This window comes from Podarcis raffonei, chromosome 2 (genome assembly GCF_027172205.1).
Source record: "Podarcis raffonei isolate rPodRaf1 chromosome 2, rPodRaf1.pri, whole genome shotgun sequence".
Lineage (NCBI taxonomy): Eukaryota > Metazoa > Chordata > Lepidosauria > Squamata > Lacertidae > Podarcis > Podarcis raffonei.
In genome coordinates, this window is record NC_070603.1 from 79,178,610 (window position 1) to 79,250,066 (window position 71,457).

The following is a 71,457-nucleotide window of genomic DNA, read 5'->3' on the forward strand; positions in this document are numbered from 1 at the left end:
GGCGGCGGAGCAGCGGAGACCGAGCATGGTACCAGCAGCGGCTGCCGGGGCGCACGGAGGAGCGGCCGGCCGGGCAGCTCCGCTCCGCTTGCTGCTGCTGCTCGCGCTGGGCGCCTCCTGGGCGGCGCGCCCGCCGGACCGGGGCGGCCGCCAGAGACGCGGCAGCCCACGGGACGAGGCGGGCGGCCTGCGGGGTCGCGCCGGCGGGGGACCTCCGGAGGCGGCCTCTCTGCTCGCCACCTCCTTCGTGCTGAAAGGCGACGCGGCGCACAACCAGGCAATGGTGCACTGGACGGGCGAGAACATCAGCGAGAACGGTGGCTACACGGGCCACATGACGAGGTCTGGCGGGCCGGATTTGGCCCGCGGGCCTTGTGCTTGACACCCGTGGCCTACATCATTAGTGAATGCAAAGTTTCTAAGGATACTCTTCTTTCTCAGTGTTAAAACAAAAAAAATTTTTTCCTTCCAGTAGCACCTTAAAGACCAACTAAGTTAGTTCTTGGTATGAGCTTTTGTGTGCATGCACACTTCTTCAGAGTTGTGTTTTATTCCTGTGCAATCACAGAAAACACAGCTTTGTATACAACCTTGCTGAACTGCTCATGGTAGGTTAGTATTTCTGTACTACAAATATCCTAAGATTTCTAGTTGGGTAAACATTTGTATGCTTGCTGCAATTCCCTGACACTGAAGCTGCATATTTATGCCTGGAAATAAGTGCCTTACCCTTCAGCCTTAATTCCTTTGTTAGAAAACTTACTTTCCCAAGTAATACAGCTGCCAATTCATTATGCTTGCCGCTATACACTAGCAGCATACTGTTACAGCGGGTTATTCTCTGTTCTTGTGTAACATTTCCCACAGAAATGTATAGTACGCTAACATGTCTCAAAATGATTTTCCCTCATTTTCAATTACATATACCAGCTTGACTCTATAAATGTGAACCTAAGGATGAGTTCACATTGATATGCTCCTAGCACTGTATGCACTTGACCAATAGTATGGTCTTAATTTACTTACGGAAGTTCTCCTTGAGCAAGATGGTTCAGGAATTGGTGGGGCCAGGACCCATATCTCACCTAAGGTGGGTCACACATGTGCCACTAAAACCTCATACGTGGGTCCCAGAGGTTGAGGACTACTGCTGTAACACGTCATGTCCTCTTATATAACTTGCCTCCTTTCTGAATCCTCCATCCTTCTGCATGTATTGCATGGGCCTATGGGGAATCTACTGCTTCTCATTCTGCAGATAAAACAGGGAGGAATAATTATAGCTTATACCTCACCGTGTGGCAGTGCAAACAGTACATTACTGTTAAAAGCACCATGTAGAAAGTACTGTGATTGACTTAGTATGCCGTAAACAATGACTTATCTCATCCATCATGACACCCATTCAGTGCTTTGAGATACTGTGTTTATTGAATGGTATTTCACAGTGCTTGCAAGTTAAACACTGCTACAAAAGCTAGCATTGTTCTTATGTGGTTTTGCTTCTCATTTATGCGTATGGTTATCACTGATGTTAAACTTTTCCTATGATCCATCATAATTTACTTGAAAATTATAATGCATTGGTAGAAAGATTGAATTTGTATGAGGAATTAACTCCTTCAGAGTAATTCTTGATCAGGAAAAATGATAGAATTAGTAGAGATTTGTTGTTTCCTATGGTTTATTGAACTTGAGCCATCAGAACCTTTCTGTTTTCCATGAACCTTTAGCATGGAATATCTCCACATAGAACAGGTAGCAGCACTACATTGGCTGCCATTCACATTTATCATCCTTGGGTTTCAGTGTTTAAGAGAATGGAGAGGGTAATTTATAGGTAGGAAATCACATGTCCAGTCATAAGCTAGCCAGGATCTCAGCTCTAGATACAATGTATTAGACCATCAGAAGCAGTAAAGATTACTGATGCTTACATAGTTAGGGTGTATGGAGTGTTAGGGGAGAGGTAGTACTGTTGGGATTAGCAGGATACTGGATAAGTCTGCAGGCTTCAACAGGATGATGCAATACTCTGCTGGGTCAGAGTGACTCAGCAGGAGTGTGATTAGTGTGATTGGCTATCACCTGTTTTAAAAGGAAAGCCTGTTTAACAGTGGGTGGTGGTGAGTATTCATTTGTAAGTACTCTGTATGGACTGTTTCTTTTGTAAATGCCTGTATATAGCTCACATTAAAAAAAGACTGCACTGGAAAAACCTGGAACTCTTAGTGTTTCGCTGAAAGCGCCGCGTGGAATACGCGACAAGTACTTCTGGTGGGGGACATGCTGTGCTTCTGGGGTAGTTGTCCACCTTTGGTCCCCACTCTGCACCCAGCTCTCACTTGTGACTCCTAAAAGCTGTTGGTGTGTGACAGCGGTCCAGGAATGGCTTTGACTGGCCGGCTAAACCAGGTGAGGGTAGCCAATGTGTCTTCCCTGCAAGCAAAGAGACGAATAGTGGGGCCAACGATTAAGAAAATGGTTTCTGCACATGCTGTAGAGGGATGTGAGGCGCAGATGGAGCTCATCAACCTGGGAAAGTAGACCACCTGGGAGAAGGAAAACTGATCCAAAACCTCCGCTGCCTCGCATGATATCTTTGGGGGATTAGAAGACTAAGGAGTAGACCCTACACATAACACCACAGGACCAGGCAGTATTGCTGCCAGAATGATAGATGTTTATTAACATCTTTAGGATCATGCTGTAAAAATGCCTCATTAAACAGAAGGATTTGTCCTCTCCTAGACCTGTAGTTATAGCATGCATCCATCAGATGGCAGAAGAAAGTAAATGCTTTTTGAGTTTGTGAATAGCAAAAAAACCTCTAGCACCATTGAAACTTAAAACAATAGTAAATAAGTTCTCTCTGTGGTTTTAGGGGAGGGAGGGAAGAAACACCAGCACCCCCACCCTATTGAGCTTATCATGCTTGGATTAACATTAAAATTCAGTTAACTATACAGCAGTTTGTTTTAGGTGTTCAAAGAACAAATATACTGGTAATTGTTACAATTGTATGATGTCACAGGCCACTATTCCTACCTCTGTATTGCAAAGGAAGGGGATGCTGATGACTGAATCTGGAAAATGAAGTTACTGTATCTCAAGGTCCTCCAGTGAATCCCTGGCTCAATATATATTCTACTTTTGTTCTTTCTGCGGCTCCAAGTGTACTGCTGGCACTTACGACTGGATTTTCTGGCCGCAACAACAATCTGAGACTCCTAATTTCAATTGTGGATTGAAACTATGTTCCTGTTGTTACTGGTGTCTAGGCAATTCAGTCTCAAGCTTAGTACTGGGCTTTATTCGGAGTAAAATATGTTTATAATTAGGCTGATAGTTGAATGTCATTGAAGATATTGCGTGTGAAGGTAAAGCTGCAATATTTTATCCAGAGCAGGAAAGGCAAAATTTTCACATTTGCCTTTTGTGGGGAGGCTGAAATCTTTAATATCCGCCCATACTTACTGTGTATTTGCATAACTTCTAGGGTGACCTCAGACAAACCTACCATAGGAAAGATGCATCTTGATTGCTAATAAGAGAAGAAGGGCAAACTACATGGATTCCAAAGACTAGAACAAACGACAGAAGCAGACAAGAGGAAAACAACTCTTTAGGGCCGCAGGAATTTCCTGGTGTTCAAACAAATCACTTACCAATCATCTGACATCATTCATTGGCTAAAAACAGTGACGGGAGCAGTCAGGCTGGCTCATTTCATAGAAATCACTTAGGTGGGTACCTGCCAATTTTGCTTCATAACATTGTTTCTAGGGGTTCTTCAGACAGACTTTCAAGAAAGCTGAGAGATTGGGCCCTCTGCCTGGGGGCACTAACTTTGCAAGTGTCATTGTGCTCATAGGCGCCAGATTAGCAATGCTTGGGCTGGCACATACTGGGCCAGAGAAGGGCTGCTAACTAAGCAGTCTTTTAAGATCCATAGAAGGAGGTGCACATTTGACACCTCCCTGTCAGAAGAACGGAATGTTTTCTATGTAGGTGCATGGGCTGGGCAGTAGGTGTGCCTGCTGAATATCTGCTTGTCACATAGGCTTTGGAAACAGAACCTCTCCTCACCCCCGTTGTGCCAAATAATTATGCCTCAGCGGCTTGGTTTTGCAATTGTGGAGAGCAGCCGCGGTGCTTTTCAAAGCACTGCAACTAGGACTTTACTCTCTGTGTGCTTAAAAAAAAAGCCGTCCAGACTTCCTCAACCTCGGCCCCCCAGCTGTTTTGAGACTACAATTCCCATCATCCCTGACCACTGGTCCTGCTAGCTAGGGGTCATGGGAAATGTAGGCCAAAAACATCTGGAGGGCCAAGGTTGAGGAAGCCTGACGTAGACGAAAGGTCGAAATTCAACAATGCGACGTTTCTCATCTCCGCATCTCCATCTGCTGAACTTCCTCTGATTACAAGGGGGGCACGTAACAAAAAGGAGCGCTCCTTTTCAGTGCTCTTCCATGACACACCGAGCAAGCTCGGTCTTCCCCGGCCCGTGTTTTCCCAGCGAGGGCTGGCTCCGATCGGGGCTCAGGGTCTGCCTGGGTCCGCTGCTGCTAGGAGAGCAAACAGAAGTCAAAATCATGCAGCATTAAAAGCCCTGCTGCGGGGTGGGGAATCAAGCGCTTTTGTTGCAGAAACTGCAAAAGGCGGTATACAAATTCAATTAGCACTGTGAACTTTCTAGCCCCGTTCCCCGCTTAGCTGTTGCCTCATTAATTTCTTCTATGCAGTCCTATCGCTTCTCGCTCCGCCTGAACAGCAGCCTGAGAACTAGAGCCGGAAGTTGCTGCGATTGCAGCAGCCCCCTCGCTCGCTTTAAGGCCAGCCTCTTCCGGGGCGGTGTCCCCTGCGCGCGTGCGCCTGCACCGCGTTGCCGCCAAGGAGCCGTTTCCGCCTGGGACGCCGCGATCGGCGTAGCTTTACGTTTCTGCGGATCTTCCGCCATGGTGAGTGAATGGGCGGGCGCGCTCTCGTGTTTTTATTCGCGCGCGACCTGCCCCGGCGCCTCAGCCAAGCCGGTGCTTTTCTGGGCATCCTCCGGGGGCTTCATTCCCATTTCCTCTATTTCTCTTTACTTATTTCACAACAGTAGCTTGCCATGTCCTTTTTTTTGCTGCATTATTTCGGTGTTGTTGTTTTTTTTAAAAAAACTGCTGCAAGCTGGCCTGAGCGCTACAAATACAGTGCAAGGGTGGGATATCAACATTTTCAATAGACAAAAATTGCTGTAAGACCATTTCATAGCTTCTTGTCCCTGGAAATGATGCTGAACCTGTTGAATTTCTGCCTCTCCTGAGTATTTGCTGTACTGCTTGTTTTGGAATGTTAAAACGGCTAAACACGTTGCATACATAAATAAATGCACGCAGCAGTCTCTTTTATATTTCCCCATAGCTGTCATCTCTTGGCTCTGGGTAACTTCACACCATCAATTCTGCTTCATTCCTCTCTATAGTGACATTCAAACCCATCATGACCAAACGAGTTCTTCAGATGTAACAGACAGCAGGGTCGTACTGGTGTGGCTAAAAATTGAGGGTGGTATCTGTACAGTGGTATCTCGGGTTACAGATGCTTCAGGTTACAGACTCCGCTAATCCAGAAATAGTAGCTCGGGTTAAGAACTTTGCTTCAGGATGAGAACAGAAATCATGCTCTGGTGGCACAGCAGTAACAGGAGGCCCCATTAGCTAAAGTGGCGCTTCAGGTTAGGAACAGTTTCAGGTTAAGAACAGGCCTCCGGAACGAGTTAAGTATGTAACCAGAGGTACCACTGTATTCAACTTGTGAGCAACATGTTTTATAGTGGGAAATGCATAAATGTCCATATTCTTCAACTGCTTAGTTAACTTTAATGATCGAACGATTTCTACCCTGTGTCTCAGCTTCATATATGGTGGAAACATTAATACCTCGTCATTTTTTTATATATTCCAAAACAGTTGACTGGCTCTTTTTTTTCTTTTTGAAGACCTTAACAGCTGCTGGGACTTGGTTACTGATGCAAAAAAAGTTCTTACTCTCAAGTGAATGGTAACATGGTCCCATTCACATGTCACAAGCAAATTCTGGCTATGAGTTGGGATTTGTTGAGAATGAAACCAACTGTGGTCCCTGGTTCAGATGTAATAAAGAGCCAGAGATGGTAGTTGTTTTCTCCCAGTGCAAGTGGGAAGGAGCAAATGATTCCTTTTAGAAACATTCACAGTGATCTATTAGCTAGTTCATCACAATGTGTGGGTGGTAGTATTGAGAGGGTTGTCTAATTAGGTATAATATATATCAATGTGGCTTATATGCTGCTGCACTATAAAGTTTATATGTAATAATAAGGTCTATGGGAAATCTGACCCTTTTACCATCTTGATTGGCTAGGTTTCTACAGTTATCTTTGCATAATATTCTCTAGACTTATGTTTTACTGGTATTCAATTCTCAAATAAAGCCTATTCTCCCACTCTCTCATTTTAGGCTCGAAATGCAGAAAAGGCCATGTAAGTAGTCTGAATATTGATATTTTGTCACTGAGAATATTTTCAGCATATTCTAACAATTAAGCTGCCTTCTGCCTTTGATCCATAACCGTTTAAGAAACATTACTTTGCACTTCTACAGCTTACAATATGTTAATCTTGGTATTCTCTGCCTGTGCTTATTAGTTACATTTTGGACATGGTGTTTCAGACTGTGACAAAGTATTCCTAAAACACACAATTTTAATATTTTCTCCATTTCTTTATAAGGCTTATGTTTGGTTCTTCCTATGCTAAATTGTATAAATGTATGACACATGAGTATTATGATTGCATATTGTCTGTTTGACATGGAACTTTCTTCCTTTTAGGACGGCCTTGGCGAGATTTCGCCAAGCTCAGCTAGAAGAAGGAAAAGTTAAGGTAAGCCAGAAAACCAGTTTGGCTTCTGAGGAGGAAGATTTATGGAGCAGTTTCTAATAATGTAGGGGTAGATCAGAGTTTCTCAGACCACTGAAAGTCGTATGCAACCATAGCAGGCAAACTTTTCTAAAACATTGGAACGGATGCATTAATACATGGCTGTTGACCTAGTCATATGTTTCTGCTTATCTTTCATTATTCTGCAAAGGAAACTGGAAGTGAGTCTCCAGACTTTTGCCTCCTTGATAATTGTCTTACTAGAGAATCAACTATTGAGCATTTTGTTCTTGGCGTGATTATGAACTCGAGTCTTCCACATGATACCATGCTGTACCAACGGACAGCCATGTGATGTCTCATTTTAACTTTTACAAATCAATGCCTTTTCTATCTTGTAAAACAATAGAGCTGTTACATTTTGTTTTATGTTTGTGTATTGTTGCACTCACAAGCTGATGACAGGTTGTGGCATAAAACAAATAAAAAAATAACCTGTCCTGCTAAAAGTGACAAAGGGAGTGATGGGGCAAAGGAAGGCTAACTTTAGGAAAGGCAGGAAAACAGGAGTGTAATCCTCTACCAAAATCTGTAAGGAAGATTCATTCATCTTCTGTAGCCCTGTTTCCCCCCCTTTAGATTTTAAAACAGTGATTCCCTTCCCTGTCCCATTCGCATTGAGGTGGATCCAGAGTGTCTATTCCATGAATGGAAAGGCTCCTCTCTTCTCCAATAGACATCAAACCAGTTAGATGAAAGGGAAAGAGGTGATTATTGGTAATTTCCACCTCTCCTCCACCCTGCAAGCTCCCTTTGCCACTGTTCTGGGGAGTCCAACTGTCTGGAGCATTTTGGGGGCAGGGAGGGGTATGGGGAGAAGGAAGAGCTGCCCAGAATTGCTTCCTCCACTTGTACTTGCAGAAGTGTCCAGTTAGCAGAGTTCCACTGCAGGCAAGACAGTCCAGTTCCACCTAAATATTAAATACTTGTTCAACTGTCAAATGTCCCCAATGGCGTCTGTAGTTTGGTTGTCCAGACAAAAACTACAGGGTAGCAGTGGTGGCACCTTATCTATAAAGCAGCCTTTGGCATCTGTTCTGACAAGAGAAAGTATTAAAGTAATAGCAGCAGTGCAAAATTAATGGCTGCCTCTATTGTGACAGAAGGGCAGACATGATCTATTATAGCGGGGAAAGGGGTAAATATTTTTGACCCAAGAACTCACTGTCTGATATTTTGTTAGCCTACATTAAACCTGTAAGCTAGGGATGATATAAAGTGTTAATCATACTTGGAGTAGTTGGATATCACCTAGGAAAGGTTTTACTGCATGTTAAAGCTCATAAAATAACTTGCAAAAAATATAACTGCCGTTAATGCCAGCAATTTCAAGAATTATGATTTAAAAAACAAAAAACCATGCAAACTGCTTAGGGCGCAGATTTTTGTGGGAAAGCAGTGTGAAACCGAAAACATGTGTATTTTTTAATTTTCAAAATATGAAAGTCAAGGTGGCTTCCAGAATCTGAGTGTGAGACACATGGAATTATTTGCCCCCCCTTGTGGTTGAAAGAGGAGGGAGAGAAGCTTCAATCCCAAGAGAGATATTTGGAATAAGTGCCCCAAAAATGTTGATGGACCCTAAAGCAGTCTTATTTAAGACTTGCCCTGTATCTAAGAGATGTTTGCTACCTTATATTTGGTCAATAGCAGCTTGACCAGAAAAGGGTTTCCAGTATTCCTGAAAGCTTTGACTCTCAAAAGGAAATTAATTTCAGAAATCCAGAGCAGCTACTAGTAGTGCCACACTGTGTCCAGGATGTTTGTATGTGGTGCGCAAAAGGAGGATCCAATATTCTAATGGCAGTGTGAGGCAAAGGAAATTAGACTCTTACTTTGTGCATACTTTGAACTATTACAGAGATGTGGAAAGTATCGGGAGTGAAATGTTGAGAGTTGCATTGGCTATATATGCAGACAGTGAAAATACAGAAAGTACACAAATCTGAAGATACCATAATCATATTATATTTCTTTGTTTCAAACAGGAGCGAAGGCCTTTTCTTGCTTCAGAATGTAATGAACTGCCAAAAGCTGAGAAATGGAGGCGGCAGGTATTTGCTGTTGTGGATTCTGAATAACAATCCTCTAAGTATATAAATGAACCCCTGATAACATAGTTCCAACTTCTGTCCATTTATTGAAAGACAGTCGTACCTTGGATCTCAAATGCCTTGGGTCCCAAACAAATCAGCTCCTGAACGATCAAAACCCAGAAGTGAGCGTTCTGGTTTTTGAACGTTGTTTTGGAAGGCGAACGTCCGACGGGGCTTCCGATTGGCTGCAGGAGCTTCCTGTAGCCAATCAGAAGCTGTGCTTTGCTTTGCTTTCCGAACGTTTTAGAAAACTTCCGGAATGGATTCTGTTCAACTTTGAAGGTACGACTGTACTCATGATTTCTCTGCTTTGTCACGGATGATGCTGTGGCAAGGAGGAGCATGCTCTGTTGCTCCTCCCAGTCTGCCACCTGAGGCAAGGGGCTCACTTTGGCTAGTGGCAGGGCTAGGCCTATGCACACCATAGCATCATTGTGTTAAACTACAAACCAGCTGTTGTAGTTTAACAAAACAGTTCCAAAGTTTTAAATCTATGAATTGTCAAAATTGGTTTTCTGTGAAACCATTTCTAGGTCATGGGAGAGAAAATGTTGGAAATGCTCTTTTTGAATAATGATTGCATGATGCAGTACCTTAAACAAATAGCTTTAAAATTATTATTCATTAAACAAAAACTTTTTAAAGGTATTGCGTCATACAGCCTCTAAAATAGATGCTGCTGATTTGTTTGAGGAAAAAAGTAATTGTCGTATAATGTCTCTTTTTAAACAGATTATTGGTGAAATTTCCAAGAAAGTGGCACAAATTCAAAATGGTAAGTTCCTAATGCAGGGGCAGTGTTAATATTCCTAATGGAGGGGCAGAAAGCAGAGGGATTGATGTCTTCATGTGACAGAGAGAAATAAAGCAATATGAATGAGCAGTATTCTACAGCAGTGCTACTCAAAGTGATGGTCCATGGATCGGTGCTGGTTCATGAGCCATCAGCTGTTACTCTGCAGTAACTCCACCTCAATCCAGGTTGGGTAGGACACTTCAGGGATCAAATATGGCCATGCTCCCTGCCTGGCACATTTCGGGGTGGAAAGAAATTGCCAGTCTACCACATCAGATAGTTTTAAAAACACTGTCCTACAGTACCTGGAAAAATTCAGAATAGAGAATGTATATCAATGACTGAAACAACTATTCCCCCACCCCATTTCCTTTAAAAAAGCTGGCTTAGGTGAATTCAGAATTCGTGACTTGAATGATGAAATTAACAAACTCCTAAGAGAAAAGGGGCACTGGGAAGTCCGGATAAAGGAGCTGGGAGGACCCGATTATGCAGTAAGTATATAAAAATTATTAGATCCATATGTAGGAAAGTGCAAACACAAAATAAATTTATCTATTATAATTTGATAAATAATAACTACTGCCTGGTTCTTATCATTGGGAATCTTAGGTGAGATACCCACACAGTGGCTCTCAATACCATTCATCACACAGAAGCAGAGAAAGGTTCAGATAGTATACTGTTGCAGAAGATAAGGCTCAGTAAAACAGTTCTGGACATGGATAGATACAGCTTATGGGCTTTTCCAGATACAGATACCTACAAGTACAAGGTATCTCTGTTGCTTTAAATAAGTTCAGCAGTTCAAGACATAACACTGAACAAGTAACTTGGCTAACTGACTAGCAGACAGACAGATAAACTACAGAGTAACAGACTACTGAGCTGACATATTAATCACAGATATAGTCTGGGCACTGGGCCATTACCATAGCAACTACATTGGCTGACCTTGTGATTAGCTCATCATGGGGTGATTTACATTCATGAAGGAAATTAACCCATTCTCATACCCAGTTATTCCAAGACTTGTGTAAGTGGATATCCACATAGGTAACTCAATAATTCAAATATATTGTTGGGTCTTCCACGTTATAAATAGTTTTTGTGAAGTTCTCCAGATTTGACCATGCCAATCTCGGTCTGCCCAAACCACATGAAACTCTGCCTGTACTCACAATTTCTGTCTAATTAGCCACACAAGAGGAAACACTAAGCATTGTGGCTTTTACCCCTTTCTTCCCCCTCAAGAGAATTGGTCCCAAAATGCTTGATCATGAAGGGAAAGAAGTTCCAGGAAACAGGGGTTACAAATATTTTGGAGCTGCTAAAGATTTGCCTGGGGTCAGAGAGCTTTTCGAAAAAGAACGTAAGTATTTTTGTGCATGTGGCATATGCATTCGAGAAATTAAATCTTTTTAAAAAGTTTTTATTTATACTTTTCAAATTTATACATTTCATTAATTTTACAATCATTTTAACATTTCAAAGTTTGACTTCCTTCCCCCTTTCTGTGGTTCCTTAAATTTATTTTTTAATATCTTCTGCATATCCTAATTTATTTAATTTGCTCATTTAATTATCTACTTTAAATATATACTCTTATGAAACTGCAGGTTATTGCAATAATCCTGCCAATGTTTTTATCCGTTAATATTCCATTCTTTCATAAAAAGTTTGTTATCTTGATTTCTTACTCTTCTATTAAGTTTAGCCATTTCTGCATATTCCATAAGTTTTTGTATCCATTCTTCCTTTGCTGGGACTTCTGCTTCTTTCCATTTTGGGGCGAGTAGCATTCTTGCTGCTATAGTCACATACATAAACAAATTTCTATACAATTTAGGTAGTTCTGTCCCTATAATTCCCAAAAGAAAAGCTTCTGGGTTGTTGTTTTTTTACAAAGGTTATTTTAAACATCATTTTCAATTCATTATGAATAGAGAAATTAAATCGAGTATAAAATTTTACAGAGTAGCACACATTTTCCCATAAGACGTGTTGGGAGTTATTTTCCAGTAGTTTCCCCTCAGTTTAATGCAAATGGTAAGAGGGGGAGAAAATACATATGCAACTGATTGCCCTGCTCAATTATTGCAGTGCAATTGCTACTGTTTATTTTTTATTTAAAATTTACTGTATTAATTTAGAAACATTGATGGAATAGGCCCTGGCATCTCCAGGCAGGGCTGGAATTTCCTCTTTCTTACAGTCATTGCTGGCATGTTTTACCCAGTGGCTTGAATATACTGTAGGTGTCCTTGGCTATTTAGTTGAATCTTAATGACTAGCTAGTCATAGCAGGTAAAGCTATGTGCTTCCATTTTCTCTTACTTGGGTGAAGAGTGACTTCACATTTGTTCCTTCAGCCCTTCCTCCTCCCAGGAAGACACGAGCTGAACTCATGAAGGCTATTGATGCAGAATACTATGGCTACAGAGATGAGGATGATGGTGTCCTGGAACCGTTGGAGCAGGAACATGAAAAGAAAGGTAGGCATGGTCAACCTCAGATCGGTTGTTGCTTTGCTTAGTGTCTTTTACAGGAGACCCTACTTCTAGTTACCTGTAAGACAAAGAAGTACAGTGGTACCTTGGTTCTCAAACGCCAAAAACCCGGAAGTGTTCTGGTTTTTTAACGTTTTCCGGAAGCTGAACACCCAATGCAGTTGTCAGCTATCGTTTCCAGGGCACCTTCACCAATCAGAAGCTGCACCTTGGTTTTAGAACATTTCGGAAAGTCAGTCAGACTTGCAGAATGAATTAAGTTTGGCACTTTTGTTTTTGTGACTGTGTGGAACCCAGTCCAGCGACTGATTGATTGATTGATTGTGTGACTGTGGAAATAGATAAATGACTATCATCAGTGCAGGTAAGAATTTTTTTTAAAAAAAAATCATTTTCAATACTGTCTTATTTATTTTATAGTACAGTACATTGATTATTGCTTTCATTTTATGGATCAGTAGTCTTGTTAGATGGTAAAATTCACGTTAATTTGCTGTTTTAGTGGTTGTTTTTAAAAGTCTGTAACACATTAATCCATTTTTGCATTACTTTCTATGGGAAAGCGCGCCTTGGTTTTGGAACGGACTTCCGGAGCAGATTAAGTTTGAGAACCAAGGTACCACTGTAAAACAGTTCAGTTCTTTTCAAAGGATCTTATTTCTGCTTCTTATTTAAGAAACGGTAGTGGGCATGTTGTTGAGGGCACACCTTCCATTTTGGCATACGCTGTGTATTAAATACTTCAGTAGTGTTGCTTCTTTCTCTCCATGTGAATTCTTACATCACGGGAGTGTGGCTGTTTGTCTGTCTTGCCCTGTACTGACTGCTCTGAACGGCAGGGTCTGAGGCACAGTCTTCTGCATCACATGCTATTTGATTTCATCCCCTCCCCACCCTTAGAAAAATAATAATTAGATGCCAGGGATCTATAAATGTGTGACCTTCTGCATGTGTCACTAAGGTATGTCCCCTTCCCCAAATTAAGATTCTATTAAGATCTGTTGACTGAACATTTGCAGATCAATTTAGAAGCCAGTTTTAATCAGGCTTGTTTTTACCTGTTGTTCACACTATCCACTTTTTATACTGGATAAAATAACCTGTAGTAAGCTTTTGATATGACCTTTATATTGCCCTGAAGTCAAATGCCAGATGCTGTTATTTTACAAATTTTGTCTGACAATTCAACTAATTTTTTTGGCGCTTGCTAACAACATTCCTGTTTAAACAAGCCTACACAGGTGCTTAGAAAGCTGAGGTGATTTTAATATGTTTTACTGTTTTAACTCTTGTATATTTTAAAACAGGGTTGTGATTTCCCCCCCTTGATTTCACAGTTTTATCTTTTGTAAACCGCTTTGAAGGTTTTGGTTTTTTTGCATAAAGTGGTATATACATTATTAAATATAAAAATTGAGTTAATCAGTATTGGAGCTTTTCTGCTACAGAAGTGCAGGTTTTTTTCCTCCTAAAAGGCAGTCAGATGTACGTACTAGTGATATTGGTCTTGTTTTATTCAGAAAATACATCTGAAATTTATCTGTTCCCTCATCTGGATCTGCTTCCTTGGCAATTCGCTCCAATAAATAGATCTTCGGTTATGCTGATGATAATCACATGGGGACAGAGGAAATTAATTCAAGTTTTTTGGAAAGAAATCAGCCTCAAGAAAATTAGATGAGCTACTAGAAGGAAATAACTAAGCTGCTGCTGTTGATTATGTCAAAGCATTATAAGTTGACATGAACTATCCCCCAACAGAGCTGCCTTCTTGCCACCATTTTGGTACTTTTAAGTAAGATAAATCTTCTGCTGTTTTGCTTATTGAGTTCAGAAGATTGGTTATTGCCTTTTGAAAAATGAATACGCTAGTAATTTTACTTAGATTGTTTTATCAGAAGAATTTCATTGACATACTACATTACCTGGGGTTTGAGGTTTGAAGGCTGTACATTATGAGAATATGGCTTGCTAGGCTCTGTAGACCTTATTGTGGGGAAGAGTTGTACATCTCTACAGAAATTAGAACTTCTTGAATTACTCTTACATATCTAAGAGTATAAAATTCAACACCTGTTCAACTGATGACAAACTGGCATATAAGTAGCACATGGTTCTGAAAGTAGCATTCATCAGTTCTCCACAGTAAGTTCATGCCTTTCCCAAGTGTGCTTTGATCCTGCACCATGGCTGTATCAACCTTCCTTTCATTTCCTGAGACTAAACCCTAGTGTTCAGCTAAGTATCAGTCTCATTTCACAATTTTGAGTCTTGCTGTACTCTTCTCATTTCAGTCTGTTACTGTATCAAATGATGATACAAGCTGTCTGAACTTATGAATATTTACTCGGAAGTAAGTTCCATTGGTCCCAATGACACTTACCTCCAAGTTAATTTGCATATGTTTATGAACTACAATTTGGTATTAGTAAACCCATTGTGTTTTCCAGTAACTTCTTCACTTTTTTTCTAGACGCTTGCATTGTTTGTACAGAAGGCATATAAAACAACAGGTGTGGTTCAAGTGTGTTTTTTAATTACATACATAAATTTTAAGATACACATAATGTTCTTTTTCTCCTTTCTAACTATGGTCCCTGGTTTTGAAGTGTCTTTGTATAGTCTGCTTGAAATATTTATTTTGCCAAAGGCAGAAATGATGATCCAGAAAGTATGAACATTTTACTTCAGCTAAAGGAGAGAACAGTGAATTGTGACATGTTTGAACAGGTCTCTTTTAGGCAGTTCTGAAAAGCTAGATTTGGCAGCAAGTTCTGGAACACCCAGTTCTGGAGCTATATCGCAAAGTTTGGCAAGCTGGAAAAAACTCTCTTAAATACAGTGGTGCCTCGCAAGACGAAATTAATTCGTTCCGCAAGTTTTTTCTTCTTGCGAGTTTTTCGTCTTGCGAAGCACGGTTTCCCATAGGAATGCATTGAAAATCAATCAATGCGTTCCTATGGAAACCGCCTTCAGACCAGGTCCGGGGACAGTCTGTCCCCCGACCTCTTCTGAAGGCTGGGGGGGGGGGACAAGGGCTTTTCTTCCCACCGCCAGCCTTCAGAAGGCTGTTCTGAAGGCTGGCGGTGGGAAGAAAAGCCCTTCTCCCCACCTCCCACCCCGCAAGCTCCGGGGACAGGAGGGCTTTCCTCCCGACTGCCAGCATTTTAAAAGCCCCCAGGACAGCGGAGACTTCTCCGCTGTCCCAGGGAGATTTTAAAATGCTGGCGGGCGGCAGCGAAGGCTTCGCTGCCGCCCGCCAGCAAAGGCTTCGCTGCCGCCCGCCAGCATTTTCAGATCGCCCTGGGACAGCGGAGAAGTCTCCGCTGTCCCGGGAAGGCAGGCGGGGGGGGAGCAAAGATTTTTGCCCCCCGCCGGCCTTCAGAAGAGGTCCAGGACCTCTTGTGAAGGCCGGCGGTGGGCGAAAGTCTTTGCTCCCGATGGCCAGCATTTAAAAGAGGTCCCCGGAGATTTCCCTATGGGCTTTCTTCTTGCGAAGCAAGCCCATAGGGAAATTTGTCTTGCGGAACGACTCAAAAACGGAAAACTCTTTCGTCTTGCGAGTTTTTCGTTTTGCGAGGCGTTCGTCTTGCGAGGCACCACTGTATGCAGGGGCTGGTTTTTGGTAGCTTGTTTTCCACAGCACTAATTTCTAGTTTTTCTCTGCCTTTTTCTCTGCCCTGGTGCTCCAACGATGGTATCAAGCTTGCTTGTTGCCTGATTCCTGGCCTATAGTAGATGGTGCTATAAATGCAGGAAGCAGGGAGGTTGAAACTTCCTGCAGCAAAGTATTTTCCATCTTGAACAAACACTCCCTGATAGAATCTCCACTGCTAGAAATGGATTCAGAGCTGCCCCAACCTACTGTGGTACTCTCACTCAACTGTAAATGTTACAGCAGTACAGAATTGCTTGTGGTTCTGAGCCATTTAAGGCTTTGTAGGTCAAAACCAGCACTGTGGGCTTGGGAACTCATTGGTAGCCAGTGCAGGCGTGCCAGGATCAATGTAATATTCTTAGACCACCTTGCCCCAGTGAGCAACCTGGCTGCTGAATTCTGCACTAGCTGAAGTTTGCAAACCATCTTCAGAGGCAGTCCCATTGCCGTAATCTAACCTAGAGGTTACTTCATTCCTTAATGAGTTGTTAAAAATAGTATTAAAAACTGAGCACATACAAATGTATGCTAGTGAAGTCAGCCTAGCTTTTGTGAACAGGAGTCACACTTCATAAACTTGAAAGAATTCCTTATGTATGCAGTACAGGAAAGGCAAACCATTTTAAAGTATAGTAAACCATTTTAAAGTATAATAAAGTTCAGGCTTTCTCAGAATTTATCATAGCACTGGGTAAAAGGTAAACAAGGTTTAGAGGGAGACATTGTCAGTTTCTATCTGGATAAAGTTGAGTAATGTGTGCTGCAGACTTGAATCAAAATGGGGGACAGGTGCTGGGCAGGAGGGATGCTTCCCTTACTGTTCAGCTGACAGAAGGCTATCAACTGAATGACACTCTTGGATACCCACCACCCCTATTTCTAGCCCAATCTGTTGTAAGTATAACATGAGAAAACCCTGCCCATAACTCTTTGTAGGATTGCTGTAAGATTCTGCTAATTGTACCCTTCTAAATGCCTTCTCCAATGCTACTGTTCCCTTCTCAAGGAAAGAAAGTTCAAACAGTGCAAGTAAAAAACTGATAAGTACATTTGTGGATTCACCAAAAGCTGACTCTTAGAATTGACTCTGAAATGAAAGAGCTGGTGCTTTTTGAATTGTACTTGGTCAACCTCTTAAAATCCAAATATAAAGTACTACTTTTTTTACTTGCCCAGTTATTGCAGAAGCAGTGGAAAAATGGAAAGCAGAGAGAGAAGCACGGCTTGCAAGAGGTGATAAAGAAGAAGAAGAGGAGGAAATAAACATCTATGCAGTAAATGATGATGAGGTATTGTGCTGGTTTCAGTTCTGCTAATAACAGCATGCCATGAATGTAGAAGAATTCATTAACAGTAAAAGGCAGAGTGGCATAAACATTAGCAAACTTGGATAGGCCTGCCCGTTTCAGTGTCTGTGCATTTCAGTATCTTTATGTATGTGATAAGTGCAATTTCTTTTCTACATGGATAAAATGTGACTGTCAGAAGCTGGGGTGTGTTTCTGAATTTGGAATGAAACATCAAGATGAATCAAGTCTTAATTTAGGCTGTGCTTCCTGCTGTGTACTGTTTACACACAGAGCATGCATGAAGCCTGCTGTGGACTTATGGCTGTGTGTTTGTATGGTTTAAAGAAAACACTTTGCCTTTTTATAATGGAACTTGAAAGCTAGTCAGTTTGCATTTGACCAAGTTAGGAAATGTAGTTAACAAAAAACCTCACATATTTTCCAACTTTGGAGAAATCTGATTTTTAAAGCAGCTCAGCCCAATGCGTGTTGTCTGAATTTGTATAAAATGGGTGCAGCAGGAAGATGTAGACTCCCCCCACCCAGTGCTTCTCAAAGTGGGAGTGGGGAATGAAGGGGAGACTTTCTTTCCTTTGTTTACTTCTTCCATGCATGCACTTCACCTTATCACCTCCAGCATCAGGGCTGGAAAGGAGAAATGAGGGGAGGCTTTCAAAGCCCTCTGTGATGTATTCCGTTCTCCTTTGCACCTTGGCATTGGAGGTGTAAAGGAGAGCATGGGGAAGATTGCAAAGGGCTTTGTGATCCCTGTGTTGGAGGTGACCTCAAAGAACAGCACAGGGAGCAAGAAGCAGTTCCCACTGAACTGAAACTGCTTCCCTTTCTCTGAGCAAGGTACAGTCCTATCTACTGCCCAGCACCTGATGTTCTTTCCTACAGGACAGTTGATGCTCATTGGCTTTGTGGCAGGAGTGTGGACAGTCCAGTTAGAACAAAATCAGGCGCCTGGTATTGACTTTTTCTTCACTGGCATGATGCGTGTGGTTGCATAAACTGAATGTTCTAAATGTATTGCAGTCTGATGAAGAAAGCGGAAAGGAAAAAGAAGGAGAGGACAATCAGCAGAAGTTTATTGCTCATGTCCCAGTGCCATCACAACAAGAGGTAAGGAACAAATAGAAAATGAAAGTTGTACAGGTACATTGAACTTCCGGAGGAATAACTACGTTGGCCTACTCCAGGAAAAAACGTTTTGTGGCACCTTTTTGCGGCTACTGTGTTTTCTCTGTCATTCCTGACTTCATTAGTGCATTTTGCAAAATTATGTGAAATAATTGGAGCAAACATATACAGTTTAGCTGAAAAATAAAGCCAGACTAAGGTTCAGAAAGTGTTTGTATCTCAGAAGAGAATCATTTTGCACTTTGATAACTATAAAGGGGTTGTTCAGACATAACCATGTGAAACAACGCTTAAGTGTTACAAGAATGAGCCTTGGGATTCCATTGCTCCTCCCACTCAGTAAATTAGAACTTCTGTTTCTGGGCTGCAGCAAACCATAATGTGCCTGTTGCAATGAAACGGTAAACTGGTCTTCTGCAGCCCCAATTCAGAAGGTTCTGAGCATAATGTGCAATGAAAAGGAAAGTATTGTGCTGCTGCACTAGTGAGAGTTCTTGCCCTGGCTTCCACCAGCACATCCGGTTAGTTGAATGCACCCTGATACCTCAGCATCTTTGCAAGGAGAGTTTGTATCAGTTCTGGAAAAGTGGTGATACAGCATCCTAAAAGTCACTGGCAACCAAGGAACATCAGACTTTGGCCACAGCAATAATCTTTTGACACCTCTCTTCAAAGCTTTCATTAGGTAGTTCCTTTTCGTTGCCAGCATGTACGTATAAGCTATTTTTACTAAATCATTTGCAACCTGTAAGTTTCAGTACTTTATTTTTAATCTGCAGATTGAGGAAGCTCTTGTCCGAAGAAAGAAGATGGAACTTCTTCAGAAGTATGCCAGTGAAGCTCTTATGGCTCAAAGTGAAGAGGCTAAGAGACTTCTAGGACTGTAGCGTGTGTTGAGACAGTTCTGTTTTATAATCCATCCTAAAGCATCCTGGGAGCAGTTGCTTAAAGCACATTGGTTCTGCAAAAATGATGTACTCTTTACAAATGCTGGAAACGAAGGGTGATTTCTTTCCCTAAGCACATTTCACTGCAAGCATTTTACTCTGCCCTATTCTGTACAATTTTTTGTTTTCAGCTTTAGTAGTCAAAACTCAAAATAACTAGCTAGCTTGCCTTTGAGTTGTCCTTTTCTAGCTGCTTTCCTTTTTGCTTAATTTGCTTAATTTCTTTATATGGCATTTTCAGTTGCTCTTAAATTAGAAATTAGCATTCCAGTATGCTTCTCCAGTCTCAGTAAAATACAACAGCATTTAGATAATGCCATAGTTAGCTGCTCACCCTAATTGCCTACAAATTTGGAACAGAATTGAAGGCAGTTGTTGCAGTGTGGTGTTGTTGTTTTTTAATGTTTGACTTCACAGCAGAACTGAAGCGCTCTGCACAACTAATACAGCTTTATGTAGCATGCTCAAAGCTCGATGTCAACACCCACTTGGTTGGATTTCTGAAATGCTGGATATTTCAGCAACTTATATTGTAAATACTGTTTCACCTTTGTAATATCACGCGGATCTTTTCAGTAAAACAATTTTTATGTAGACACATTTGTTCATAGTTTTCACTGTGGCTTGAAAATACGTCTATTTCTTTATGGGAAAGTCATGAGACTAAAGCCTCTTAGCTGCCAGAATCTGCTTTATCACATGAGCGAGGGAGGTTTCAATAAACAGAATCAAGAAATGTTAGGACTCCATAAATCAATACCAATAAGATCATTATCTGAAATGTATGTGCATGGAACCCATTTGAAAGATGTAATATTGCAGGTGAAGCCAGTACACATTTTTATGGGCCATTTCTCCAAAGGAATATTACAGTGCAGTCACTGTGTGTGTTTGTCTTGTATTAGTCCAGTTCACAGGTAAAGCATGGGATTTATCATGACCTACTTTCCTAAAATAGCTTTTACAAACCAAAAAATTATGTAAGCTTGTGTGGCCACTAGTACTCATGTGTCCTTTGTGTGCTTATTGTGGCTGTGAAAGGGAGTTGAACAAGATTTATATTAGGAAAAGTCAACCAAGGAAAAGCATGGGTTGGTTATCCCTGAATTCTAGTGATTTGGCAGCTACCAGCACCTAGAAGACCATTTGTATAAGATGAATCCCCAGTGTTATTTTCAGAACTCTTAATTCCAATGTCTTCAGTTTGCTCTATAGGCTTGTGATCTAGAAATCATCAAACTTGCTCAGGGGATTGTTTAGTATAGCTTCATTCCAAAACACAAAGCATACAGCAAGAAAAGTAGCATTTGAAATGGAATGAATGAGTGGCGTCCCAAACATCTTAGTTACTGCTATAATGCACCATAACTTTTAGTAGTGAAGTCTCTCTGTTTTCTACATGTAGTTATCCTACATGCATTTATCCAATTCTTGGTTGTAATGAATTTAACATTAGTCCTACACATTAATAGTTTCCTTATGCTGCTTCAGTCCCTTGGGTCACAGTGTTTGATTTGTTACAAGTACAGTGATACCTCGAGTTACATACGCTTCAGGTTACAGACGCTTCAGGTTTCAGACTCCGCTAACCCAGAAATAGTACCTTGGGTTAAGAAATCTGCTTCAGAATGAGAACAGAAATCATGCTCCGGCAGCGCGGCAGCAGTGGGAGGCCCATTAGCTAAAGTGGTGCTTCAGGTTAAGAACAGTTCAGGTTAAGAAAGGACTTCCGGAACAAATTAAGTACTTAACCCGAGGTACCACTGTACCAGTTTGGTATGGAACCTATGCCACCGGTCCCTTTTCATTCAGGCAACTTGTGCTTGCTCACAACATTATAGTAAATAAAATTTAAAAATGATACTCTAAAAATCCTTGAAGGAAATACCAGAAGTTTAGAAAACAGTCATGTGGGTGTAGAGGAGTAATGTATTCAGTAATCCTATAGGATTACTGCAAGGCTATAATCTTTATACACCTGCCTGGAAGTAAATTGTTATTGAACACTGGGTTTTTGTTTTTTTTTAAAGAAATACATCGCTGGTCTTCAAGTGGTGGGGCCCGGATCCAAGGTTGGTTGCAACAGGACTACCACCTTGCAGATATAAAGGAAAGGATTAAGAAAAGGGCCCCCAAATGCGTGTTTGGGTTAAATGTGGGCCCTGGGCCTGAATATACTGTACATACATAAGATTGGGCTTGAAATTTAGCCTTGCATGGTCTTGGACCAGGGAGGTCCTTGCCTTGCTGCTGCATGTTGCCATTACTCCCATTTCTCCCTCTGCCATCTGCCTTCCTACTCCTTTGTGTCAACAATGTGCATTAGTGTGGGGAGCTGCAGGCAGAGGATAAGGTAACCAGCCATAATCCATAGAAGCCAGTAACCCGCTGCAGCAAACAAAAAAGGGAAAAAAGAGCCAGCATGACCTAATGGTTAGAGTGTTAGACTGACCTGGGGGAGACCAGAGTTTGAATCCCCACTAAGTCATGAAGCTCACTGGGTGACCTTGGGCTGCTCACCATCTCTTAGCCTTGCCTCCATCACAGGGTTGTTGGGAGAAGCTATGGAACCCTGTCCAGCACCTTAAGCTCCTTGGAAGAAAAAGGTATAGAAATGTGATAAATAAATAGGAAGAAACGCGGGCTGGGGGGGAGAAAACACTGCCTTACACTTGGAACTTTTGCCAAGCGAGGGCGGCGCTGAAGAAGACGCGGCCTGGCTGGCGAAACGCGGAGGCGGCGAGGAAGCTCCGCGGGGCAAGTCGGGGCCGTCGGGCAGGCTCCACCCCGCGGTGCTGCAGCGTAGGCAGAAGGAGGAGCCTGCGGGGAATGAGGCGAAGCCGGTGTCGGCTGTTGCTGCTGCCCGGCGCGGCGCCGGCGCCCGACTGGACACTGGCAGGAGTGAGACCCGACGGAGGGGCCGCCGCCGCCGGGCTGGGAGCTCCGTCTCCGCGAAGGGTCCGCCATGAGGGGAATGCTGCTGCTGCTGCCGCCGCTCCTCCTCCGCCGGCCTCTGCCACCTCCGGGGCTGAGAAGGCTTTGCAGCGCCGCCGCCGCCTCGGCTGCTCCTGCCGCCCGGGCCCCGGGGAGCGAGGCGGGCTCGCAGGTAGCTCGCTGCACTGAGTGGGGTCGGGGGCGCAGGGCTGGGTCTGTTTCCCGCGGCTCCCCGGGCTGCTCCTGGGCTTCGGGCAGCGGGCATGGGGCGGCCTCCCTCTCTCTCCGAGCTTCTTTTCTGAGCGGTTGATGGAGGGGTTGGACTGTTTCTTAAACAAAAAAGAAAGAAAGACGAAAGAAGCTGGGGAGGGAGGGGGAGGGAACCGAGAGGGGGAAGAGGAAAGGGGTCTTGTTTCCTTCCTTCGAGGCTTCATGGTCTTAGCTTAGTGCTGTATTAACTTTTAACTTGAGCTGCTGCTTTGTTTGTTTTGTGCTCTTAGTCTGCTCCCTCTCCTCCTCCTCCTCTTTCGTAATTTCCTTGGGAATGCTGATTGGCCACTGATTCACCTTTTATGTGAATTAACGGGCTGGAAATTTTTGTTGTTGTGGGGCAGGACATTTTATTAACCGTTCATTCTTTTCAAGGTACCTGCCTCTTCTTTTTGCCTCTTTCCCCTTCCTGTCTCCATTTCTTTCTTTCTTTCTTTCTTTCTTTCTTTCTTTCATTCATCATAGAATCACAGAGTTGGGAGGGACCCTGGGGTCATCTAGTCCAACCCCCTGCAATGCTGGAATCTCAAAACGCCCATTTGCCATCCAGTTTGAAACCATACTTAACCTTACTTAGCTTTGCAAATGTGATAACAGCTTTATTGCTGCACCACTAGGACCTCTCTTTTCAACTCCCCACCCCCATCACCAGCATCACTTCTGTTTCCTTTTTTTCATATAAGACAATGTCCGTCCTTGAGGATGGGCTGCTGCTGCTGCTGCTGCTGCACACTGGGGATGCAAATCTTCCTTCTAGGGGAGGCAGATTCAACAGAAGTCTTCTGTGCTTCTGTGTTTGGTCTCTCAAACAAGCATGGGCAGCAGCCAGAGGAGCAGATGGGGGAGCAGAAAGTGTGTGGTGGGGTCCTTGAACCCACCTCTGCTACTTGCTCACCTGGCTTAGCATCAGGGACAAGTACAAAGCCATCTGCCAACTCTACACAATCTTTGGGCAGGCAGTGGCTGGGTTTGAATCCCCCTGTGCTGCTTAGATCTCAGTTGGTGAATGGAGGCTGTCCGGGTCATCTTCAGCATTGCTTGCTTGCCTGCCTGCCTGCTGAGAAGCAATCACTGCCATTTGGTAATCGCTGCTGTGCAGTGGTGAGTTCTCACAATGTGCTAGGGCCTCCGTAGTTGCCTAATGGTACATACCAGCCTGCTTTCCCCCCTTTTCTGGCTTTTTTAAAATTACTCTTCTCTTCACCTGTGGTGTCAAGACTGATCTTAACCATGTGAAGGAATGAGGAGTCACCCCCTGGAACATGTTCTTTTTCTTGTTAAAGGTAAAGGTAAAGGGACCCCTGACCATTAGGTCCAGTCGTGACCGACTCTGGGGTTGTGGTGCTCATCTCGCTTTATTGGCCGAGAGAGCCAGCGTACAGCTTCCGGGTCATGTGGCCAGCATGACTAAGCCGCTTCTGGCGAACCAGAGCAGCGCACGGAAACGCCGTTTACCTTCCCGCCAGAGCGTTACCTATTTATCTACTTGCACTTTGACGTGCTTTCGAACTGCTAGGTTGGCAGGAGCAGGGACTGAGCAACGGGAGCTCACCCCGTCGCGGGGATTTGAACCGCTGACCTTCTGATCGGCAAGCCCTAGGCTCTGTGGTTTAATCCACAGCGCCACCCGCGTCCCTCCTTTTTCTTGTTAGTACTTCTCAATTCTGGAATGAGAAAGTGACATGGTAGAAAAAGGGCTGGTTCCAATTCCTGTCTTGTTGGTAGATTTTCTGTATGAGTATATATACTAATAGGTTGCCATAGCAATTAATATGTAACTCTTGGCAGTTAAAACACAGTCTTCTTGCTGCACAGAAGCATAATCCAGAATCTTTGGTCATGGAGCACTTTTGCTTTGCAGAACAAATGGGAAATTAAGAATTTGTGGTTGGTGCGGCCTGCCCTCTACTTAAGGACGCTGAGCATGACCACATACTTAAAAAATAAGTATGTAGAACACTTGCTTAGTAGCTACATAGTATTTAACTTCTGAATAAACAGGCACAGGGCTGTATGTTTCTCAGCCAATGTTATTGACCTTACTCTGGTATACCAAGAATCCATGTTCAGCTCAGTGCCAGTTTCCCAACATCTGACTATCTCCATATGGGCAGCTGTCAATAGAATGGCTAAGAGATCACCCACCTAGTTTTGACTACCCACTGACCTGCAGGAGCTTTCCATATTTTCAGGCAGGAGTCTCTTCCAGTCCTATGTGGACATGCAACGGGGCTGAATGTGGGACCTTGGCATGCAAAGCACATGCTGTGCCACTAAGCTACAGTCATTTCCCAATGGAGTTTCCTTGTCAAATGCATGACAAGGAAATTAAGTGCCTATGCTACTTGGTTGACCGTCTAGATACAACATTAGAATACATGACCTAGATATGTCATTCTAATAATGCTTGACCTCAGTAGTCATACACTGTTTCCTTTAATTTGTTTATTTTACATAGAACAGCAGGCTTTTAACACCCAATGGTTGCTGAAGGGTCCTGGTCTTGGATTTGAGAGGACACAAGTGAAAGCTTTAATATGTTTGCATTACATTCAGGTGTTTTTTAAAAGGAACTTATCTCCTTTTTTTATTAAAAAACTTATCTCCTTTATTTTATTAAAAAAATAAAGTGATTCCAGTGTAAATAAAACAAAATAATGGTATTTGAGTATGTGCTGCCTTTTCCATCACCAAGAACAGCTATTTTCCCTGTCATGCTGTTTCTCTAGAGTATAGCACAGAATCACAGACTAACATTAATGTCAAAGCAACCCCCAGCAGCTGAAGAGGCTTGCTTATGCAACAGGTTAATCTTTTAATAAACATTCCCTTAGCTTGTTTCAGTTTTATTTACATATGCATGGAGTAATCCTGAAGAGCAAATTTGGGATATGTTTGCACCTGCAGTGATTGCTTTAGTTTTGTTATGCAAGCTGGGCATTTGAACTGCAGACTCCTGGGATTTTCAAAGGCTCTGGAATAGCGCTGGTTTAAATGCCCAGCTTGAATGGGCTTGGTTGCCAACAATGTCTGGAGGACCATAGGTTCCCTGTCGCTTTTGTATACCTTGCAAGAACTAATGACCATATTATTTATATACTGCATTCCCTACAAATACCAGTAAATCTTTGCAGTTCACATAAAAACAGTGTAAATGCAGAAGTATGATAATGAAACATTATAAAATGTATAATATCCCTGCAACATAACACTGAAAAAATCAACATTTAAAAAGTTTATTTAACATAAATCAACGTCATAGCAAATGCACACAGTGCAGCAGCGGTTATTTTTTTATTCGTGGCAATAGGAAGTTGAAGCATGATGACTGGCTATATGAGATTGAGATGTGTTGTGTGAGTAAATAAGTTTGAGAAATGATTCTTTGTTTAGGTTAACTGCTTCTCACTCAGACTCTGACCCCAAATTAGCCTCACCATTCTACATGTATTATGGGATGGTTCCTGAATACCTCTGCATGGCTGTATATGCAGGGTAAAAGGTAAGGAGGGAGCGGGTGGCACTGTGGTCTAAACCACTGAGCCTCTTGGATTTGCTGATTGGAAGGTTGGCGGTTTGAATCCCCACGACAGGGTGAGCTCCCGTTTCTCTGTCCCAGTTTCTGCCAACCTAGCAGTTCGAAAACACACCAGTGCAAGTAGATAAATAGGTACAGCTATGGTGGGAAGGTAAATGGCGTTTCTGTGCGCTCTGGTTTCCATCACGGTGTTCCGTTGTGCCAAAAGCACAGACATCTCGCCTGAAAAGCGAGATGAGCGCCGCACCCCATAGTCACCTTTAACTGGACTTAACCGTCCAGGGGTCCTTTACCTATAAGCAGGGTATGTGGTTGTGAATCAAACATTGCACACTGTACCGGCAACCATCTTCATGATCCCAGAAACGGAAAAAGTGTAACTGTAAACTGCCCTGGGATAAAAAAAAGTACAGTGTAAATCAATATGGAATAAATATTATGAAGGGTAACATATAAAGAGTTCAAATAAATAAGCAATCTGAATGCTAATTTGTGTGAAGTCTGAGTTCAGATCTAAAGAATTACAGGCAGCAACCATTTCATGCGAGGGCTCTGTTTCTGGCCCCTGCGTGTGTTAGCAGAGTGTTCCACTGCCCTGCCTCACACCTGTTTCTGCCCCCATTCTGCCTTCTTCTGGGTCCAAGAGGACCCACACACCGGTGATCATGCATCAATTGGACGTGCCTAAAATGGTCGCCGCCTGTAAACAAGAAACTTAAGAAATATAAAGTGTGTAGATTGATGGTGTGTTGAGATGTTTCATTTGTGAAATTTGTGATAGATGTTGGGCGACAGGGTAGGGTCCTACCTTATTTCATATAAGCCTGCATCATGAATTGCAAAGTAGACACATCAGTGGGTCATAGACTCCCAACAGCAAAGTCATAATGTACTCACACTTCTTGGGATTCTTTCAACTCCTATTTTTATTGAAAGCAAAAAGGTATTTCAATCAAATGACAAATATTCATATCGGGCATTAGCTTTATTTGTTTAAATTTGTAGTATTTACCTTCCTTGAGGGTGGTTGGGTAACCATTGAAACACTCTTATAATTTCAAATGTTACTAAAAAAACTCACAGCTACTTAAATTCAGCCACCCTTGTGAACTGAACCCTTGTCTCCTTTGTGCATCTGTGTGGCACAGCCACAAGCACTGCGGCATTGAACTTGAAAAGGGATGGAGCAGACAGATCCTGGAAGAGTTTCCTTTGTTGCTGTGAGTGGCAGTTTGCAGTAAGGACACAGCGGTGTTTACAACTGTGAATGCTTCCACCTTCCATAGCTTGATGTTGTAATGTCAGACAGGGACAAAATATTTTTGAGAATATTGTGACAAACTCAGAGCTATTGATGAAGCATTGAAACCTTTGCATGAACAGATGGTAATTTACTGAATTATTCTAGCGGCAGATTCAAGTAGGTAGCCGTGTTGGTCTGACGCAGTCAAAAAATATTTTAAATTTTTTAAAAAATTGTCCCAGTAGCACCTTTGTTATTTAGTCGTTTAGTCGTGTCCGACTCTTCGTGACCCCATGGACCAGAGCACGCCAGGCACTTCTGTCTTCCACTGCCTCCCACAGTTTAGTCAAACTCATGCTGGTAGCTTCGAGAACACTATCCAACCATCTCATCCTCTGTCGTCCCCTTCTCCTTGTGCCCTCCATCTTTCCCAACATCAGGGTCTTTTCCAGGGAGTCTTCTCTTCTCATGAGGTGGCCGAAGTATTTGAGTCTCAGCTTCAGAATCTGTCCTTCCAATGAGCACTCAGGGCTGATTTCCTTAAGAATTGATAGGTTTGATCTCCTTGCAGTCCATGGGACTCTCAAGAGTCTCCTCCAGCATCATAATTCAAAAGCATCAATTCTTCAGCGATCAGCCTTCTTTATGGTCCAACTCTCACTTCCATACATCACTACTGGGAAAACCATAGCTTTAACTATACGGACCTTAGTAGCACCTTAGAGACCAACTAAGTTCGTTCTTAGTATAAGCTTTCGTGTGCATGCACACTTCTTCAGATGCACACATGCATGCACACGAAAGCTTACACCAAGAACAAACTTAGTTGGTCTCTAAGGTGCTACTGGATAAAAAAAATTAAAATATATTTATTCTAGCGGCAGTTGGCTCTGCACAACTACAAGCTAATATCTGTTGGTATATTTGAAACATGTCCGTACCTTGTTGTCAGGGAAAGTATCACCTTTAAAAATAACCAGATTTTAATTTGAATACTTCCTTGATCAGATGTTTTAAATAAAGTTTTAATGTGTACACTGTGTTTGTACTAGTCTATTCTAGTTGAAATGTAGTGATTCTCCTTCTAAGCTTTTCGTGACAGGAAAATCGGCTTATGTTGCCAGAAAAGTTAAACTTAATTTTCTTTCCATTTTGATTACACTATTCTGAGGAAAGAGAGACTAAATCCGCAAGATCTGCAGATTGTGTTGCTTGCTGACTTTATTCCCAGTAGAAGTTAATCCAGCCTAGAATCTCATTAAAAACTGTTCCAAGACTTTATGCATTCATTCCCTTATTAGAATATGGACAACAAGACACGAGAAAACATTTTCTAGAATCAGATTTGACCATATGGAAGAAATGGAGACTGAAAATATATGCCTGCGGTGCCCAGGGTGGGCGCGCTCCCAAGGGGGACAGGGCGTGGAGGGTGCCCTCCTGCAACTCCCACGCCTACCATGAGCCACCGGGGGAAGGGGGGAGCTGCTTTCCTACTGGTGCAAAAGGGGGTGACATTCAGTGCACCACCTGCCTGTGACTCTGTCTCCCACGCCTACCGCAAGCAAAGCGGCAAAACGGCGCAGCAGCTCCCGCTTCCCCCGATGGCTTGCGCCGCTTTGCTCACGGTAGGCGTGGGAGTGCGAGTCATGGGTGGGCGGCACACCAAATGTCACCTCCCCGGGATGACACCTGGGGCGCTGCGCCCCCACCACACCCACCTTCTTCCACCAGTGCCTTTTGATTCTCATTTAGTCCCAATAATATAACACTCTTCCTTTCGCATAGCAGCCAAATAATCTCCCCCCCCCCTATCTACTCACAAGTACACAGAATGAATTCTCCTGTGTTTTGGGCTTTCTAGCCCTTTTTTTACTTTTTAAAAGAATCTTTATACCTGTGGAAATCTCAGCATCCCCCCCATATCTGCACCTCTTGTTGGTGGGTGATGCCGTTTTGGCGTTGTAAGCACCTGCACACTCACTCTCTTAACATTGGAAACAGGTTGATTTTAAAGATGAGGCCAAGACATGTTTTTATAGAGGGAGAGCATTTCTCACTATCCTAGGAAATCAAAAGTATATTTTTGCAAGGAAACCCCAAAAAGGGGCAATATCACTGAGCTGGTAATTTCCAAGGATCAGTCTTCCCAACACCGACTCTGGAGCTGCTTTTTAAAGGCCACATACTGCTTGGCCTTAGTAACATCTTAGTGTTTGTTTGGTGCTTCCTTAGTCCTGTAAGCCATTAGTGGAAGATTTGCTGACTGACCTAAATAAATATTTTGTTGTTGCTGTTAATTTCTTGCCAACTGTGCCCTTTCTAACATTACAAACTGGTTTAGAAGGAATAATATATTATTTGAGTGTAGGTTGAGATGAAGCAGATCACATAATTAATTTAACTGGAAATATTTATAGCTCATATAGCATTTGGCCTCTGCCATTAACCCCAGCTTAATTGTTCTTTATCTGATACGCATCCGTTTCATTCCTCAAACATGTCTTAAAATGTTGTCTAACAAAATGGCTTTTCATGGCCAAAGAATGTTATTGTTAAACCTTAGAAGTTACACCAATGTGGGATTTACGGTGGTGGTGGTGGTAGGGAGAACCACACATGGAGGAAAGGCAGGAGATATATAACAAACAAATAGTACAGTGGACGCTCGGGTTGCGAACGTGATCCGTGCAGGAGGCATGTCTGCAACCCGCAGCATCTGCAACCTGCAGCGCCGCGCATGCGTGAGTGCTTCTGCACATGTGCAAAGTGCAATTTAGTGTTTCTGTGTGAGCGCTGAAACCCGGAAGTAACCTGTTCTGGTACTTCCGGGTTTCGGCGCGTCCGTATCCTGAAAACGCACAACCTGAAGCGTCTGTAACCTGAGGTATGACTGTATCATGAATGCAAGCTTTCTTTTATTTCAGCTCAACATACAACCTACCTTTGGCTTTCTGTTTGACATTGATGGAGTATTGGTACGAGGAAAGACACCAATTCCAGGCGCAAGAAAAGCCTTTCAAAAACTACTTAATTCTCAGGGAGAGTTTTCGGTTCCTGTAGTATTTGTCACAAATGCAGGAAACTGCCTTCGTCAGAAGAAAGCAGACCAGTTGTCTCATATTCTTGGAGTGCCAGTGAGTAATTTTAACACCTTTTGTATGTTTGTGTGTGTGTGTTTTTTTAAATCACATGAATAATGAAGGAATATTTCTGTTTTATAAATAGTTAGTTCTACTTAGTTCAGTAGTTCTTGTCTTGCCTTCATAAAGACAACAACTTTAAATCTCAGTTCCAAATCTTACAGGTGTCTTTTAAAATAGATGCAATATGTTCCGAATCATTTCAACGGTTTCTCTTAGGGGATTAAAATGCTTACCAGCTTCATGTTTTACAGGGCGAATTGTGTGTACTTCTATCCAAGTAACATTAACCTCATGAATTGTAAGCTGTTTTCTCATTATTGTTTTGCTTCAGAATTTATATATGGTTTAATTTAAACCTTACCTCTGAAACAAGAATCAGATGCTGGGTGTGGAAAGAGACTGAGGCAAGAACTATTTTAAGCACTGGTTGTGTGCTGTGAAAACAGAAATCTGATCTGAATTAATTTTTCAGTACTATTTTCGTGAACAAAGATGTCACAGGTAAAAGAGAGCATATTAATTAAGGAACTGATCTCCCATTCTTTCTCTCACAGATTTCCCAAGACCAAGTCATGATGTCCCACAGTCCTTTGCGAATGTTCAGACGTTACCATGACAAATGTGTTCTTGTGTCTGGACAAGGGCCTCTTCTTGATATTGCTAAGCAGTATCCTTTGGAAAATGTAGCTTATTCCAGGTTACAGTGGTACCTCGGGTTACATACGCTTCAGGGTACATACGCTTCAGGTTACAGACTCCGCTAACCCAGAATTAGTACCTCGGGTTAAGAACTTTGCTTCAGCATGAGAACAGAAATTGCGCGGTGGCAGCAGTGGGAGGCCCCATTAGCTAAAGTGGTGCTTCAGGTTAAGAACAGTTTCAGGTTAAGAACGGACCTCCAGAACGAATTAAGTACATAACCAGTGGTACCACTGTATATGGAAAAAGCTTTTGGTTTTTGGTTTTTTCTTACAGTGATTAATAGGTGCATCTTGTAGTTTATGCTGTCCACGAACTCTGATGAAATCAGTCAGCTCTTAAGTGTGGTCTTGAAATATATAACGCAGCAAGGGAAATGAGGGACAGGCAAAGAAGAGGAAACATTTCCTATTTTCTTTATTAACCTTTCCAGTTCCTGGTTGCTGCCTCGGTTCCTCACTCTCTTTGAGCAGGCCGTATCTGGCTTACACAGAGAGGCTGCCGCTAACAGCTGTGCAGTCACTGTTGTGGTTATGCTGTGTGTTTGTGTGAAAGGGAGACTGCAAGCTCGTTCTGAAGCCATTGTGGGTTCTTGTCTTGGCTGCAGGGAATGAATACAGCAGGAGTAGTTCAGTGGATCTTAAAATAGTAGTAGTAGTAGTAGCAGTAGTAGTAATTCTTGGCTGTGTGGCTTGGAAAAAAAGAAGTTACTGCCAAATCAAACTTATTGCTTGTTTCATAAAGCAGAAATGTACATTCCAGGAAAATGTTGCAATAAAATTGTATTATTATCCATAACCAAATACATTGCTAGTGTTGGATTTTGTCAGCCTATTACAATCGACAGGCTGCGAGAAAACTTCCCCTTATTGGACATGGTTGACCATGACAGAAGACCTAAAGTTTCAGTAAGTATATTGTTTACTACCGATCATTTCTCTTAATAATTGATTTGAGAGCTTTGTATTGTCCTTAACAAAAATGTCCTACCTAACAGCCTGGTTTGGCCCTTGAAGTCTCTCTGACCGCTGTTCATGTGCTCATAAATTTAGGATGTTCTACTAGCTTAACTCCACAAAATCTATTTCCAAGCAGTTGCTATATAGACAAATGAAAGACAAATTTAATTGCCTGTATATTGTCCACAGCATTTAAAAGGTGGTACAGTTTGTTCTGAAGGTTACCCAATATTGACTGATCTCACAATAGATTAGGCTGCAATGAAAAGAGCAGGAAATGTTTCCAAGAACTAATGAAAGCATTGCCCAAGTATCGTGCCAGGTTGAAGAGGACTGGAGAGTTGGACTGAACCAGACGAGTTCAGGAGGAAGGGGCTGGGACACTGACCAGCCCTTTAATTACCTGTACTTCCTCGTTTCCTTTGTAGAAAGTAGTCATGTGTAGCTGCATTACCTTGTGAAACTTTTTTTAGGTTACTCTTTCTTAGGTGTGTGTTCTTTCTTCCTTATGCTGGAGTGCGCATGCGCACACATCTAAGTTCGTTTTGGAGGAAGGAAAGGAAGTGGAAGAGGATGATCAAATTTCATGGGGTTTCTATAATAAGTTAATTTTTCTGGCCTGTGTTGAGGATAGTATCACAAGCCTGCAAGGAATAATCAGATGAAAAGTGTCTGTTGTATGCTTGAGTCCCATCATGAAAATTGTGAATTTTAACTGTGAAGGGAGTGCAGGATTTTTGTTTCTCTTGACAACAAAACAAATTTGATTGTTATTAAAATATTTTTTAAAAAATAGAGAAGAGAATGAAATGCACAACAGCATCTTCCCACACCCCAGTGCTATCTCATCCTTATACTTAGGATATTGTGTTGCTGAGTATTGTGCAAAAGATAAAGTCCATTTGGGCACAATGGCAATATGCAAACGTCCTGAGCATGCAAGGCAATGCTGCACTAGACCCAGAGGAGTGAAGTGTTCGTTTTGAGGCAATTTTGTCCCCTAAAACACATAGCAGGGGTTTGCATTAGTGAGTGAAGGGGCTCAAGCAATTGTTTCAGCTGCTATGGAAGCATGATACGAAGCCAAAGCAACAACCAGCAGCAAGTACTTTTCAACAACAGAGGTGCCGTTCCAGTTCCTTGTTGCTATAATAGGTATACATTTATTTCTTAGAAATGTAAGTGGGCATGCGAAGAATTACATCTGAACAGGACTTGTCTGCCTGTCAGAGTCAAAGAAAAACCCCAGGATGCTTTTCTTAGTAAAGATAGCTTGTTTTTTTTTCGCTTTGCAGCATCCGCCTGAAGTGGAACTTCCCAAGATTGAGGGTCAGTATGTCCTGCAGCCCATGATTTCTAAGTGAAGTAGAATGCATAGTGGCTTTCAAAAAACATACTACTTTGATGGCCTCAGGGGCCGGTTGTGATGAACCTGACTGGTAGGCGCATAGCACTTGGCATGTAGAGTTTATATTCCCTTGCTCTTTAACACTAACTTACCTGTTTGTCTCTTTTCAGTAAGTTCTCTTGTAACACTGCCATTCTAGGCTAAGCCATGATGCTGTCAGTGCTATCTAAGTCTTAGCTTTACAATCCCTATTCCAAATTAGAACTTGAAAGCAAGGAGGTAGACCCTATGACCTGTGCTGGTTGTGTCACTACTTGACTAGGCATTAGCTTACTAAACACCCACCCACTCCCTGGCCAGGAAAAAAGACGGTTACTAAAAACTGCTGCATAAAACAACCTACATACGTAAACAAATCTTCCAAAACCATATTCCATACTACAGAAATTACCATCGCCATTATTAATTTCATTTATGAAGCACTTGCCATGTGGCATTCTGAAGCGATTGACAAAATCTTAGCTAGGGGTGTGTTTACTTTACATCAAAGATGTAAATTCTTGCTGCACCTTTGTACAATAGTCTAGCCCTGTTCAGGCATTCAGTACATGTGAGTACCCAACACAAAGATGGGCCTGTGGTAATGCACAGTTCTAGCCCTGCCACATTGATAATTGACACATCTGCCAGCCATATCTCCCTGCACATACAGGGTTGCCATCTTTGTGGAGAAAATCCTGTATGTTGAAACGTGTTTGTGTTTGTGTGTGTGTGTGTGTGTGTGTATGTAGAAGCAGCCCACTTCAGACAGACACTGATCAAGCATTAGTGAAAGAATGGAATGAAGGTAACAATGGACCCTGGAGTTGTTCCATGAATTTCTGAAGACGAAAGTTGACTGAAGACAATATAGCTGCAAATAAGTTACTACTCAGTGGAATTCTGCTCTATTTATTTCGGGTTTTGTACCATCTCATGGAGCGTAACGAGGACAGAATTGTTACACTGTGGTAGCTGTGTAGAATTGTGTACCTAATTTGTGTCCCTGTTGATTGCCTTGTAGCGATTGTTCTATTTGGTGAGCCAGTGAGATGGGAAACGAACCTGCAGTTGATCATAGATGTTCTTTTGACAAGTGGCTATCCTGGGAATCCATATGCTCAGGCAACTCACCCACATATTCCTGTACTGGCTTGCAACATGGATCTAATGTGGATGGCTGAAGCCCAGTCTCCAAGGTAGGGCAAGGGCAGTGAGTGCTGGCAGATTTTTCAAGATCTGTACAAACAGTAAGGGAGAACTCTTGGTATCTGAAGAGTTCACCGAGCTTATCAGCATACAACACCGAAAATGTATCATCAATGTCACAAACATTCATAATTCCTTGATTCAAAGAGTGGGCCTCACTGATCCATAATGCTCAACTTACTTATGAGGCAAGCATTATGACTTCTGAAAATACCTCAGCTTGGATTAAAATCTGAGCCAGAGGAGAACTTCTCCCATCCCATCTGTCTGTGCACTTACCTGGCTGTTTCTCTGTCAGTGGGAAGACTAATTAAGAACCAAAAACAATCCCTTTCACGCTCCTGATGATGCCTGTCAAACACCCAGTGCTTGGGTCCCTGTCATAGGAGCATTGCAGGTTGCAGGGGGTGGGGTAGGGAGGATGAGATGGAGATTTCTCACTAGCACAGCTCCTGTTTCCAGGGAAGCAGGTTTGAGGAGGGTTGTGCTTCTCCATTCCCAGTAATGTTATAGGGAACAGGACCCATTTTGATTTGTAATTGTGCTTGAAATTAACTGAACTACTATTTTCTGATTTAGGGGTATAGTTTAATTTGCCATGTTCATGGGTAAGGGGGGTTGCCCATCACTTCAAAATATATGCAACTAGTGGATATTCCCAGCGCTGCCTGGGATTTTTTAGAGCAGGGGTCAGCAACCTTTTTCAGCCGTGGGCCGGTCCACTGTCCCTCAGACCATGTGGTGGGCTAGACTATATTTTGAAAAATAAAAATGAACGAATTCCTATGCCCCACAAATAACCCAGAGATGCATTTTAAATAAAAGGACTCATTCTACTCATGTAAAAACATGCTGATTCCAGGACCATCTGCGGGACGGATTGAGAACGTGATTGGGCCGCATCCGGCCCCCGGGCCTTAGCTTGCCTACCCGTTTCAGAGACCAACAAATACTGCTTTTAAAAAATGGATAGCGTAGTGTATGTGTGTTAGCTACTCTCCTGCCTATTTATGTAAAACTGAATGGAATTAATTCAGCCTTCACAATCTACCTCAATAGAAGTTGGACAAATATCCCTTTTTATGTGATATTTTGTTTTTATCCTGGCTAACCATTCATTCTCGCTGACTAAGCTTTTTTTCTGTATATTTTAGGTTTGGGCATGGAACATTCATGGTTTGTTTGGAAAACATTTACAAAAAGATCACTGGCAAAGAGCTGAAATATGAGGCTTTGATGGGAAAGCCTAGTGAACTGACCTATCACTATGCAGAATACCTGATCAGGACACAAGCAACTGCAAAACAATGGAAGAAGCCTATTCAAACCCTCTATGCCATTGGGTAAGATGTTTCTCATCGTAAAATATTCCTGTTGCAAACAGCAACTCATAAAACTTGTTAAAATGAATGAGTCATGAAACTCATGATTTGCCAGTCAGTTGAGAAGGGGAATGTTTTAGGTAGGCTATTGTTACGAAGTTTAAAAGTGGTAAGGGACTGGAATAAATAAATGTGATTCTCCCCCTGAAAACCTGTTTAAAACTTATCCAGTGACATTGCAGATTGTCAAAACCACCCTTCCTCTTTCAATTTTAGCCAGACAGTAAATAAGTGAAGGAATCTGCTATATAGTTGTACAATGTCTGGCTCCTGGTGAATCTGAAACCTCCTTTTTCAAATCTTTTCATCAGTGGTCAGTAGCAAATAAAGTCACCTGCTTCGGTCTGCTTAAGCATTTACAGCCTACTTCTCTGCATGTTTTCTCAGACGAAAGTCTCACTGAGTTCAGTGGGACTTGATCCTAATTATCTGCATAAGCTTGTCTTTTAGTTCACGTGGTGTTGAAAGATCATGGGCCAAATCCTGCTGATTTCACCTTGGGAGGACTGCATCACAATCACTTTCGGTTATGCCTTTTTGGTTAATCATGGATGCTGGGATACTTATTCAGATTTGAGATGGTTTTGAGCTTCATTTTGCTTTCTGTTAATGAAGTCTAATTGCATCCGCTCTGTGCTGAGAATATTTTGGCTTTCAGTGGAGTGAAAGAAGCCCATCAGAGGAGACCTCTGCTGCTGTAGAAAGCTCTGGAGGACACTGAAGCTCTGCTCTCAGTCACTGTCAGCCTCTCTTTTCCTCACATCCTGCTCATGCTTTTCAGTCTTCACTCCTGTGCTAAGGTTTTTTTTGTGGGGGTGAACACCTTAAAAACGTTAAGATTCCTAGATGTCAGCTTCTTGACTTCTGTTGCCATCTGGTAAAATATATGCAGCCTTGGCTATACTGGTTCTGTGTGGGGATGTGTGCGAAAAGTATGAATGGCTTAAATGTGGTAAAATGTGTGAACCTGTAACATGTGCATATTTCACTAATATTATAGTATTTGTTGGTTTTTACATCATTCCTCTTGACTTGTTTGGATGTACAAAAGATTCTATGAACCAGGGTGAAGTTTATTTTCCCAAAGGCAAGGAGAAACCCTCTGAGACACAGTTCATTGGGCTTTAGATCCACAGAGCTGCTAGACCAGGGGTGAGATGTCCAGAAAGGGAGCTTAGATGTGTGCACTCGTAAAGCCCGTAGACTGCAGTATGCAGAGGAGAGTCTGTGCACTGTAATAATGGAAATAGCAAGCTCTATCAGCAGGTGCATTGCGCATATACCCGAAATATGTTTATGCTGATGTAACTTTCTTGACTCCCTAGGGATAACCTAATGACAGATATTTATGGTGCTAATCTTTACAACCGCTACCTTCAAGAAAAGAACTCGAGACGAGGTTCCAAGGCACGTATCCAGGCCAAAGCTGCCGGGGGCTCAAGATCTGCCACAGTCTCTCAGGAAGAAGAACTCGAAAACACTTGGGAAAGTGAATTAGCATCTGCGACTGCCACAAGCTGTAGGTCTGTCCTTGTTTGCACCGGAGTTTACAACCCTCACACAGAGGTGCCCTCTGACACGAGGGAGTGCATAACTGAGACTGTGTTTCATGGGCACAGGGATTTTAGGTTTGATCCTGCTTTAGTAGAACCAAACCACATTGTTCCAGATGTTGAAGCTGCTGTCGACTTAATCTTCCAGCTAGAGAACTTTGCACCAAATGAAAATTACAGGACTCCTTAATGACTTTCTTAACATTGTGTATTCTGTGTACTTTTTCTTCCTGAAAAACCAAACGGAAGCACTTAGTGGCATATCCTTCCTAACATGTTTATATTTTTATATGTAACACTTCTAATACACTCCTGCTTGTTCTAACAGCACCTTCCTATGATATCTAACTTCGGTTTCTGTGCTCTGATATCCCTTTGCGTCCAACACCCTTACTATGGACTGTGCTTTTTATATGAATTGTTTTTTGCATGCTGACTTCACTATTTAGCCACAGAGTTAAATTTAATGCTCTGAACAGTGAGGAAGAACATCAGCTGTGTTCAGCAGTCAAGGCAAGTCTGTTTTAGATAGTGTGTAATGAACTCTATGCAGTTCTGAGTTTAAAGCAGGGGTGGCTATCCTCCCAGATCCTGTTGTACTCCAGTTCCCAGCATGGCTTATGGTGAGAATTGGTGGGAGTTGTAGTCCAATAACGTTTGAAGAGCCATAGGTTAGCCAACCCTGATTTATATGTTTATTCCTAAGGGATTATAGTGTTCCCCTCCATAACATCTTGCTTTCTTTTGCTACGAATTCCATCCAAAAAAATCACTGACTCATTGTACTCTTTTCTCTGTTTCCTTTATGGAAAATAGAATCTGCACTTCAGGGGAAACGTTGTGTTCAGTGCTTTTCTTTGGATTTCAGCTCAAGCTCAATTGACTAAAATTATGGCACAAGCCATAAGTTTGTGCAAACACCAATGGGCTGAATGGGATTTGAGCGGTATAATATTTTGCTCAAATCCCGTTCTAAAGAGCTAGAAGTAGGCTTTATCCCTTATCTGTCTGGATTTATCATTAAACTCTTAAGTACACTCAAGTTTTATTATTAATCACGGTGTTTCTCCTGCACTGAACTGCAGAATGCACAATAGCTGTTTGAGCTACTTTCTTAAACCTGAAACTCCAAACCACGGTGGCGATGTTGAACATGCTAGTGAGATTCCTTCCCTCTGCGAAGTATCATGTATCTGGTCTTTAATGGCCATGTATCTCATGGATGTAAAGTTTTAAATAATAACTTATTTCTTACATTACCCGTTTTATAAAGCATTGTGTTTAACTAAAAAAAAAACCCTGCCCAGTAAAGTATTTTCTATTTAAAACTGCCTACGGATCTTTCTTTCTTTGTGCTTTCTGTATATGTCATACGTCTGACCCCTTACTTATTGAAGATGGCAGAGAGGGTGATTATGGAGCTACTGCAGGTATTCCTGGATGAGATTATCTAGATCCACCACAATCTGAGTTCAGATCTGGTATGGGAACTGAATCAGGCTTGATCAACCTTTATTGTGAGAAAGGGGCAGGAGTGTGACCCCGTTACTTCTGCTTGATCTCTCCGTGGTTTTCAATACATTGACCATGGTACCCTCCTTTACCGATATAGTGAAATGAGTATTAGAGGCACTGTTTTACAGTGGTTCTGTTTGTATCCTCAGGGTTGTGACTATAGAGTAGCACTGGGTAAGTTTTCCTCAGACCCCTGGCACTTGTCCTGTGGGGTTCTGCAGAGTATTATCCTCTGCCCAGTGCTATTGAACATTTATACAAACAGGGCCGTCTTTACCTGGGGGGGGGGCAAGGGGTGCAGGGCATCCAGGCCTCAAATTCTGGATGGTGCCAGGTGCCCGCCACTGAAGCTCTTAGCTATCTACCTGTTATGAAATAATAAATAATTTTGATCAAGCTAGAAAAACAAAATACATATATACCTAGGTATTACCGAAATGTATACCTTCTGTTTCACTAAAGGACTTTTGACTTTGTGTGCCCATTTACCAAAGACATGCCGTGCCAGTGGTGGCGCTTGTCATTCACAATGGCGGCACTTGTCAGACTTGGGGGCGCTGGGCGGATCTTTGCACTCCGGCAGCACATATGCTAAAGACTCCCCTGTATATGAAGCTTTTGGGAGCAGTCATTAATAATAAGAATAAGAATAATATAGTATTACTTGTACCCCGCCCATCTGGCTGGGTCTCCCCAGCCACTCTGGGCGGCTTCCAACAAAGATTTAAAATACATTAAAATGTCACACATTAAAAACTCCCCTAAACATTAGGTGTTTAGGTGGGCCAATAAACTGTGCTTGAATCCCAGGAAGAAGGCTCTTGGGTGGATGTTCCCCACCTTCGGGAGATAGGTTGGGGAATGGGGTTGCTCTCCCTTGGAAGGATGCTTGGGGTGAGCTTAGCCGTACAAAGAGCTGTTTGGCCAGAGAATGAGAGATTGACAGAAATGTTTGCAGGAATGCTGCAGAGTGTGGGGAGAATAGGGTTGTTTCCCCAAAATATATATACGTATATATTGTATATATATATATGTATTGCGGAAAACTCACTTTCCCCCCTTTAAACTTCACATGGTAGAGCCTAATGTAATGTAATGTAATGTAATGTAATGTAAGCCTGTATAGTGGTAGAGTTACAGGAACAGCTACCCCACCAAGATGGTGATGAAAGAAAGGAGACCATGAGAGCTGTGGTAGAGTTCAGCATCTAAACCACAAAGGTATTTCACTTTGGTCTTTCCAAATTTCCCAATTTTTCCCCCTATGGGTTGGAACCAGAAGGTGCTTTCTGTGGACTGAAGCATTCATTCTGCTTGCATCAGATCCAGTGGAGATTCTCACTGAAGAAACAGACTTTTTCCAATTCCCTTTCCTCACTGCAGCTTCCAGCTTTGCAGGAGGAATCTGCAGAAATCACATGGTCTCCTGTCCATTTGTCCTGTGGAAGCATCCCATGAGCAAAGTTCTGCTGCCAGATTCTGAGTCCAAACCCATTCTATCACAAAGAGTGAATATTCCTTAACTACCACAGAGTTTGGAGCACTTAAAAAGTAGCATTTAATTGAAAGCATTGGAGAATGTGGTGTTCAGAAAGCAAATTGCACAATATTGTTTCCTAATTGTTCCTAATTTATTGGCTGAAAGTGGAGCAGAAAATTTTTGGTACATTGCTGTCAATTCCAAAACAGTCAGAGTTGTTCTCCCCCCACCCCCAACCCATTGGCTTGGTTTGAACACAGGCCTAAGCCCCTGCTTTTAAAAAACAGCACAGGAATGGACCATTATCAGACAAACCATGCCTTGTTTCTGCAAAGTTTGTTTTATTTTTCTAGATGTTCTTACCATATACCTTTGTCGCTCAATAAAATCTGCGTAGGTGTGGCCATGGTTAAAGACAGGTGCTGGGTTTGCTCATAACTCCATGTCATAGTTAAAATAAATCAAGATTTGTAAGCCAACAACAAACCGTGGTTTCAGATTTTTAAGGTACTGGGCAAGGTTAACACATGACCCAAAAGCACGCTCCAACCATGGATTCGCTTTAAGTGTGAACCAGCTGTGCTGCGACTGGAGAACATTTAAGAGCTTGTGAGTGGAAGAGACAAATTTGCTAGTATTCCCTCCATTATCCATTAGAGGGCAGTAGAGCAAAACAGCTTGTCTTAACAGCTGTTCAAACTACAAGCAAACAGAATTTTATGCAGTATTTAATTAACACTTACTCTTTGGTTCTGCTAGTATAGAGCTGCACTGTATTGTATGTTGCATTTGGCTTTTAGTACCATGCTCCACTGAGGACATGACAAAATATGAACAACAGCACCGACAGAAGAACATCCAGAACTGATTTATTAACCAGTGTCATTCATATTCAGCTCAGTGAGTGGAAAGTTGAAGCAACAGAAGGGCAATATGGCCCCAGAAGGACTAGGAAGTTTCACAGTCGGCCCAGCAATTGCTGGCAGAAATCAGCCATGTTCTCCAAATCATTCTCCCTTCATTACACTCTGCCCTTCATAGGGTGACACCCAACTGATTCATGGCATCCACTTCTCACCAGATGCAAGCATCACACAGATTAGAGGTATATTGAATGAAAGATGCAGCTATTTCCTAATGCCCACATTCTGTTGCATTTATTCCAAATTGAAAGAGTCCAATGCCCGCAAGTTCACGAGAAGCTGACGGTGGGCTTTTTGTTTCAATGGGTTTTTTGTTGAGTACTTGGGAGTATATATGATTGAATATAGCAGTTTGGGAAATCTTGGGAGCCTTAATCTGGGGTACTGCCACATGATGCCCCTATCTTAGATGGCTTTAAAATGTGATGAAACACATCATAGAATCAGAGTTGGAAGGGACCTGAGGGTCATCTAGTCCAACCCCCTGCAATGCAGGAATCTCAACTAAAGCATCCATGACAGATGGCCATCTAACATCTGCTTAAAAACCTCCAAGGAGAGTCTACAACCTCCTGAGGTAGACCGTTTCATTGTTGAACAGCTCTTATTGGCAGAAAGTTCTTCCTAACAGCACACTGAGTTGGGTGTCAACAGGACTGTACCCAAACCGAGAAGCAAGGAGATATTGAGATGGTCAAGTATTCTAAGGTTTAGAATAGGTGTCACCAACATGGTACCCATGGGCCTTCCCTGGCACCAGAAGGCTTCTGACTCCCCCAAGCTGAACTTTGGCCAATGGTTGCAAGGTGTTTTTGCGTTGCCTGTGAGTTTCTCATTTGTAACTATAAGCAGATGTCCCTAAAGGGTACCAATTAGAGAAATACAAATAGCTCAGTGCTGACAGAATGCCAAATCCGTTGAGGGAAATAAAAAAATGAAGGGGCAGAGGAGAGAATGTGTGTCCTAGAAAAGGGCATAGGTAGCTGGCACTCTGGACAAGGAAATTCCGCACTGTAACATTCTGTTTGTGATTAATCACTATTGACAAATGAAACCTGCAAAGACAAGACTGACCTTTCAGATTCAGATGTAGCAGGCCAGTAAATACCAGTTGCTGAAGGGTGAGAAAGTACTAATGCCATCAGGCTGTTTGGGGGAGCCTCTGTTGGAAGCAAAATGCTTGTCTAGATGGATTCTTGGTCTGAGGCACCAGAACTTTCATTATGAGGTTACTAGCAGGGAGTGCCCAGCCATGTCGGGGAATTTTTGAAAATCAAAAAATATCATGATTTTAAAATGGATAGTGTAATTTATGAGTCATGTCAAAAATAAGGCGAAGTCACATCTTGGTCCACCGTCTTGAATCAAAATGACATCGGCACCCAAACAATAATGAAGACCTTGAGAACCTTCATGCCATGTTTGGTGATAATATCTCAGGAGATGGCCAATAAACAGGCATAGCTAACCCCATGTCACATTTCAGTCTGCCATCTTGATTCAAAATGGTGCCTGGCACCCAACCATTGACATAGATCCCCTTCTGCCAAGTTTGGCAACATTAGCTCATGAGGTAGCCAAACTCATGCTAAAAAATGGGCAAAGTCACACCAAAGTGATGTTTTGGTACACTGTCTTGATTCAAAATGGCATCCAGCATCTAAATTTTGACAAGGACTGCCATCGCCACCTTGGGAATCCTTGTGGTGAGTTTGGTTATAATATTTCAAGAGGTGTTCGGTTGTATAGAAAACAGACATACCACTTTCAAAATATATAGTAGATATTGCAACAGTTCCTAGACCTTCTATTCTTTAGCATATTTTGGATGCTTAATTGCTGTTTTTTTTGAACAATGAAATTGTGAGAGAATCTTGCTGTCGACCCATTCTGAGTACACTGATAACCATCTGCTTAATCTACACTTGGAGGTGGCAGCTGACTCTATGAACGTGACAAACAGCTGAGCCATAGTGAAGCCTGCTTCCACTGTAGCTATAGCAATCTAGCTTCAGATGCAGGGACATTTGGACTCTGGGAATCACATTGTTTCCAATAATAATTTCCTGCAGATCTACAAAAATGGGCCCTGCTTGCTCCAAAAAAACCAGCACAAATCAAATGACAAGCCATGTGAATGTATATCCAACTGTAGGTACACACATTTAGCTATCAGCAGCTGTGGACAGGCCAACTTCTCAGATTTTAAAAGTTGCTTTAGCATCTCAGGATACTGGCTTCTCAATCTCAACAGTGTAACTGCCCCATTTGTTCAAAATTCTACTTGGCCCTTGCACGGTTGGTTGGTTGGTTGGTTGGTTGGTTGGTTGGTTGGTTGATTTATAAAAATACAAAACCCACATCTATGACTCTCCTGCTTTTCTAGATTCTTGAGTCCAGCCAACTTTGCAAGGACCAAGTGGACTTTTGAACAGATATACATGCACATGCACACCACTCAGTCACATTCTGACCAACACACTTATTTTATTCACTCCTTTCCCAATTGCCCTTAAAATCTGATCTACACCTGCTGAAGAATGAGCACTCAGCACTCAGGTTACAATTGTGGAGTGTCCCCCTTCCAAAATGTAGCACCTTGAGGAGAAGGCTCTTAAGTCTTAAAAATACGAACAGTTCCTTACAATGAAGTAGCACAGTCCTCTCTACCATCTCATTTCCACTTCTCTGTTACAGATGTAAAATAGGCTTAAGTCGTTGGAATATTCAGCCAAGCAAATGTGAAGAGAACGTGTCAGTTCAATGAAGCTTGAACCCTGTGTGCCAAAGAGTTACAGAAGTGTCAGCAGCTGCACTGCATTTACAAGATCTCCATTTAAGCTCCTTCTGGTGAGCTTAAAGTTGGGGTGAAAATTGAGGAAACTACTTTTCTGGGGGAGGGGGAGCAAATCTGCTGTTTCTGTTCAATACCTATTTTGCTTTAGGTGCTGAGTAAATAGTGACACTGTGGTTACATGCAGTTAATGAAAATACACACACACACAAATTAGCCAAATGCTCATTTTTATTATACACATTACAATGCATTTGCTACAGACTTTGCTAAAATTTACAAAAAAAAGTAGGTTTCATAGTTTTTAAAAATAAACTTCTTTTTCTTATAAATTCATAAATAGGTGACAATAAAACGTCAAAATTGACCATTGTACGCAAGCTTTGTTCCCTTCCCATCTTGCATTCCACCCCACCTGGTAAACACTGTGCTAGGAAAAGCAAGACAGTTGCCGGTGATCAGAAAGATGGGCTCTAGGCCTGTTCCCAGAAACCTCGATTATTACAAGCAATAAAACTTCTAAAAAAATGCAGAACACTTCAGTTTACACCGGAGTTCTTCAAACCTTTTAAAGTCCTTTTTGGAATGAAGTGAATGAATTCAATATGAATCAGAACTTTCTCCCCACTATGTACGTAAGCCAGGCCTTTTTTATGGCTAGTGGAAGCTGCATGTCCCTGGGACATGAGATTTATTTTTTTAACCACACACCAACATCTGAGGCACTATTACAGAATAGGAAATGCCACTGACAACACAGGGCACATGAGGAACCTCCAAAGACCATGTCAGTATTCATCACTAAATATTTCCCTAAAAACCACTTTCGAAAGTAGTGCAGGCATTATCTCTGTCACATTCCAGACTGTGCCAACACCACAATTGCAGACTTGCATTTCCATCCCCATCCCCAATACCTGAATTTATAGCCTTGTGCTATCTTTCTACAGATTCTACCATTAGACTATGACCTGATGGTCAGGCTTAGTTGCCAACAGCAACTAAGTGTGATAGACACACGCACACAAGACAAATTTCGCTGCACTTAATAGGTATTGACACACCTCTGTATCTGCCCCCATGGATGGGCAAACAGCTGCAGGAATGGCATGCTTCTGAGCAGAGATGGGAGAAAGAAAAGGTTTAACTTGTCCTTCCCTATTACTGCCCAAACCATTGTAAGTTATTTTAGTCGGTGTATGTAAACTGAACTAGAGATAGTATTTGGATTAACCTGCTCACATCAAAGTACTGATTCTCATAAAGATATGCAATTTCAATATAGAAGAAGTTGTCCTTAAATTCCATTAATCTCAGCAGGACTTAAAGAGCTGCGGCCCAATACATATCACTTATTTCCCCCTGGCTATAAAAAACAATCCCAATCATGTATACTTAGTAGGGTCAATTGATTTCTATGGTACTTACTCCCCAGTACACATGTGTAGGATTGTAATCTTAGGCAGATTGGGGCACTATGTTCTTCTATTACATCTCTTGTATCACTATGGATGGGGACTGGAGAACACACATCACAATGCAGTTGCACAAATAGAGCTAATTTGCATGTGGGTCCCAAGGAAGTAAAACTGTGTATGGAAGGCTGGACATGCATGTCTTTCTTGTGAGATCTAAAATTTTGGGAAGGTAGGGAATAGTTCTCTAAAGCTTGAGAATCTCTCAAATGTCCACTCCCCGCTCCCTGCCCCAGGCAGAGAGCTTAAAAACAAAAACCTCCCTACAGTTTTGTATACCACAGTACAAGCAACCAGATTTCATAAACTGCAAAATTATTAGCATCACAATAAGAGGACTGTGACCAACAGCAATATATTAAGAGCATGCGCGTGTCTCACTCATGCACTTTTTATTTTCTCGAAATACAATCAAAGCAGCTAAGATAGTGTATAAGCACCATAGGCAACCATAGTATCAAGCCATTCCAGATTGTCTATTTACTATACCCTGTAAATTTCTTTCCTAGTTGTACAAATTAGAAGGGATTCAAGATCGCTGTGCAGTGAGGTAGAGAGCTTACACAGTGGTCCTAAATACAGAGAGGTCCCATTCCATGCTATTTCCTGGTACCCAAATTTGGGACCAAGGGGAAAGTTTTCATCCACTAAATCACACCCATAATACCCAGCATGTTTTCCTTACACTTCTCAAGTTCCAGGTTTTCCACACTTCTGACAGCTCTGCCCATCTGAGCAATTCAAAAGTTGCCGTCACCAAGTCCTTAATTCTGATGCTGCCACCTCCCTGTTTATTTTAAAAGTTGAGAATAAAAGCGCAAAGCAGAGCCATGACCGTAACAGGGCCAGAAAAACGTCAGGGAGGAGCAGGAAGAGGGAAGGAAAGGAAAGCAAACACAGATGTGAGAGCAAGGCAGAAGGCATTTACTCCTGCTGTTGCTGCCTGGATGATCGGTTTTAAAAGTAGGGAAAGAGGATTCAGAGAAACTGGTGCTATATCTAGTATAACTCACCATTTTGTTCTGAAGCAAAGATTGTATTTATTTAGACCACCAGGGTGACACTGCACATTTGAAAAAGAGGACAGAATGGAAGAGAAAGTAGGAACAGCTCTGCCAATTCCTCCACCTCCTCTTTCCATGAGAAATGTGCGAGTTCCTCCTTCAACATTACAGAGTTAGTGAAAAGAGCAAAAAGTGTGACGTCTCTTCCTACACTTTTAGGTAATATACGAAGTCACTCTGGCTGGATGATTGATTGTATGTGTGATGTATTACCTACTATGGTGACCGATATTTGCTGCCACGTACATTCTGTTAGCGCACCGGTACAAATGTTTGTCAGCACAAGCATTTCTGCTTGCCCAGTGGAACAATTTCCCCTCTTCTCTCCCCATACACCATCCTGGGGGTTCTCCCAACCCCCACAGGGCAAACTGAGAGGGCACAGGGAGGAGGAGACAGGGGAAAGCCCTTTTGTGGGCTTCCACTGGTGGGACCAGTTAGATGAATCTGGCCTTTTGCTTTTAAATGTATTGTAAGTCACTTGGAGACCTTTGTGTCTAATAAAGAATAATCCAATCTCGTACAGGGTCAATGATAAACATAACGAGGTGCAAATATCTATATATATGTCCAACATTACCTAATTTCAGATGTTTTGAAAAAACACAAAAGGAAGGCACTGTACTAAATTCACATCTTAGATTAACAAATATTTGCATAGATTATGCATTAAGATGGAAATTGCCAATAGGTTAGTAAGGCGGGCATCTAAAAAAAAAAAAAAGCTATGCCATTTGGAAAGTATTTTTGTGGACAAGTACTATGCTTATAAAAATTGTGAAATCCATAGTACTTATAAACTATATTTTCCTTGTTGTATAGCAAAATTTATATTTAATCTTGCAAGCCAGTAAAGGAAGAAAAAAAAGAACAACTACAAATAATAGTATTTTAAGGCTGATAGCTATTGCTATAAACAGAAAAGTTTCCAAAACTATGAGCTACTCTTTAAAAGTCTAGATTATGTTCCAACTACCAGGAAACAGTTTTCAAAGATTTAGGCCATAAACTCTCCTCACAGGCTACATAATCACACATTTAATGTATTCCCTTCTAATGCAAGATTTAATGTACTAATGAAAGTCTTCCAAGTTAATTTGGACACAAATAGAACTCTATTTTAGTAAGTGTTTGTACTTTATTTTTTAAAAGCTCTGCTACAAAAAGAATCCAATTATAAATGGTAAAAAGCGTGTCTGGTGCCATCAACTGTGAAAGGTATATATGTGCTTAACTGGCCAGGCAGGTTTAGTAACAGCATTTTTTGTGCAAAAAATATGCCACAAAACATGCTTTCTGTGTAACAAATGTGGCACATCTGAAGCACCCAAACCCTAACTGAGAATTGTCTTTAGTACAAATGATTATCTATTTAGTATCAGCATCAGAATCTTGTGTGTGCTCTATGTGCTGCTTCTAGCGATATCTGTGAAATCTGCCTATGCATCTACATTCTATGCTAAACTGATTTTGGCAAATGCATTTCCCTCTTCTATTGTTTTGTGTCTTTAGCAAGCAAGTGTGTTTTATTCTGATCTAGCAATGTTGAATGATACAAGACAACTTCATTCATCTAAGGAAGTTGTACAATATTTTGAAAGAAAAAACTGGATTTAGGGCAAAGCAATTTGCAACTTATTTTTATATAACCTCTGATTGAACCAGACAAACTCCACAGATCATCTGCATGGTAGCTGAGGGCCAAAGCACATGATCTGGGCCAGTGGCAAAACAACCAGAAGACTGCTCCTCCGCTGCCACTGCTAGAGTAAAATGTGACTTAGCCCTGAGTCTTGAGGGAAAGAAAAGAAATCCTAGGCAGAAAAATGCATTTATTTGTAGCAAATAATTCTTGTTTCCCAGTGTCCAAGATGGGTGATTCTTTCTATATGGTACTGGGATGCTTCTTTTGAGAGATGCATTTTACGCCTGATTAAAAGATTTCCTACACAATAAACTTGTGGGAACCAGCTATTGGTTGTACGAAAAAGACTGAGGAAAAACAAAGTGCTTAGTTTCTTTCCAGTGATAAGAGACTGCTTTGAATGTTTTCTCACCAAGTTCCCCCATTAAAAGACCAGACCCAATAGTCTAGGGATACAATCCTGAATTCTACCCTGCAGTACATTCTGCCATCTTCCATCGGAGAGATCCCTAGGACAACTAGCACTACATGCCACTTGAGTATCAGACAAGGTCATTGTTGTCTCTGTTTATGGATGCATATCTGTTCCCGCCTTCCCAACCACAGATAAGCCCCTATTACACATTCACCAATCCCCAAATAATCATTACCACCAACTCCACCATCTCCTGGTAGGGCATCAGGTTTAAGCACTCTAGGAAGGGAGGGACCACACACAAAGAGTAGCTGGTTAGCCATCCCATCTGCTGCAACCTCATTACCACTTTTTCAATGAAACACTTGCAAGCACACAAAGATCCACAGTGATACAGGTGGCTTTGGCAGCTGCCAGTTGCTTGCACTATTCTGTTAACAGCTCGTGCCCTTTTACTAGGCACTGGCTCCAAAGGGTGTCAGAACACTCTGTAAATACGAGATAGGTTCGTATTACTCTTTAAAGTTAGGTCTCAAATTTACCTATGTTAGTGAAGAAGCAACAAGCATTTGTTCATAACAAAAGCCAGTCCCTTCACAATGTTTGGTGAGCTACAGTACAGTACAATCTTATCTGTATGACTGGCCTGGAGAAAGAACTCAACTTGTAGCAAATTCAGGGCTATTCAAGGGCTACAAGAGTAGGCTCACAAGGAACCCAATTTGGAAAAAGACCCATTGTATTCTGTTCATTCACTCTCAGGCTACAGAATGTCATACAGAATGTCAGACAACACTAACAGCTGAGTTCTGTGTATTCTCAACATACTTGCTATAAAATGTGCATAGATCGGAGGCAGCAGGTCGATTCTGAAACGTTTGGTGGTCCCAGAATAATGTCTTGAAATGGGAGCTTGTGACTACAATCTTGTGAACAGAGTCCAACAGGATCCTGTTCACTTAAACCCTGGAAATCTTATACAGATCACACCCAGAATGTAGATTTAAGGATCAATTTCTAAAATCACCACCGTCATCATCATGGGAGCACCATCATGTCAGAATCCATCCAAAGTGATCCTAAAGATGTAATGGCATCATCAAAGAGTTAGCTGGAGAAGACCCTTACAATACTCAGTTGATTTGAGACCTGGCTATGATGTAAACTTTCCTGCGCAACACAGGCACATCAGTTTAGGGCTTGGCCTAAAGGGGATGGATCCAAGCCCACTAGGCACAGTTGCTAATCAGCTTCCATTCATTTAAATTATGCAACCGAAGTGCCTGGAGGACTGTACTCACAGTGTAGAAACATTTGTTTGATACCAACAATTAGTTAAGGTAATCACTAGAGTTTTCTGTAACTCCCAAATACAGTGATCAGTTACTGCTGGGCAATCAGTGCTTTTTTAATTTCTGGATGCAGTGGACCTGACGTCTCCTGGTATGAAGTCCTATTTAGAAGCAAAACTTCTTTGTCACACCTCACACTGCATTGCTATGTAAAACGTAGTTGTGAAAACTATCCCTAACAGAAAGTAAGGCCTCTTTATTTATTATATCTAACACACTTGAAATCAAAGCCACTGCTCTCAAAACTACAAGCAAAAACACAACAGAACCCATTTTGGGTCCATCTTTGATCGGAAACAGTGGGATGAGTTTTTTAATTAAACAAATTTTACGGTCAGTTACTTTGTATGACAAAAACCAAAACAGACAGAAGGTGCCATATTTTTTATAGCTATGGGTGGCTTTTCTGATTAATCATATCAATTTCTAAAAATGATCTGAGATACCAAACTTATCCAGGTCTTTTCTCTTTAATGCTAATTGAAATAATCATAAATTGATGTTTTTGAATTATAATCTGAATTTACAATATGCATTTTCCTAACACAATCAGGGACTTCTGAGTGTCCAGGTGCAGGGACCTGCTTTTCAGAGACTTTGTCCTTTGCTCTGAATTGAAGGCCTTTTAATAGGTACAATACATTAAGCACTGAAAAGCTGGCTTAACAGCTTGCAGATACTTTGGAGTTGAAACCAAAGAAAAGTGCACCGAAAGTTTACTTTCCACCCCCTCTTTCTTCTGACAGCCCCCCAGTCCCTGTTGTATGTTGTATGGGGGATGTATCACGGGGGTGGGGGGAGAAAACTGAGAGGAAAGAGGAGATCCCTGAAAATCAGGTGGAGACACCTTCTGCAAGTGGGAAAGTCAGCTTCCTTTAGCCTCCGTTGATGCATTTTTTCTCTGGTTTCAATCCTTTATTCATCCTATTTTAGTTTTAAGGTGCTAAAAAGAGGGGGGAAATGTGGGCAACATCTGCACATCTTAACTACAGGAATAACCTTAACCTGAGACGAACATAAACTCTCCTTAAGTTAAATGTGCTGAGCAGAAACAGTCACATAGTTTCATTAATACATTGCAGACCTACCCAAAAAAAAAAAAAAAAGATATATATTTTTTTCTTACAGAAACGAGAAGATACCATTTGAAAGAGCGTGCTGTGGCATTGACTAATAGTGGCAGGAGCCACTATTAGTCAAAAAGGGTTATCCTACAACTCACAAAATGTGTCCCACATTGGGAGCTCCTGAGCCAAATTCTGACATGAGAGCAATTGCTTCATGATTTATAGGGGCTCCATAACATGGGTGGACATTTAAGGAAAATTAACAGGGATCACCTATACCTGACTGTGCAGTTTACAGACACTTATCAATTTCTTAACAAAACTGGCCCAGACAAACTTCATGAGGAGTTGATTTCATGGCACACAAAAATAAAACAACCTTAAATAATTTATGATTTGCAATTTCCTCCACAAATTTAATATCTAAAGTTAAATAAGAAGAAGCCCTAGCTGGATGACATCCTATGGAAAAAATACTCCAGCAACAACATTAATGATCAGCATATGTAACTGAAACTAAGCTTCAATAAAAATGATTTGATGCACTGCAGCAATTAAAGAAGCAAATGGTAAAAAAACAAAAACATCATATTTTCATAGGTACTGAATATGAATTTTGAATGAAATTAATAACACTGAATATTAGAGGTACACAATGTAATCTCCAAGAAGGGGGCTATAAAAATGTGCAAAATAAATGATGAACAAACCTTAATATTGACATTACAATCCTAAGCCTATTTACTTGGAAGTGAGCCTGATGAATTTTCAAAGGCATTTACGTTCCAAGAAGGTTCTGTTGAAATCAGTAGGACTTCCATTCAATGAAATGTTTTTAGGATCAAGTCTTCCAAGATGGAAATAAAGAAAATAAATTAGTGACCCATGTGTTCAGTTCAGTTCTGCTCATACTGGTTTCTCTATTTGTCTGAAAAATGTGAGACAAAAAAACTGTCCAGCTAGCTTTGCACCCGCAGCATTAATCAACCCTCACCAGATGCTACATTTAATGTCTAGAAAAACCTATCTTCTATGGAGGTTCCTCATATTGAACAAATGTTAGCTGATTTGTCCTATATAGGAAACTTTCAAGTATTTCATACTTGAAACGTCCCTGCAGAGAAATTGAATGACACTGTGTGGTTTCTGATTCTTTGATTCTTGGAATGCTGAGAGTTTAAAAACAGAGGCAGTGTTAAGACTCACTGACATAAAAGCAGAAGTGTCTTCTTCTGTACAAGCTTCCATGTACAGGGATTTACAACAGGTAACACAGTAATTTCTTGTTCAGACAATTTCATACAAAGAGATCCCAGTGGCTTCCTTCTGTGCAACTTAACTTTCAAATTGCACAAGTTCCTCTGAAAGGAATGTGGTAGAAACTGCTACAGAGTAACGGCTGTGGAAGGCTAACTTTTAGATCTACAAAAGAAAGCCCCTTCATATTTAAAAGTATCCTGCAAATGTTAATGTCTAACCTACAAAAATATTGGGCTTGCAGGAAAAGGATACTGCTGCTTTGTTATGCAGCACGGTGTGTGTGTAATTATAAGGGAAGGACAGGTACCCTCGTAATTCCAGTAAGAGTTAGAGATAACATAACCTGCATCAGCAACCACACCCCCATCCTTCCACATCCTTGCTGTCAAGTTTGATGCTGTCTGTGTTTTGCTCACTGAACATGGGGCCTCCGTGCCTCATCATTAACTCTGTTGCCATCTTTACAAAAGCCTCCTCCACGTTGCTGGAGTCCTTTGCAGAAGTCTCTATGGCACAGGTGATGTCATAGTGCTCAGCCAGACTCTGAGCTTCCTCTAGCTGAACCTCCCGACGGTCACTTAGGTCAGACTTGTTTCCTGGCAGGAGAAAGTGGAATTGTTTACAGATTAATTTTGTAAATGCATCTCCTACGGTCAGGGAAAGTGTTCAGCCATGGGAGGGAGGGGAGAGACACAATAGCAGTGACTCGTGGAAGGGTGCTTGGAAAGGAGCAGGATCGCACAGGTGAAGGAAGTAGGCTGGAGATGAGATGCCACTTATCTTGGAGATGAGAAAGAGCAGGTGAAAGTAGAAGCTGATAGAAAGTCTGTGGAGGAAGGACGAAGAAATCCAAGCCACTATAGGTTTATAACATTTTGCACTCTGGATTGTGGATTTAAAATTTCATCCTGTTTTGATGCTTAGAAAGCATTCACCTTCAACATGGTTACTTTGTCTAATTAAAGGTTCTGTGCAGCCCACACGCTATAAATTCCTACACTAATGTTCATTTTCCTTATTCTGTATTTCATTGGCGGTGTTTGGACATCACAGTAAACCATGGTTTGTCTTGATTGGAATGAGTCTAACCTCCACCCAGGCTCACGCATTCCCCAATCCCCTGTTAGGATTCCTGCTCCATGTTGGGAATTCCATTCCACCCTTGCTGCAGATATGTGGGATTGTTACATGTCACATGTTTGCAGCAAGGGTGGAATGGCATTCCCAACATCCCCTCCTCTGGCACAGCCACAAGGATAAGACTGAAAGCTTTCGCTTCCACTTTTTATTAACTGCAGCTTATCATGTCATCCAAAGCCAGCTAACGGTGGTGAACCTTAACTGGAGAAGGTGGAAACAAGCCAGCTTCAAACCATGAAACTGGCTTGTTTCAAACAATCTGTAGATGAGATTCACTACCAAGGATGTAACATTAAACTGTGGTTTAAATACAACTTTTACCTCTGGAAGTAATATGATTCTGAATGTCTACCTACAGTGCCAGTTCTAGACAAACATTGTATATATAAACTGCAATGAAGAGTAAAATATATCCGTAACAAAGTACATTTGGCATATTGGACATAAGCTATAGTTGTTTGTGCTATTCAGTTTAAAGCGGAACTCAGTTCCAGCACCTCTCAGGTGGACGCCATTGCCATTATAAGAGAACAAAGGAGGCATTCATGGTGAGTTCCTCTTTTTCTAGAAAAACAGAACTGGCTTAAAGTATGTTGGAGCTTTACCATATATTATAAACTATAAGAGTCAAATCCTAAAGGACTTGAAGGCTCAAGAGTGCTTTGCTCAAATAATTCTTAGTATTTTAAAATGTATTTTTGAATTTGAAAAAGAATAAAGGCTATAGAATCCTAAACCAGTTTTTCCCAAGAGCAAACAAAAATGCATGATGTGGAAATGTGAACTGCAGTAGGAGCCAAAAGCCAAAGCTTTCCAAACTCTGAGAATATATGTCTCTTCATCTCCAAGATATCCAGGAAATAAAGAAAATGTCTCTGCACTGGCTGCTATTGTCCTATTAAGTAGAGGAATAGCAATTTGTATTTCTAGCTCATTCCAAAATATACCCCACACTCACCAATCAGCAATTGTACTATGTTGGAACCTGCATATTTCCTCACATCCTCGATCCAGCGAGGAATAGACTGGAAAGAGCCTCTCTTGCTGATGTCATAGGCTAGAATAGCTCCATTGGCACTTCGATAGTAACTCTGGGTGATGGTCCGAAACCGTTCTTGACCAGCTGTGTCCCAGATCTGCAACTAAAAAAATAAAGAAGTTGTTAGGTCTTAGAAGATATTGGTTGTATTTCTCAGGCGATATGCCTTATCTCAACATGGGGGGGGGGGAAATATTTACTACAGAAGTGTACAGGTTTTTTTTTTGTTTTAATAAAAAAATTAAATAGAGAGAGAAATGGGTTTGGATCCCTTCCAGTCGGGATTCAGGCCTCATCAAGGGACTGAAACTGCCTTGGTCGCACTGGTTGATGATCTCTGGCGGGCTAGGGACAATGGTGAGAGCTGTTTCCTAGTTCCGCTGGATATCTCAGTGGCTTTTGACACCATTGACCATAACATCCTTCTGGACCGTCTAGAGGGGTTGGGAGCTGGGTGAACTGTTATGCAGTAGTTCTGCTCCTTCCTCCTGGACAGTGTTCAGAAAGTGGTGGTGGGGGATGAGTGTTTAGACCCCTGGGCTCTCACTTGTGGGGTGTCTCAGGGTTCTGTCCTCTCCCACATGCTTTTCAACATCTACATGCAGCCGCTGGGAGAGATCATCAGGGGGTTTGGACTGGGTGTTCATCAGTATGCGGATGATACCCAGCTCTACCTCTCTTTCAAATCAGAATCAGTGAAGGCCCTGTGTGAGTGTCTGGAGGCGGTTGGAGGATGGATGGCAGCTAACAGATTGAGGTTGAATCCTGACAAGACAGAATTACTGTTTTGGGGGGACAGGAGGTGGGCAGGTGTGGAGGACTCCCTGGTCCTGAATGGGGTAACTGTGCCCCTGAAGGACCAGGTGTGTAGCCTGAGAGTCATTTTGGACTTACAGCTGTCCAAGGAGGCCCAGGTCAATTCTGTGTCCAGGGCAGCTGTCTACCAGCTCCATCTGGTACGCAGGCTGAGACCCTACCTGCCCGCAGACTGTCCTGCCACAGTGGTGCATGCTCTAGTTATCTCCTGCTTGGAGTACTGCAATGCGTTCTACTTGGGGCTACCTTTGAAGGTGACCTGGAAACTACAACTAATCCAGAATGCGGCAGATAGACTGGTGATTGGGAGCGGCCACCGAGACAATATAACACAAGTCTTGAAAGACCTACATTGGCTCCCAGTACGTTTCCAAGCACAATTCAAAGTGTTGGTGCTGACCTTTAAAGCCCTAAATGGCCTCGGTCCAGTATACCTGAAGGAGCGTCTCCACCCCCATTGTTCTGCCCGGACACTGAGGTCCAGTGCCGAGGGCCTTCTGGCAGTTCCCTCGCTGCGAGAAGCCAAGTTACAGGGAACCAGGCAGAGGGTTTTCTCGGTAGTGGCACCCGCCCTGTGTAACGCCCTCCCACCAGATATCAAAGAGAAAAATAACTACCAGACTTTTAGAAGACACCTAAAGACAGTCCTGTTTAGGGAATCTTTTAATGTTTAATAGACTATTGTATTTTAATATGTTGTTGGAAGCCGCCCAGAGTTGCTGGGGAAACCCAGCCAGATGGGCGGGGTATAATTATTAAATTATTATTATTATTATTATTATTATTATTATTATTATTATTAGTGGACCATGTCCTATATAGGAAACTTTCAAGTATTTCATATGAAATGTCCCTGCAGAGAATTTGTTTTAATAATATTTTTAAACATGAGATGAGAAATGGGTATATGTGGACCATGTCTACAGATCAGAAATCTCATTTCAATCTGCCACTGTGTTTTCAAACTCTGCACACATATGGGCTGTCATTCTATTCAAACAGCTGCAGATTAGAGTTGTAGAGTTGGAAGGGATCCTCAGGGTCATCTGGTCCAACCCCCCCTGCAATACAGGAATCTTAACTAACACATCCATGACAGTTACAGATAGGTAGCCGTGTTGGTCTGCCATAGTCAAAACAAAAATTTTTTCCCCTTCCAGTAGCACCTTAAACACCAACTAAGTTAGTTCTTGGTATGAGCTTTCGTGTGCATGCATCTGAAGAAGTGTGCATGCACACGAAAGCTCATACCAAGAACTAACATCCATGACAGATGCCCATCCAACATCTGTTTAAAAACGTCCAATAAAGGAGAGTCCGCCACCTCCTGAGCAAATCCATTGCACTGTCAAACAGCTCTTACTGTCAAAATCTTATTCCTGAAATCTAGTTGGAATCTCCTTTCTTGTAACAATATTTTAAATAACCTGCTTACAAGCTATACGGGTTTTTGTACACCAGTACTTGTAGTAAGCACTGCAAATAACAAGGCCAGTGGAAGTGATGGTATTCCAGCTGAACTATTTAAAATTTTAAAAGATGATGCTGTTAAGGTGCTACACTCAATATGCCAGCAAATTTGGAAAACTCAGCAGTGGCCAGAAGATTGGAGAAGATCAGTCTACATCCCAATCCCAAAGAAGGGCAGTGCCAAAGAATGCTCCAACTACCGCATAATTGCACTCATTTCACACGCTAGCAAGGTTATGCTTAAAGTTCTACAAGGAAGGCTCAAGCAGTATGTGGATCGAGAACTCCCAGAAGTGCAAGCTGGATTTAGAAGAGGCAGAGGAACCAGAGACCAAATTGCAAACATGCGCTGGATTATGGAGAAAGCTAGAGAGTTCCAGAAAGACATCTACTTCTGCTTCATTGACTATGCAAAAGCCTTTGACTGTGTCGACCACAGCAAACTATGGCAAGTTCTTAAAGAAATGGGAGTGCCTGATCACCTCATCTGTCTCCTGAGAAATCTCTATGTGGGACAAGAAGCTACAGTTAGAACTGGATATATAACAACTGATTGGTTCAAAATTGGGAAAGGAGTACGACAAGGCTGTATTTTGTCTCCCTGCTTATTTAATTTATATGCAGAATACATCATGCGAAAGGCTGGGCTGGATGAATCCCAAGCTGGAATTAAGATTGCCAGAAGAAATATCAACAACCTCAGATATGCAGATGACACAACCTTGATGGCAGAAAGTGAGGAGGAATTAAAGAAACTTTTAATGAGGGTGAAAGAGGAGAACGCAAAATATGGTCTGAAGCTCAACATCAAAAAAACGAAGATCATGGCCACTGGTCCCATCACCTCCTGGCAAATAGAAGGGGAAGAAATGGAGGCAGTGAGAGATTTTACTTTCTTGGGCTCCATGATCACTGCAGATGGTGACAGCAGCCACGAAATTAAAAGACGCCTGCTTCTTGGGAGAAGGGCAATGACAGGCCTAGACAGCATCTTGAGAAGTAGAGACGTCACCTTGCCAACAAAGGTCCGTATAATTAAAGCCATGGTTTTCCCAGTAGTGATGTATGGAAGTGAGAGCTGGACCATCAAGAAGGCTGATCGCTGAAGAATTGATGCTTTTGAATTATGGTGCTGGAGAAGACTCTTGAGAGTCCCATGGACTGCAAGAAGATCAAACACATCCATTCTTAAGGAAATCAGCCCTGAGTGCTCACTGGAAGGACAGATCGTGAAACTGAGGCTCCAGTACTTTGGCCACCTCATGAGAAGAGAAGACTCCCTGGAGAAGACACTGATGCTGGGAAAGATGGAGGGCACAAGGAGAAGGGGGCGACAGAGGACAAGATGGTTGGATAGTGTTTTCGAGGTTACCAGCATGAGTTTGACCAAACTGCGGGAGGTAGTGTAGGACAGAGGTGCCTGGCGTGCTCTGGTCCATGGGGTCACGAAGAGTTGGACACGACTAAACGACTAAACAACAACAACAACTTGTACCTTGAACTTAGGCTGGTAGCTAATTGCAAGCTAATGCAATTTGTTCAAGAGTAGAGCAATAGGATGGGAATATTCTGTCCCAGTGAGCAGTGAAGTTGTCTCACTTTGCACAAACTGCAGCTTCTTGGCAAGCCTTGAGGGCAGCCCCATATAGAGCACATTGCAGTAATCCAATCTGGAGGTTGCCAGCAAATGAATGACAGTGGTCAAGGTACCCTGGTTCTGAAATGGATGTAGTTGTCTTACCAACTGAAGCTGGTAAAAGGTACTCCTAGCCACTGAGGGACTGGGCCTCTAGTGACAGAGATAGATTGCATCCCCAGCTGCAAAACTGCTGCTTCGGGGGGGACTACAACCAATCCAAATAAGACAATACCCACAGTGTCTCCATCTTACTATCAAACAGTCAATTAATAGTATCAATTACTATCAATATTGGCCCTCCTCCAGCCCACCACTTGGTCCCGCCACTGGTCCTGGGCTTGCATAGTTTCTCCTGATTCAAATGTTACAGAGGAGAGATGGGTATCATCAGTGAACTGATGACACCGCACCCCAAATCTCCCAATGACCATGCCAACAGCTTCATTTAGACATTAAACAGCATTCGGGACATTACAAAAGATTATATTTAACAAAACAAATTATCAGATAGCCCTACAGAAGGTTCATTTAATAAGAAATCAATGTTCTTTCAAAATATCTGCATAAGCAACACATGGGTTTTTTTTTAATTCCTTGTTGTAAAATCAAGTGCTGAGCAAAGGTGAGCAAGTTACTAAAGTACACAATAATTTGAAAAGTATTCAATTTCTGCCCAATTAATATAGCTAATTTGTGGTAGATTTATGAATAGACATCTCTTCAGGGTCAAGTAACAAAAACTAGAGATGCCCCAAGCTCACACTTGATTGACTTTGATGGGCAAATCTTGTAGCATCTGGGGTTGTACTAGCAGCCCCTGTAGTTTGCTTTCATGGACCTACTACAGCAGGCATAGGCAAACTTGGCCCTCCAGCTGTTTTGGGACTACAACTCCCACCATCCCTCGCTAACAGGACCAGTGGTCAGGGATGATGGGAATTGTAGTCTCAAAACATCTGGAGGGCCGAGTTTGCCTATGCCTGTACTACAGCATGATTTGCTGTTCATAAGAACACAGCTATCCAGTGTCAAGCTACAAACTAGCCAACCTTGTCAGGGTATTGCTTCAGGCATTTGCATGGGTAGAACAAAAAGATCTATTTTAGCATTCAAGATCAGGAAATCCTGCCAGATGCATGTGAAATAGAATGAGAGTTAAGTGTCAACATGGAGCAATCTGATAACTAGCTGCAATGATCCGTAAATGCTATCTCCTTCTTCCTTGACCTTCCTACCACAGTAACAGCTTTTTGCAGTTATCTGTTGATAAAACAAAGACTTAGAGGATGCAGAGAATTCTTGTACAGTATTCTCTCAACTTGCCTCAAGGAAGTACTTCTCATGATGACACTGCACTTTCTCAGTTCAAAGCACAAAGTTACTGCTGTAAAGGTGCAGTTCTTTCCACAGCTAGTAGGCCACAGTAATTTGGTTTGCTGCCTAGAACATGATAATATAAGTGCCAGCCACACTTCTGGATAATGATTGTAACATTGCTGAGCAAGCAATATAAATCCTTCTTCCCACATCCCCAAACCATACCCTGAATCTAACCACTAGCACTCAACATCCGAAGAGGTTATTAAAATGGGAACCTAAACTGACCAGTCTCCAGACAAAGGGTGGATAAATCCCTTGTCAGTTCTTTTGTTTCATACACAAACTCAGTCTTGAGACATTAGCTGGATGGTCCAACAAAGCTAATAGAAGTTGGCAAGTCAGAATTCCAAAGTGACTCACAGGAGAGAGGCACTTCAGGCTCTTGCCCACCAAAGCAATTATGGGGTGGGAGAAGACAACAGAAATGACTCCCATCCTGATTAATACTATATGGCGTGGGGAGTTAACCTGCCCTTCCCATGCAGTAACCCCAATGCTTAAACATACTAGTGATAACAGCCATGGGAAGGAGGAAGGCAGGGAGGTTTCAGGGGTAATTGCAAAGCAAATGGGGGCACTCCTCATCACTGTGATGCCTGGGAGAACACGGATGTGGATGGATTGCTCCTTCTTATTTTCTTTGCTCTACAAACTATTTTGCCAATTCCCTCTCTCACATTCAGTTCCCACCCTCATTCTGTTCTGGAAGGTTGGGGGATGCTATGTGTGTCATGTATTCAGTGAGACTGAAATGCATTGTGGTTAATTAACACATCAACTATCCCCACAGCCTTCTGCAATTAAAAACACTATCCTGATTTACCTCTTAAAATAAATACCTTTAGTTTTTACTGAACAAAATAAAACTATGGTACCCCTGTAATCAAGAAGAATGCAAATGCAGCTTGCAGTATTTTTCTCAGAACACATATTCAAGCTTACGGAAGGTTTTCAAACTTGTAAAAAACTGCCCATTTGACAATGGTTTTATGCGAGGAGTAAGCAGTCACACAGATAAGACATTGGTCCCATTTTATCTTCCTGCAACAGGGTCAAAGCTCCACATATGGGAAAGCTCATTTAAATCAAGCCAAGTACTGAACACCGCTAAGGAAGTCTGAAATGTCATTTGAATTTCTCAAATGTAAGACTATCCAAAATTAGTTCAAAATACCAAAAAAACCCTGTGTACCATCTACTAGTGGGATCTAAAGGCAGACTATGTGTATCTAGTTTCTTCTACAGTAATGTGTAACTGCCAATCATAGGAAATTTATTTTTATTTTATGCCACATGTAAGAAGCCTTCTTTAGCTTTTCAGCTGGCATGCTCTACTCCAAGAGCCCTTCAGAGAGACACCTGGTACTAGGTGGAGTCCCAGGAAGGAAAATATTTGCAATTCATGTGTGTGTTTGGCATATAAACTTGACCAAGCTTCAGTCTCAGAGGAAAAATGTCCCAACAGCCTTTTTGCTGGGGAAAAAGGAAAAAAGAGACTAAAAATATAAATGTATATTTAGATAAAAATAAAAATAAACCTTGGGGGCGTTAATTAATGGAATCCTCTTCCAACACATAAGGTAAAGTAAAACTACCATGTTTATTAATGTTTTTCATCCACCCCAGCAGCTTACATAGCCTATATTTAAAAGTAGATACATCTACCACATAGGAAATCATGTAGGTCTCTCTCTCACACACATACTACAGCACAGAAGGGAAGCTATGGCCCTTGAAATGTTGGTGGGTTCCACTTCCCATAATCCCTGACTATTGATCACGCTGGCTGGGGTTGAAAGGAGTTGGAGTCAAGTAACATCTAAAGGGCCACAGCTTCCCCACCCCTGAGCTACAGCCTGACAATGTTAGTTAATTTTCCAAGGTTGTATCTGATGAAGTTGTACTGATAGTGCAAAGAGTGTCTTGAGTTTTAATCCTGGTACGGACGCACTCTGCACTGCACAGTCATAGCAATGTCTATGGTAATGAGCATTTGCCCTTGGGAAAACAGTATCACTCTGCTATTTGTTTCGAAACCAAGATGGCATCTGGAAAAGCATTCTATTTACTTTGCTAGTACTTTGGACAGTTTTCTAAGCCACTTTAGAAAGATGAGTCATATGATAAAGCAGTTGCGCGACAAGTCTGTTGACATTTGTTGCAAGCCTATTCTTAAACCTGTTTAGCACCGTCTGAAGCACTTTTCCAAACCAGCTTAGAAAATCCTGGTGTGATGCTGAAGAAAAGGATACAGTCATAACACCAAACATATTTGAGGCTCTCTCCTATTACTTTTATGCACTGTGCATTCTAGGTACTGTACATGTCACATTGTGGACAGGGAGATTCAAAAATGGTTCTTAGTGTAATCCCTTAGCTTCCATTTCTCAGTCAAAAAGGGGAAAATGGCATTTGCTGTGAGGTCTAACAACGTAAGAGGCACAAATAGCCTAAAGATATGTCAATTTTTTAGAAAGGTACTGTGTTAGCATGATTTTAAAAGGACATTAGACAGGCAAAAACAAAACCTTAGGGTTGCATGAGGCTGAAATCACGTTTAAACTGACTTGCCAGTCCCTGTGTGTGCAGCATTAGTACGTAAACGCAGCAAACACATAGGCTATGGATCCTAAGTCTGTGTGTAGCAACAGAAAGAAAGAAAGAAAAGAAAAGCTTACAGTATTACAGCACAAGCCTTTGTAGTTAGCAGCACTCAACAGATGTGTGACGTGGACTGTTGGGAGCTTTATGGCTTAAAACCAAGTTAACTAGGTGATAACAGAACACACCCTGATAATTAGAGAACTGTGTACCATATCCTGTACATTTTATTATCGCCACTGATGTGATGGTGATTTTGAACAGTTTATGTAACATCCTTTTGAAGTTTCCTTTAGGTATGCTCCAACAGAGGTTATCCTGGAGCTTCCTCATAAATAACTTTGGAAGTATTTCGAATTCATAAGCAATTGCAGAAAGGTATACAACATTCCCAAAGGGATTTCCATACAAGGTTATGTATACACATAAGGTTTGAAATGCACAGGGAACATTTTTTCGCAGAGCACCTTTATACATAGCACTTTTCAATTGTATATCCCTTTTTACAGTATTATACGCCCACTGAATTGCTTCACTCTGAGGAACTGGCACTGTTACAAGTGCCACATAATCCTTGTTCAAAACTTGTAAGAAGTTGATCTTTCATTGTGGTAGCCACCCACACATGGAGCTCCATGCCTACTCACACGAGGCAGGTGCCTTCACTATACTCTTTCTGGGGCTTCCTACAAACATTTTTATTTAGGCAAGCCAATACAGACTTAAGAAGGTTGACATGCGTATTAATATCTTATTGTTGATTTCTAAAAAAAGTGTTAAATACTTGTTTTTAACTGATTTTTACTGATGATTTTATTGTTTTTTGTAAACTGCTCTAAGGTTTTAGTACAATCAACTGATCTATAAATATTTTTAAATAATCAGACTTTGCACAAAACAGGAGTTACTATCTGTACTATCAGCACATCCAGATAGGCAGTTTCCCAAGTGGCGTGCATCAATGTTCTCTACATCCCTCTGCCATAATAGGAAGTGGCCTAAGAAAATGCACTGTATATACATGACAGCAGCAAGCACCTGAGAAGCGCATCCTTGACACAAAATGGATTAAAACCATTCCTGCAGTATGCTCTTTAGATCGACCAGCAGTGTGGGCCAGGGAAGACATTGTGCATCCAACTCTGTACAGTGGTACCTTAGTTCTCAAACGCTTTGGTACTCAAATGCCTTGGTTCCCAAACACCGAAAACCAGGAAGTGTCCTGCTTTTCAAACATTTTTCGGAAGCCGAACGTCTGATGCAGTTGTCAGCTTTTGTTTCCAGGGCGCCTGCACCAATCAGAAGCCGCACCTTGGTTTTTGAACATTTCGGAAGTCAAATGGACTTTTGGAACGGATTAAGTTCAAGAACCAAGGTACCACTGTATGTGTGTTATCGCACGAAGTGCACACAGTCCAAACTTTCTCAGCTACCACACCTGATGCCCTTACCTGTTGGTCTGGGGTGGGGGGGGGCAAAGTTTGTTTGTTTGAAATTAGTATAGTGCGTTTAGGGTAAAGTTCTAGCACAAACCCTTCAGCAAAGTCTGTTGGCAATGAATTCAGTGCACCTCTGTGGATGTCAGGAGAAGGACAGAGAGGTCTGGTGCCACCTAAGCCCGCCTTCCCCCACACCTGTTACCTGCCTAGCTAGTGGGGGTGGGAGGAGCAAGAAGCCCCTTCCCTTGCAAACTGGGGCGGGGCGGGGGGTCGTGCCGAGAGGCAGGCCAGCCAGCCCCCCTTCTTGCTTGTCACCCTCCCTCCTCTCACACTCGGTCCAACCCCCACCTTGACCCGCTTGCCCTGGATCTCCAGGCTCTTCATGGTGAAGTCCACACCGATGGTGCTGCCCTGCCTCTCGGCGAAGGCCCCGGTCTTGAAGCGCTGCACCAGGCACGTCTTGCCTACGCTGGCGTCGCCGATCAGCACCAGCTTGAAGAGGAAGTCGTAGCGCTCCTCCGGGTCCGGCCCGGGGGGCGCTCCTGCCACGGGGGGACCCGGCATGGCGGCAGCGGCGGAGGCGGCGGCGCTGGGGCACCTCTTGCCGCTGCTTCCTTTGGCCTCCTCAGCTCCACAGCGGCGGGGAGCTCCGCGGCGCCGGGCCCGGCCTAGTGCTGAGCTCGCCGCCCCTTGAGCGCCTGTCTGGGCCGCGACTGCGACCGCCTCAGCATCGTCCCCGGCCCCGCCAGACCGGGTGACTGGGCATGCGCAGTGGGAGCCGCAAGCTCTTCCTCATGCATTTGCCAGGAAGGGCGGGCGAGAAGGAGGGAAGCGTCGCCTCAGGTGGCGGCAGGCGGGACGAGGGGCGGGGAAACTCCGACCTGCCTTCACACTTCGCGCTGAGGGCCGGCGCAGAGAAGCTGCGAGGGGAAGCAGCCGCCTGAGAGGGGTCGCGCCTCAATTTTAGGAAAAGAAAGACGCTTCCCTTATACTGAGGGCGGGAGGGAGGATTTGCCTACCACGTGTACGGAACCTTAAGAACACGTGTAAGTGCTTAGCAGAGCCGGCCAGCCCAAGGTGAGGCTTCTGCCTTAGGCGGTACCCCGTGAATTTTGGCCGAAATTGTGTAAGGTCTTGCAATGCCTGCAAGCAGAACACTGGAGGAAGAGATCCCAGTGGAACAAATGGGCTCTACCAGGTTTTTTTTTAATTAAAAACAAACAAACCCAGATCCACCTTCCTTGTGGTCTGGCCTTTACTGGGCAGCCTCATTAGTCCTTTCGATAGTCACGTGTGAACAAGCTCTTTTAAAAAGTTTTCCCTCATAAGGCAGTCCTGTTGATGTTTCCTCTGAAGACCCACTGATTATTCCCAGGTACAAGTATACATAGCCTATGTTACATAGGGATGCAGATTTAGGCTGAAATCCAATAATTTGCTTAGAGGTTAAGTCCCATTGGTATAGGTTTGCACTGTTGATCTCAGAAATAATTGGTTGTAGAAAACAACAGGAGGCCAATTTCCATCTTCCTCATTGCTGGCCTTGTCAAAACAGAGAAGGAAAGGCAGGAGGGAATCAACTACTCATGGAACTTTGAAGTGTCAGCCATAGCTCTAATGGCTTTAGCCCAAACGTAGCAGAGTTTTCCTGCACAGCGAAGAAGCTAGTTGAGGTGGAAATGACTAGTCAGCTAGACTCAGAATAACTATTTACAGGATTTATTAAAAGGAAAAATAAAACCAGCAGAGTTTCTGCATACAAAACAAAGCAAAATAAATCCTTTCTTTCTCTCTCTCTTAACCATACACAGCACTCCTACTCCTAACACACCCCACATCACACTGTCCTAGCAATCCCTAGATAACAGAGTTGAGTGCTGGTCGTTAACCAATCAGAGTAAGTAGTTTCTAGGTCAAGCTGACCTTGGCTTTCTGCCAAGAGTAAATTGACACTGCCTTGAGTTACCGTAATTGTGTGAAGCCAGAATCTGTAAGTTTCCCATGAGAACCAATTAACAGAAACTCAACACCCCCTCACAGATTCTGCTGGACAATTAACATCAAATACACCTATGTAGGAGATTATTTTTCCAGCAAACCTAAACCCTTGCACATTCGCTTGTTCTTTACCTTTGCCAATGGTTTAGTTAACACATCTGCTACATTTTCTTCACTTGATACATAAGTACAGGTGATTACATTGTCTTGTACACAGCAACGCACATTTTGGTATTTTACAGAGATATGTTTGGAACGCGATTTGAAACCCTCTGTTTTACTTAAGGTTATACAAGCTTGATTATCAATGTAAACTTGTACTGGTTCTCCACAATTTAAATTTAAATCTGTTAACAAATGCTTAAAATAAATCACCTCGTTGCACAATTCACTCAACGCGGCGTACTCTGATTCCGTTGATGACACACTTACAACGTCTTGCTTGCGTGACCGCCAGCTGATTAAAGCTCCACCGACCATTATGACTAGTCCTGTGACAGATTTTCTATCCGGCAAATTTCCCCAGTCACTATCACAGTAGCAACTCAACATTTCATCCTCTGAAGAATTTAATTGTAACATATAGCCAATTGTCTGTTTGAGGTATCTCAGAACTTGTTTTACCCCTTTCCAGGCATTTAGTGTGGGTTTTGAGACCAATCTACTTAATATGCCTACTGCATAGCTAATATCAGGTCTGGACCACTGTGCTAGATACAATAAACTTCCAATTACAGAATGATATACATCAGGATGTTCAAATTCAGGACTCTCATCTGTATGAAGTGTTTTTATGAAACCTGGATCCATAGGCACCACTGCCCCTTTGCAATCCTGCATCCCGTATGTAGTCAGTAGTTGTTTAACTTTGTTCTGCTGACTAATTAGGCAGCTGCCATCTTGGGCCCAGCACACTTCCAACCCTAGATATGTCCTAACCGGGCCTAAGTCTTTCACTTTGAACTTACTGGACAATTGCTTGGCAAACCTTTTAGTTTGTTTATCTGTTTTGCAAGCATACAATACATCATCTACATAAATCAGACAAAACTCTTGATCACTGCCTGTACCACGTACATAAACACAATTGTCAGCTGTACTCTGCTTGAAACCAAATGACACTAAGGCCTCATGGAAACATTTGTTCCAAGATCTTGCAGCCTGTTTGAGACCATATAGAGCTTTGTTTAATTTCAACACTCTATTGGAACCTGTCTCATAACCAGGCAGTTCGGCTAGATACAGGTCTTCTGATATTGATGCATGTAAATATGCAGTCTGGATATCAAAATGGTTTAACAGGAGTTTTCTCTTTGCTCCAAGCGTTAGAATCAGCCTTACACTGTCCCCCTTAGCAGTAGGGGAAAAAGTCTCGTCATAATCTTTTCCAGGCCTCTGAGAGTATCCTTGAGCCACTAAACGAGCTTTGTATTTGTACTCTCCTGTCACCAGAGGTTTAAGTTTGTACACCCACCTGCAGCCTACAATCTTTGCCCCCTCAGGCGCTGCTACTGGTGTAAAAACCTTGTGCTCATTCAGAGAGGACATCTCTTCCTCCATTGCCTGTTTCCAGAGCTCTGCCTCCTCTTTTGGTAACTTTAACACCTCCTGAAAACTCTTGGGCTCTGCAATTACACTAAACACATTTGCAGTATCTGGAGAAAAACGCACCAGAGGCACTCCTTTGTTTTGTCTTTTAGATCTTCTGGGAGAAAATTTTTCTTCTGACCCACTTTCCTCCTCAGAACTATGACCTCTCTTTTGTTGCTTAACAACTGGTCTTTGGGCAACTCCACTTTCTTGAGAGCTCTTATCTGAACTTTCCTCCCCCTCAGACTCTGATTCTCTATGTTTACCTTCAGAGTCATGAAGCTCCTGGGAAGGTTCAAACCAAACCTCAGTATTGGCATGTAGTCTCTCCCAGCCACTATGTTCACAAAAACTGGCATTCCTGGAGATCACAATGCCATTTGTCCCTTCAGCAAAGCGGAAACCTTTTCCCAGCTCCTGGTAACCCACAAACACTAACTGTTTGGTCTTAGGATCTCCCTTCTTTCTCATTTGTTTTGGAATTAATACCCAGGCTTTTGATCCAAACACATGCAAATGGTCAATTTTGGGTTTTTTCTGAAACAATTTAAAGTATGGAGTTGTACCTATTGTTTGATGAAAGAGCCTATTTTGGAGATAACATGCGGTGAGCATGCTCTCCCCCCAATAAGACATGGGCAAATCAGCATCATCAAGCATGGCAAACATCATGTCTTGTAAAGATCTGTTTTTTCGCTCTGCAACGCCATTCTCCTCTGGGGAAAAAGCGTTCGTTTTTCTATGCCCAATGCCACGCTTTTGTAACCAATCTCTAAAAACATTTGACATAAATTCGCCACCTCTGTCCGTCTGAATCCTTTTGAGTTTAGTGGACAGAAATCTTTCCACAGATGCCACCCAGCCTTTAAACTTAGTGAACACGTCACCCTTATTCTTCATGGGGAAAACCCAAGAGTAACGCGTGGCGTCATCCACAATTGTTAATGAAAAACGCGATCCACCCCTGCTTACAGCAAATGGACCAATTACGTCCATGTGAACCAGCTGTAGCGGTGACTCACTAACTCTGTCACTTCTGGGGTAAGAGACTCTGTGGGTTTTAACCTTTTTACAAACATTACAATCAAGGTACTTGTTACAACTCTTTAAATTACCCCCATCAGCCAATTCAGACATTTTTAGTACACTTTTCCAGCAAGCATGCCCCATTTTCCTATGCAATAAGTGCACACAGTTGTCATGTATAGCTTTGTTATTCACTGCAGGCTGAGATTTACTGACTACTGCTGCAACTTGAGATCCTGCTTTAAGCCAAAACAAGCCTCCCTCTGACTTAGCAGTGCCTAAAATCTCACCAGCCTTCTTAATAATGCAACTGTCTCCTTCAAAATACACTTTAAACCCAGCTTTTAGCAAACAATCTACAGACATTAGATTGCTCCTTAATGAAGGCACATAAAGTACATTTTGCAGGCATTCATGAAGACAAGGAACAAAAACTGCACCCCCCGAAATCACTTCGGAAGTACTTCCGTCTGCTAGAGCCACCTGGCTGCGCTGTGCTGAGTTCTTGGAAACAAACAATTCATCTGAATTTACGATGTGCCGAGACGCTCCCGAATCGACCACCCAGACAGCTTGTTTCTCATCAGCAATCTTGACCTCGGCGGTCACCAGCTGAGCCGACTGTTTTCGTTTGAAGAATTTCCTTTTACGCTGCTGCTGCTGCTGATCTCGTCTCTGCTCCTGCACCGGCCACTGAGACTTGACCAACTCCGGACATTGTCGTTTTAGATGCGCTGAAGACCCACATCGGAAACAACGCCTAACAGCAAACGCTGACTCCTCACCGGTACGCTGCTTTTGCTTCACCTCTGGCACGGCATGAGAACTCCTTCCAAACCGCCCGCCTGTAGAAGCCTCTGCAGCCAACGACCTTTCTTGCCTCTTCTGCCACTCTTCAATCAAACGCCCAGTAACGTAACTGATTGATAAATCACGCTCCTGTATGCCTTCTAGAGACAAAACTAAATTATCCCAGCTTTCCGGGAGAGAACTCAAAATAATAGCCACCTTCTCCTGCTGGTCTAATGCACAGTCTCTTTCCTGTAGCGCAGCAAACTTTAACTGTAAACTGTGTAGGTGTTCCTGCATTGTAACCCCAGGCTGTAACATTGCCTTGTACAATGCCTTGCGAATGAACAGCTTGGAAACCGCTGTCTCACGCACATGGAGTTCTTTAAGTGCTTGCCACACACCTCTAGCTGTCTTGATTCCCCTCACATACGGCAACTGGGAATCTTCCAGCCCCAAGACAATTGTGGCCCTTGCTCTTTGGTCTTTATCGAGGTCTTCAAAATCAGGCTTCGCAGGAAACTTACTCACCACATGCCAGAGACGATCCCTCTGCAGCACTGCCTGCATGCGTTCTGACCACAGCAAGTAATTGGAGTCATTCAGACGCTCAAAAGCCATCTGAACTGGTTGTGAGGCCATCTTGAGAGCGATGTCCCTGGAACCTGGAACCAGCTACTCACGACCACAGAGAGAGAAAACAGGAACCACAGCACCCAGCACTCACACGCTGCAGCTGTTGTCCTTGTGTCCACTGCGTCACCAGCTCACCACAGTCAGGAACCAGCCAGTGTCCATCTGCTGCACCAACAGGAACAACAACTTCTGGAACTACTGGAACCAACGCCGTTGATGCTGACACCACCACAACTCAGGCTGGCAGCACAATGCCCATAACCTCATGGAACTTTGAAGTGTCAGGCATAGCTCTAATGGCTTTAGCCCAAACGTAGCAGAGTTTTCCTGCACAGCGAAGAAGCTAGTTGAGGTGGAAATGACTAGTCAGCTAGACTCAGAATAACTATTTACAGGATTTATTAAAAGGAAAAATAAAACCAGCAGAGTTTCTGCATACAAAACAAAGCAAAATAAATCCTTTCTTTCTCTCTCTCTTAACCATACACAGCACTCCTACTCCTAACACACCCCACATCACACTGTCCTAGCAATCCCTAGATAACAGAGTTGAGTGCTGGTCGTTAACCAATCAGAGTAAGTAGTTTCTAGGTCAAGCTGACCTTGGCTTTCTGCCAAGAGTAAATTGACACTGCCTTGAGTTAATTGTGTGAAGCCAGAATCTGTAAGTTTCCCATGAGAACCAATTAACAGAAACTCAACAACTACGATAGCTGGAGACGGTCTCTTGACTTGCCATATACGCAGAATGGTAGAATATTTTGTGAGGGCTATTCAGGTAAGTATGCCTTCCTTCTGATGTTAAGTAATCCCATTTGAGGGGGGGCACCACATCTTTTCCACTGTAAAGTTCAGTGAAGTCATAGGGTGATATTCCAGGACTCTGTACATTGTTTTTGAGAAAAGAAGTTAGCCCTTTCTATGGCAGTAAGAATTGTGCCCTGGGATATATCCCATGTTTGTGGAGTGGGTTCATTTTCCCTGCTTTAATCATTCTTGTGCTGGAGAATAAACTGTATAAAATACCACCCAAATATGCTACCTTAGGCTGTACAGTATCTTTTCCCCTCATAATACAATCACTACTTGTACTGTTATAGCCTAAGGCAACCCATAGTTTGTGGCAGCCTAATACTATTCCACATCATCCAGCTTCATTTAGTATTCCTGAACA

General features: G+C 42.4%; 3 protein-coding genes across 3 annotated transcripts; 2 read left to right on the forward strand and 1 right to left on the reverse strand.

The window, feature by feature from the left end:
- Positions 1 to 4,836: 4,836 nt before the first annotated feature.
- On the forward strand, positions 4,837 to 20,006 carry ISY1 (ISY1 splicing factor homolog). The gene is made up of 11 exons (XM_053377708.1): positions 4,837 to 4,964; positions 6,490 to 6,512; positions 6,863 to 6,914; positions 8,960 to 9,025; positions 9,800 to 9,842; positions 10,245 to 10,357; positions 11,118 to 11,235; positions 12,236 to 12,358; positions 17,208 to 17,320; positions 18,359 to 18,445; positions 19,243 to 20,006. Exons 1-11 carry the CDS (start codon positions 4,962 to 4,964, stop codon positions 19,348 to 19,350), a joined length of 849 nt encoding a protein of 282 aa, XP_053233683.1. The 5' UTR covers positions 4,837 to 4,961; the 3' UTR covers positions 19,351 to 20,006.
- A 2,213-nt stretch (positions 20,007 to 22,219) lies between these two features.
- LOC128408263 (haloacid dehalogenase-like hydrolase domain-containing 5) lies at positions 22,220 to 38,336 on the forward strand. Its single transcript, XM_053377710.1, has 8 exons — positions 22,220 to 22,516; positions 30,323 to 30,532; positions 31,096 to 31,208; positions 32,055 to 32,148; positions 33,495 to 33,528; positions 34,611 to 34,785; positions 35,950 to 36,138; positions 37,503 to 38,336. Exons 1-8 carry the CDS (start codon positions 22,376 to 22,378, stop codon positions 37,918 to 37,920), a joined length of 1,374 nt encoding a protein of 457 aa, XP_053233685.1. The 5' UTR covers positions 22,220 to 22,375; the 3' UTR covers positions 37,921 to 38,336.
- A 13,256-nt stretch (positions 38,337 to 51,592) lies between these two features.
- On the reverse strand, positions 51,593 to 65,004 carry RAB43 (RAB43, member RAS oncogene family). The gene is made up of 3 exons (XM_053377711.1): positions 64,593 to 65,004; positions 54,819 to 55,002; positions 51,593 to 53,316 (listed from the first exon to the last, which is right to left on the reverse strand). Exons 1-3 carry the CDS (start codon positions 64,806 to 64,808, stop codon positions 53,069 to 53,071), a joined length of 648 nt encoding a protein of 215 aa, XP_053233686.1. The 5' UTR covers positions 64,809 to 65,004; the 3' UTR covers positions 51,593 to 53,068.
- Between the last annotated feature and the right edge of the window lie 6,453 nt (positions 65,005 to 71,457).

Bases quoted from the DNA above. Each gene is read 5' to 3' on its own strand.
- ISY1 (XM_053377708.1), top strand. The intron at 9,026-9,799 runs GTATTTGCTGTT...CTTTTTAAACAG, and splicing joins CTGAGAAATGGAGGCGGCAG to ATTATTGGTGAAATTTCCAA. The intron at 17,321-18,358 runs GTATTGTGCTGG...AATGTATTGCAG, and splicing joins ATGCAGTAAATGATGATGAG to TCTGATGAAGAAAGCGGAAA.
- LOC128408263 (XM_053377710.1), top strand. From the start codon at position 22,376: ATGAGGGGAATGCTGCTGCTGCTGCCGCCGCTCCTCCTCCGCCGGCCT. The intron at 31,209-32,054 runs GTATCCTTTGGA...ATACATTGCTAG, and splicing joins CTTCTTGATATTGCTAAGCA to TGTTGGATTTTGTCAGCCTA. The intron at 32,149-33,494 runs GTAAGTATATTG...TTCGCTTTGCAG, and splicing joins ACAGAAGACCTAAAGTTTCA to CATCCGCCTGAAGTGGAACT.
- RAB43 (XM_053377711.1), bottom strand. From the start codon at position 64,808: ATGCCGGGTCCCCCCGTGGCAGGAGCGCCCCCCGGGCCGGACCCGGAG. The intron at 55,003-64,592 runs GTGGGGGTTGGA...TTATTTTTTTAG, and splicing joins TCCAGGGCAAGCGGGTCAAG to TTGCAGATCTGGGACACAGC. The intron at 53,317-54,818 runs GTGAGTGTGGGG...TTCTCCTGCCAG, and splicing joins CATAGTACAATTGCTGATTG to GAAACAAGTCTGACCTAAGT.